The following is a 72,089-nucleotide window of genomic DNA, read 5'->3' as shown; positions in this document are numbered from 1 at the left end:
AGAGAAGCTGGTAAGAAGCTGTTATGTAGTTGTGGGGCCCAACTTGAAAAAATGAATATGGTACCCATCTTGAGAAAATGCATGTTTGGCCAACCTTGAAAAAATGTATGTGGGGCCCAAATACATTGTAGATAAGCTGGTAAGAAAACTGGCAAGAAGCTGGTATGTAGTAGTGGGGCCCAGGCGTGCACTAGCTTGGGCGTGCGTGGGCACGCGCGCGCGGCGGGCTGTGAGCACGGGTGCACGGCGGGCTGCGTGCGTGTGTGCGCGGCGGGCTGCATGCGCGCGCGCCGGCCTGCAAGCGCACGCGGCGGGGTGCGTGCGTATGCCGACCTGCGAGCGCACGCGGCAGGGTCCGTGCGCGTGCGGCTTGCTGCGTGAACTGCCACGTGTGGGTGTGTTCCTTTTTAATTCTAAGCAACCTCCATTCCCCAAAATTATTTTTCATATTTTTCTCCATTTTTGGTAATTTTAGTTATTAAAAGATAATATTTTTCTCAAAAAATTTATTTTAATTATTTTTATCATTTTTCAGTCCTAACTAATACCACTTGTCAAGTGTAATACGCGCGGGCGTGCGCGGGCGTGCATGCGTGCGCGGCTTGCTGCATGAACTGCCACGTGTGGGTGTGTTCCTTTTTTATTCAAAGCAACCCCCATCCGCCAAAATTAATTTTCATATTTTTGTCCATTTTTGGAAATTTTTAGTTATTAAAAACTAATATTTTTCTCAAAAATTTTATTTTAATTACTTTTATCATTTTTCAATCCTAACTAATGCCACTTGTTAAGTGTAAGACCAATCTAAGCCGTAGATCTCTAATAACCCTCCCCAGTATGATTTTTCAAAAATGTGAGGTTTTGCTCTTACTAGAGCCCCAAAAGCATAACGTACTCCTTGGGGGGGGGGGGGCTCCCCTGGTGGCGCCATTGGAGAGATGCTCAGTTTTCAAATGGATTCCGTTGAATAGTTTGGGCTTGGTGTTTAATACACGTTGGGCACGATATACATTTTCTCAAGGTTGGCCAAATATGCATTTTCTCAAGATGGGCCCCATATACATTTTTTCAAGGAGGAACCCACAACTACATACCAGCTTCTTACCAGTTTTCTTACCAGCTTCTCTGCAATAATTTCCCTACAATTAATTACACGTTTAACCTGAAAATTCACCAAGTGAACAAGCTAATGGCCTATTTGGAATAGGAACATTTGAATTCGTAATTCATGAAAGAAGTAGGGTGAAAGTCTTATTATCTTATATTTGTTACACGTCATAAACAAAACGAATTGATATAATAGGCCATATGGTTTGATGGTCGTTCCCTCTTATTGTGAGATGTGTGTTTGAATCCTTTTAGCCACTACGTGGGACTTTATTTTCACCTTATATAATAAGTTATAATATATATATTTGGAGTTTTGAATTCTAAATCTATGCCTTATAACAGTAAAAAGTACGCTGAATGAGACAATGTTTCAAATTATTTTATATTGGGTTGGCCCTTTTATTTAAAATTATGTATATTGCAAGCGAATGTTTAGATCCAGAGTCACCACCAACGTTTTGGATCTAATGAGTAGGATCGAGTCCAACGTGTATTAAACACCAAACCCGAACCCTTAAATGGTATACAATGGGTATCGAATCTAACGGAATCCATTCGGAAACCGAGCATCTCTCCAATGTGGAGCCGCCCCCCCCCCCCCCACAAAGATTACGTTAAGCTTTTGGGCTCTATTAGGAGGAAACCTCACATTTTTGAAAAATCATACTAGGGTGTGTTATCTTGAGATGTACGACTTAGATTGGTCTTACAGTTGACACGTGGCATTAGTGAGGACTGAAAAATGATAAAAATAATTAAAATATTTTTTTTGTGTAAAATATTAGTTTTTAATCACTAAAAATTACCAAAAATGGAGAAAAATATGAAAAATAATTTTGGAGGATGGGGGTCGGTTAGAATCAAAAGGGAACACACCCACACGTGGTAGTTCACGCAGCAAGCCGCGTGCGCATTAAACCCGCCGCACGCGATCGCAAGCCACTGTGCGCGCACCCACGCACGGCCGATATAGTGCATGCATGGGCCCCACAACTACATAGCAGCTTATTGCTAATTTTCTTACCAGCTTCTCTCAAATGTTTGTGGGCCCCACAAACATTTTTTCAAGGTTGGCCAAAGATGCATTTTCTCAAGATGGGCCCCATATACATTTTTTTAAGGTGGGCCCCACAACTACATACCAGCTTCTCTCCAATAATTTCCCTACAATTACTTACACGTTTAACCTGAAAATTCACCAAGTGAACATGCTAATGGCCTATTTGGAATAGGAACATTTGAATTCGTAATTCATGAAAGAAGTAGGGCGAAGGTCTTATTATCTTATATTTGTTACACGTCATAAACAAAACGAATTGATATAATAGGCCATATGGTTTGATGGTCGTTCCCTTTTATTGTGAGATGTGTGTTCGAATCCCTTTAGCCACTACATGGGACTTTATTTTCACCTTATATAATAAGTGATAATATATATATTTGGAGTTTTGATTTCTAAATCTATGCCTTATAACAGTAAAAAGTACGCCAAATGAGACAATGTTTCAAATTATTTTATTTTGGGTTGGTTCTTTTACTTAAAATTATGTATATTGTAAGCAAATGTTTTGATCCAGAGTCACCACCAACGTTTTGGATCTTATGAGTAGGATCGTGCCCAACATGTTTTAAACACCAAGCCCGAACCCTTAAATGCTATACAATGGGTATCAAATGAAACGGAATCCATTTGGAATCCGAGCATCTCTCCAATGGGGCCCCCCGGGGGAGCCCCCCCCCCCACCCCCCACCCCAAAGAGTACGTTAAGCTTTTGGGGCTCTACTAGAAGGAAACCTCACATTTTTGAAAAATAATACTGGGGTGGGTAATCTTGAGATGTACGACTTAGATTGGTCTTACACTTGACATGTGGCATTAGTTAGGACTGAAAAATGATAAAAATAATTAAAATAAAATATTAGTTTTTAATCACTAAAAATTACCAAAGATGGAGAGAAGTATGAAAAATAATTTTGGAGGATGGGGTTTGCTTAGAATCCAAAACGAACACACCCACACGTGGTAGTTCACGCAGCAAGCCGTGCGTGCACGCACCTGGCCGCACGTGCATGCCCATGTTAGTGCACGCCTGGGCCCCACAACTACATACCTGCTTCTTGCCAGTCTTCTTACCAGCTTCTCTCCAATGTTTGTGGGCCCCATATACATTGTTTCAAGATGGCTCCACATACATTTTTTCAAGGTTGGCAAACATGCATTTTCTCAAGATGGGCCCCATATACATTTTTTCAAGGTGTGCCACACAACTACATACCAGCTTCTTACCAGTTTTTTTACCAGTTTATCTGCAATAATTTCCCTACAATTACTTACACGTTTAACCTGAAAATTCACCAAGTGAACAAGCTAATGGGCTATTTGGAATACGAACATTTGAATTCGTAATTCATGAAAGAAGTAGGGTGAAGGTCTTATTATCTTATATTTGTTACACGTCATAAACAAAACGAATTGATATAATAGGCCATATAGTTTGATGGTCGTTCCCTCTTATTGTGAGATGTGTGTTCGAATCCTTTTTGCCACTACGTGGGACTTTATTTTCACCTTATATAATATGTTATAATATATATATTTGGAGTTTTGAATTCTAAATCTATGCCTTATAACAGTAAAAAGTACGCCAAATGAGACAATGTTTCAAATTATGTTATATTGGGTTGGCCCTTTTACTTAAAATTATGTATATTGCAAGCGAATGTTTAGATCCGTAGTCACCACCAACGTTTTGGATCTTATGAGTCGGATCGTACCCAACGTGTATTAAACACCAAGGCCGAACCCTTAAATGCTATACAATAGGTATCAAATGAAACGGAATCCATTCGGAATCCGAGCATCTCTCCAATGGCGCCCCTCAGGGAGCCTCCCCCCCCCCCCCCCCCCCAAAGAGTACGTTAAGCTTTTGGGGCTCTATTTGGAGGAAACCTCACATTTTTGAAAAATCATACTGGGGTGGGTTATCTTGAGATGTATGGCTTAGATTGGTCTTACATTTGACACGTTGCATTAGTTATGACTGAAAAATGATAAAAATAATTAAAATAAATATTTTGAGAAAAATATTAGTTTTTAATCACTAAAAATTACCAAATATGGAGAGAAGTACAAAAAATAATTTTGGAGGATGGGGGTTGCTTAGAATAAAAAAGGAACACACCCACACGTGGCAGTTCACGCTGCAAGCCGCATGTGCACGTAACTGGCCGCGCCCGCTCGCAGGCCGCCGCTCTCGCACGCCCAAGTTAGTGCATTCCTGGGCCCCACAACTACATAGCATCTTCTTGCCAGTTTTCTTACCATCTTCTCTCCAATGTATGTGGGCTCCACATATATTTTTTCAAGATGACCCCACATACATTTTTTTAAGGTGGGTCAAACATGCATTTTCTCCAAATGGCCCCCATATACAATTTTTCAAGGTGGGCCCCACAACTACATAACAACTTACCAGTTTTCTTACCAGCTTCTCTCCAATAATTTTCCTACAATTACTTACACGTTTAACCTGAAAATTCTCCAAGTGAACATGGTAATGGCCAATTTGGAATAGGAACATTTAAATTCGTAATTCATGAAAGTAGTAGGGCGGAGGTCTTATTATCTTATATTTGTTACACGTCATAAACAAAACGAATTGATATAATAGGCCATATGGTTTGATGGTCGTTCCCTCTTATTGTGAGATGTGTGTTCGAATCTTTTTAACCACTACATGGCATTTTATTTTCACCATATATAATAAGTTATGACATATATATTTGGAGTTTTGAATTCTAAATCTATGCCTTATAACGTTAAAAAGTACACCAAATGAGACAATGTTTCAGATTATTTTATATTGGGTTGGCCATTTTACTAAAAATTATGTATATTGCAAGTGAATGTTTAGATCCGGAGTCACTACCAACATTTTGGATCTAATGAGTAGGATCGTGCCCAACGTGTATTAAACACCAAGCCCGAACCCTTAAATGGTATACAATGGGTATCGAATCAAACGGAATTCATTCGGAAACCGAGCATCTCTCCAATGGTGCCCCCCGGGGAGTGCCCCCCCCCCCCAAAGTTTACGTTAAGCTTTTGGGGCTCTACTAGGAGGAAACCTCACATTTTTGAAAAATCATACTGGCGTGGGTTATTTTGAGATGTACGACTTAGATTGGTCTTACACTTGACAGGTGGCATTAGTTAGGACTGAAAAATGATAAAAATAATTAAAATAATTTTTTGAGAAAAATATTAGTTTTTAATCACTAAAAAATACCAAAAATGGAGAAAAATATGAAAAATAATTTTGGAGGATGGGGGTTGCTTAGAAACAAAAAGGAACAGACCCACACGTGGCACTTCACGCAGCAAGCCGCGTGCGCATGCACCCCGCCGCACGCCATCGCAGGTCGCCGTGCGTGCGCCCGCGCACGCCCAAGCTAGTGCACGCCTGGGCCCCACAACTACATACCAACTTTTTGCCAGTTTTCTTACCAGCTTCTCTCCAATGTTTGTGGGCCCCATATACATTTATTCAAGATGGCCCCACATACATTTTTTCAAGGTTGGCCAAACATGCATTTTCTCAAGATGGGCCCCATATACATTTTTTCAAGGTGGGCCCCACAACTACATACCAATTTCTAAACAGTTTTCTTACCAGCTTCTCTCCAATAATTTCCCTACAATTACTTACACGTTTAACCTAAAAATTCACCAAGTGAACATGCTAATGGCCTATTTGGAATAGGAACATTTGAATTCGTAATTCATGAAAGAAGTAGGGTGAAGGTCTTATTATCTTATATTTGTTACACGTCATAAACAAAACGAATTGATATAATAGGCCATATGGTTTGATGGTCATTCCCTCTTATTGTGAGATGTGTGTTCGAATCCTTTTAGCCACTACATGGGACTTTATTTTCACCTTATATAATAAGTTATAATATATATATTTGGAGTTTTGAATTCTAAATCTATGCCTTATAACAGTAAAAAGTATGCCAAATGAGACAATATTTCAAATTATTTTATATTGGGTTGGCCCTTTTACTTAAAATTATGTATATTGCAAGCGAATGTTTAGATCTGGAGTCACCACCAACATTTTGGATCTTATGAGTCGGATCGTGCCCAACGTGTATTAAACACCAAGCCCGAACCCTTAAATGCTATACAATGGGTATCAAATGAAACGGAATCCATTCGGAATCCGAGCATCTCTCCAATGGCGCCCACCCGGGGAGGCCCCCCCCCCAAAGAGTACGTTAAGCTTTTGGGGCTCTATTAGGAGGAAACCTCACATTTTTAAAAAATCATACTAGGGTGGGTTATCTTGAGATGTACGGCTTAGATTGGTCTTACACTTGACAACTACATACCAGCTTCTTGCACGCCCAAGCTAGTGCACGCCTGGGCCCCACAACTACATACCAGCTTTTTGCCAGTTTTCTTACCAACTTCTCTCCAATGTTTGTGGGCCCCATATACATTTTTTCAAGATGGCCCCACATACATTTTTTCAAGGTTGGCCAAACATGCATTTTCTCAAGATGGGCCCCATATACATTTTTTCAAGGTGGGCCCCACAACTACATACCAATTTCTAAACAGTTTTCTTACCAGCTTCTCTCCAATAATTTCCCTAAAATTACTTACACGTTTAACCTAAAAATTCACCAAGTGAACATGCTAATGGCCTATTTGGAATAGGAACATTTGAATTCGTAATTCATGAAAGAAGTAGGGTGAAGGTCTTATTATCTTATATTTGTTACACGTCATAAACAAAACGAATTGATATAATAGGCCATATGGTTTGATGGTCATTCCCTCTTATTGTGAGATGTGTGTTCGAATCCTTTTAGCCACTACATGGCACTTTATTTTCACCTTATATAATAAGTTATAATATATATATTTGGAGTTTTGAATTCTAAATCTATGCCTTATAACAGTAAAAAGTATGCCAAATGAGACAATATTTCAAATTATTTTATATTGGGTTGGCCCTTTTACTTAAAATTATGTATATTGCAAGCGAATGTTTAGATCCGGAGTCACCACCAACATTTTGGATCTTATGAGTCGGATCGTGCCCAACGTGTATTAAACACCAAGCCCGAACCCTTAAATGCTATACAATGGGTATCAAATGAAACGGAATCCATTCGGAAACCGAGTATCTCTCCAATGGCGCCCACCCGGGGAGCCCCCCCCCCCCCCAAAGAGTACGTTAAGCTTTTGGGGCTCTACTAGGAGGAAACCTCACATTTTTAAAAAATCATACTGGGGTGGGTTATCTTGAGATTTACGGCTTAGATTGGTCTTACACTTGACACGTGGAATTTTTTAGGATTGAAAAATGATAAAAAAAATTAAAATAAATATTTTGAGAAGATATTAGTTTTTAATCACTAAAAAGTACCAAAAATGGAGAAAAATATGAAAAATAATTATGGAGGATGGGGTTGCTTAGCATAAAAAAGGAACACACCCACACGCGGCAGTTCACACAGCAACCCGCGTGCGCATGCATCCTACCGCTCGCGCTCGCTCGCAGGCCGCTATGCGTGCCTGGTTGCGGCCCGCCGCATGCATGCATGCCCAAGTTAGTGCACGCCTGGGCCCCACAACTACATACCAGCTTCTTGCCAGTTTTCTTCCATCTTTACTCCAATATATGTGGGCTCCACATACATTTTTTCAAGGTTGGCCAAACATGCATTTTCTAAAGATTGGCCCATATACATTTTTTTAAGGTGGGCCCCACAACTACATACCAGCTTCTTACCAGTTTTCTTACCCGCTTCTTTGCAATAATTTCCCTACAATTGCTTACTCGTTTAACCTGAAAATTCACCAAGTGAACATGGTAATGGCCTATTTGGAATAGGAACATTTTAATTCGTAATTCATGAAAGAAGTAAGGCGAAGGTCTTATTATCTTATATTTGTTACACGTCGTAAACAAAACGAATTGATATAATAGTTCAGATGGTTTGATGGTCGTTTCCTCTTATTGTGAGATGTGTGTTTGAATCCTTTTAGCCACTGCATGGCACTTTATTTTCACCTTATATAATAAGTTATAACATATATATTTGGAGTTTTGAATTCAAAATCTATGCCTTATAACAGTAAAAAGTATGCCAAATGAGACAATGTTTCATATTATTTTATATTGGGTTGGCCCTTTTACTTAAAATTATGTATATTGCAAGCGAATGTTTTGATCCGGAGTCACCACCAACGTTTTGGATCTAATGAGTCGGATCATGCCCAACATATATTAAACACTAATCCCGAACCCGTAAATGGTATACAATGGGTATCGAAGCAAACAGAATCCATTCGAAAACCGAGCATCTCTCCAATTGCACCCCCCCGGGGAGCTCCCCCCCCAAAGAGTATGTTAAGCTTTTGGGGCTGTACTAGGAGGAAACCTCACATTTTTAAAAAATCATACTGGGGTGGGTTATCTTGAGATGTACAGCTTAGATTGGTCTTACACTTGACATGTGGCATTAGTTAGGATTGAAAAATGATAAAAATAATTAAAATAATTTTTTTGAGAAAAATATTAGTTTTTAATCACTAAAAATTACCAAAAATGGAGAAAAATATGAAAAATAATTTTGGAGGATGGGGGTTGCTTAGAATCAAAAAGGAACACACCCACACTGGTAGTTCATGCAGCAAGCCATGTGCACATGCACCCCGCTGCACGTGCCCGCTCGCAGCCCGCCGCGTGCGCCCCCTCGCAGCCCGCCACGTTGTGACGGTTCATCCACCATCAGCGCCATCAGTACGCCATCCAAGTGTTTTTGGTTGGGTCCTTGTACTCTTTTTGTAAGGGGGTATGCCAATGGCACTTATGTAAATAGTAGTATGCATGTACAGTATTTTGATATATTATTCTGTCACTCCCCCAAAAGCTTAACGTACTCTTTGAGGGGAGGTAGGTAGTCGAGTGAGCTCATAAGCGTGTAAAGGTTAAGCATGAGATCCCCTCGACACTGTACTGTGTGCTTGTGCTTACCACTGATTAATGAAATACAATTGGCTTTTGTCTAATTTGTGTGCACTCCTGTTTCCTTTTGTGTGTTGTTGTTTGCATTTGTAGGCTTTCTCGACCCCAATCGAGTGCCGCACGGGCCTCTGTCGACTAGCCCCGTGACAGTTGGTATCAGAGCACCGTTGACACTAGCGGTTGTCAAGCCCAACGAGTCCCTGTCGTGCCCTGAAACAACACCAGCCCGATGAAGAATTGTGACATGCAAGAGGAGATCCAAGAAGGGATTTCACAGGTTTATTATGAGGACGAGCCTAGAGCGTGACAAGTCAGTTGACAAGCTTGCGACCATGGACAAGCGCATCATGCGCTGTGAAGCAGTGGTTGGAGAAACTCGTGACCGCGTGGATGAGCTTAACTCAACCTTGAGACTGTAGCTTCGGTCGTGGAAAGACTGGAGGACCAGTCCGGTGATAGCTCCAACAAGCCAGACAACCCACTAGAAGACCTGGTGAAGTGCCTACAGATCCAGCTCGAAGACTTGAAGGGCGAAGCGACCCTTCTGAAGAGGCTGATGGCCAATACAGCCTGCACACCTGCTGCTCCAGCCCCTCCAAAGATCAATGTCTGCGAGCCTACATCATATGCAGGGACCCGCGATGCCCGGGAGCTTGACCACTTCCTGTGGCAAATGGAACAATATTTCACCACCGCCGAACTTGTTGAGGAGGCGGCTAAGCTGTGTACTGTTGTTATGTATCTTACTGATGTTGCTATGTTATGGTGGCGCAGGAGATGTGCCGATGCGGAGTGAGGATTATACTCCATTAATACCTGGTTCATGTTCAAGAGCGAGATAAAGCGCCAGTTCTATCCAGAGAACGTGGAGTACCAAGCCCATCAGAAGCTCAAAAACCTAAAACACACGGGCTCATTGCATGAGTACGTGAAGGAGTTCTCCGCACTATCGCTTGAGATCACGGACATGTCAGATAAAGACCTGCTCTTCAACTTCATGGATGGCCTACAACAATGGGCCGAGGTTGAACTCCAGAGACGAGGTGTGAAGGACCTCACCACAACCATGGCCGTTGCTGAACAACTGGTAGACAACAGATGACCAAGCAAAGACGGCCCCAAACCCAACTCATATCAAGGCGTAGGGAAGGTTGGAGGTGATAGGAAAGCTTACTACGCGCCCAAGGGAGAGTCTAGGCCAAGTAAACCCAACACTATGAAGTTCTACAGGAGACCCGAAGGAGACCCTAGATACAGGGGTGGCCAATTTGTGAAGAGAACACCTCCGGCACCATGCTTCATCTGTGAGGAAAAATATTGGACTAAGGATTGTCCTAGTTGGGGGAAGCTCAATGCCTTGCTTGCAAAGCTTAGTGATGACGAGCATAGCGAGGAGGAGAAGGAACCAGGGGAGACAAGAATGGGGGCTCTACAAAGACACAATGCAATGAAGAAGAAGACAAGCCCGCAAGGAGCATTGAAGTTCAAGCCAAAGGGACTGATGTATGTAGACATTCACTTGAATGGTAAGCCCACAAGAGCCATGGTGGATATAGGTGCTACCCACCACTTTATCTCTATGGAGGAGGCATCCCGAGTAGAACTCGCACCTACCAAGGAAGTTGGATGGTTGAAGGCTGTGAACTCTAATGCCAAACCCATACAAGGTGTAGCTCATGGGGTGGTCTTGCAACTTGGTGACTGGGAAGGGACGATAGACCTCTCAGTCATGCCCATGGATGATTTTCAGGTTGTTCTCGGCATGGACTTCTTAACTCAAGTAAAGGCAGTGCCCATGCCTTTCCTCAACAAAGTGTGCATATTCGAAGATCAGGCTCCTTGCATGGTTCCAGTTATGCCAGAGACCACGTCCACCCCCAAGATGCTCTCAGCATTGCAACTCAAGGATGGAGTGTGGAAAGGACATGCCACTTACCTAGCCACATTGGTGGACTTCGACTTGCCTGACCCACCAACCGGGCATATCCCACCAGCGATTGCTATGGCACTAGAAGAATTTCAGGATGTCATGCCTCCCACATTGCCGAAGAAGCTTCCCCCAAGGAGAGAAGTTGATCACAAGATTGAGTTGGAGCCTGGAACCAAACCACCGGCATGCCCGCCATACAGAATGTCTCCTCCTGAGTTGGCCGAGCTACGAAAGCAGTTGATTGAGTTGTTGGATGCTGGATTGATTCGGCCTTCTAAGGCCCCTTTTGGAGCACTAGTCCTGTTTCAAAAGAAGCATGATGGATCTCTTCGGCTCTGTATTGACTACCGAGCTCTCAACAAGCTCACCATCAAGAACAAATATCCCATACCTTTGGTGGCCGACCTCTTTGACCAGCTCAGCAGGGCCAAGTACTTCACCAAGCTAGACCTGAGGTTGGGGTACTATCAAGTGCGCATAGCTAAAGGAGATGAACACAAAATAGCTTGTGTTACATGATATGGGTCCTTCGAATTTTGGGTCATGCCCTTTGGGCTCACCAATGCTCCAGCCACCTTTTGTACATTGATGAACAGAATATTTCATCCCTACCTAGACCAATTTGTGGTTGTGTATATTGATGACATTGTAATTTACAGTAGAAACCTGGAGGAACATGTTGACCACCTCCGTACTGTTTTCCAAGTCTTGCGGGACAACAATCTATTTGTTAAGAAGGAGAAATGTTCTTTTGCCACAGAAGAGGTGGCTTCCTTGGACATATAATCCAAGCAGGCACAATCACCATGGATCCAGCCAAAGTCAAGGCCATTCAAGATTGGGCACCGCCCACCTGGGTCACCAAACTTCGCTCCTTCCTTGGCCTCGTGAACTACTATCGAAGATTCATCTCTGGATTCTCAGCACGAGCCATTGCCCTCACCAACTTACTGAAGAAGACTAGTACGTGGACCTGGAGTGAACATTGCCAAACAGCTTTTGATGACTTGAAGAGAGCTGTCTTAGCAGAACCTGTCCTCGACTTTCCTGATCCAAGAAAGCCGTATGAGCTACACATAGATGCTGTTGATTTTGCCATTGGTGGGGTTTTGATGCAAGAAGGACATCCCATCGCCTTTGAAAGCCGCAAATTGAATGATGCAGAGAGGAGGTACACTGTGCAAGAGAAGGAGATGACAGCCATCGTCCACTGCCTCCGCACATGGCGACACTACCTGCTTGGCTCCAAGTTCGTGGTCAAGACTGACAACATAGCTACTAGTTATTTTCAGTCACAGAAGAAGCTGGCCCCTAAGCAAGCTCGATGGCAAGAAGTTGAAAGCACTCCAACATGGGGACTCACTCCACGATTATGTTAAAGAGTTTTCAGCCCTTACCTTGGAGATCACGGACATGTCCGACAAGGATCTACTGTTCAACTTCATGGACAGACTGAAGCCATGGGCCGAACTAGAACTCCAGTGCTGCAACGTACAGGACCTTGCCACGACAATGGCAGTGGCGGAGCAACTCAATGAGACCAGCTTGTCAGATGAAGAAGCTCCTAAGCCAAAAAGCCCGTGTTTCCCTAATTTGAGTGGGGGAGCAAGTCGCTCACGCCCTTCGTACGACAACTCCAGCTTCAACAAGCCAACAAGACAAGACTATGGGAAGAAGCCACAAGGTGAGCAAGGCCCTTAGCACCATTACAAGCCCAAAACCACTGGGTCCCGAATTTCTTGCTTCCTTTGTGGGGTAAATCACTTGGTTCGCAATTGCCCAACCAAGAAGAAGATCAATGCCCTTGCCGCCAAGCTCAGTGATGATGAGCAAAGTGATGAGGAAAAGTCTGTGAAGGTGCCAAGAGTGGGCACCCTTCAACTCTTCAACGCCATGGTGAAGAAAGAGGCCAATCATGGAAGGCCAAAGAGAGCCCAAAGGGGGCTAAAGTATGTAGACATCCTCCTCGGCGGGAAGCCGACTCAAGCCCTTATTGATACAGGGGCCTCCCACAACTTCATTTCATTTGCCGAGGCCAAGCGACTCAAGCTGAAAACTGTGAAAGAGACAGGGTGGATCAAGGCCGTGAACTCCGGGGCAAAGGCGATTGAAGGCACGGCTCATGGGGTTGACCTCCAAGTTGGGCCGTGGATAAACAAGATTAATCTTTCAGTGGTACCCCTGGATGACTTCCGAATTGTCTTGGGAATGGACTTCATGAGACAAGCAGAAGCAACACTCCTACCTCACATCAACTCTCTGTGCATCTTGGACGAGCGCTCCCCTTGCATGGTACCGGTTGTGACTTCTACCCGGGTTCATGGGAAGCAAGTTTCTGTACTACAACTTTTTCATGGAGAAGCCTTGTTCAGCGCCAACATGAAGGAAGCAGAGAAGTTCCCCACTCCACAAGCTGAAGAAGCCACACCTCGAGCCAACAACTACACCAACAATAGGAAACAGCAGGCCATCCAGCCGTCTACACCTCTCCAGCAACAGACTTCATGCACATCTACAACCATCAAGCAAAGCAGAAAACCCAAGGCTGTATCCAAGTTCAACATTGCCTATTACGACAACCACAGAGGAAAGCGAGTGCCACCCAAGCTGCCTAGGGACCACTTTTGCACCATCCCTCAGACTGAATCATGTAGTAGCCTTGTGAGTCACCCTTGGGGAAAAATTCATGGGAACCAACACCCCAACAATCCAAACCATCATTTTGACCCTTACCTGGCCCAAACCTACCCTATAACCAAGTCGAATCAGCCATTAACATACCTTGAGGCTGCAAGGAAAGGACTTAGCCCTAGGAAACCCCAATAGAATAGGCCAACGCAACCATGCTACAAGACTATACCTCGGCCTTGGACGACAACAGGTTCGGGAGCAGCAGAAGAACCTTCCTTCCGCAGTAGTGACTCTAAGGGACCAGCCGAAGCCGATCTCCGAGAATGTAGATCGAATTGAGTAGGGGAGAATTTCATGAGTGACTCCTTTGCCGCACCATCGCACCCACCATGAGCCATCAGAGTGCCAACCGCGTGCCTTCAAGGTGTTAGCATGTGTCTCATGGGTGGGCTATGCATGTATTTTGTAAGGGAGGACCGCTAATGGCATTATGGTAAATACATAGTATGAATTTTCATTCTTTTGATACTTCTTAATGTCACTCCCCCAAAAACTTAACGTACTCTTTGAGGGGAGGTAGGTAGTGTTAGACAGTTTTGTATGCCCTTAACTTCAATCAAAATTGATGTACTTTATGAGTTTATTATAAATGAATAAAAGTGCATATTTGATTCATGTTCACTTGGTATGTTTCTATGTAATACCCTTAAACTGGACACTTATTGAGACTCGTGTTAGTTTAGAATGTTCACAGCCAGTGGGTCGGTCTGGGGAGACCTATCCTGACAAGGCTGACACTGTGGTGCCACCAAGTTGGTTGGGGTGGCTTGTCTTAGCTACCGGGGTGAGACCCTAGGCACATATAGTGTGGGATTAATTGAATCTTTGAACTGGACCAGATTTCCAGTATTGCCCTGGACCTTGGAGATTGATGGGCAAAACTGAAAAGTTACACCCGACCCCTAGACTCGATTATGATACTGCACTAGGTGTCGGATTGGGCTGTCTTTGATATACCAATCAGTGAGATCCTTAGTGGGGGTCAAAAACCTGGGTATGTTGGTATAATCTGAGAATTCATCTGAGTGGGTGATCATAGTGACAGGATCAGCCCCTTTGTCGGACAAAGGTAATGATCGGGGATGCACTCTCACTGTTGGAAACCAAGACTGCCAACAGCTGATTTCAACCGTTGAGATTTGTTTTGTAAAGTATATTTTATATGAGATATAAAAGTATATATATTATGGTTTCTAAAATGTTTGCAAAAAGGTTTTAATTCCCGGGATCCATATAAGTGGAGAGTGCAATACTATTCCTTGCAGCCGAGGGAGAGGTCCTCTCTTGTCGGGCAGTGTATGATCATTAAGGGCTGAGAGGTTAAGTGTAAGACCATTGAGGATAATACCTGATGGGCTAATCTTGCATCTGTCCACAGTCCCTGGGTGTTACAAGGTGGCTTGGCCCAGGGACCACTTAGGGTAAGTGTTGGGCCCATAGAACCCATTCGATGGGTTTCAGGGGGTGCACTGTCTTTAACAGTGTATTCGACCAGACCTTGTAACAAAGGCTGGGCCGAACCCATGTGGCTGATGTGTAGATCAATGCTTGGGTCCCACGCCATACAAGGAAGCCCAACTGGGCAGCAGTTAGGAAGGTTAAGTGAGCACATAAGCTTAATGGGCCTAAAAGCCCATTTCGAACTGGGCTATTTATTTAGTTAATTAAAGGGGTGAATTCTGAGATAGATTAGCAGATAGGATAGGGTCTTAATCTTATCCACTCAGAGAGTCCAGATCTGAATGTGATTCAGATCTAGAAACCTCCTAATAGGATTAGGAGAAAGCTAATATAATCTGTAGATAAGATAAGGGTTTATCCTTATCACTAGAAGAGAAGACTGATCCAAATATGATTTGGATAAGCACCTCCTAATGGGATTAGGAGCTGATCTTTTTAGTTAACAAAAGAAGGAAGGGGCGGCAGCTTTTAGGAGATATACATCAGATCCTCTTTAGTGCTGAAATCATGAAGAGAGAATTCTGCACCCTGTGAATACTCTCTTGCCGCCTCCTTGTTCTTGCCGCTCTGTTTGCCAGTTCGATCTCTAGTTGTGGGAGAAGTCAAGATTGGATCTTGACATCAGTTATTTGAGAAAGAATTGAAAGGAAGCTGTGCTCACGTACCATTCTACTGATTCTTGCGAAGGACAGAGTTCTTGGGGAAGAACACCGCTGATTCTGCTCCATCCTGTACTGCGCCATCTTCAGTGGGAGTAGTCTTTGGATCCTTCCTTGGGCGTGAACACCTTCGTTGGGAGATATTACTTCTCCATATCAGGTATAATTCTCTCCTATTTCTTTTGGTTCAGATCTGGTTTAGTTTAAGGTTCAAGAATGATCATTGAAAATATGATTTTCTAAATAGGGAATGTGATTCCCGGTTGAAGGGAGAGAAAAATTTTTGAAATTCAACCCCTTATTCCACAATCTTTGGGCGTCCATGGGATGGATCTCTCATCCCTTCAATGGTATCAGAGCCAGGTTCAAATCTTGAACCATTCTGTTTCAGATCTGAACCTGCGCAATTAGGGAGAAGGCGTTCTACCCAATTTGCGCAGATATGGTTTTTGGGAAATTTGTTCCCAAAACAGATGGGCAAATAATCTGAAATTAATTTTAAATAAATCTGATTATTATTTAGAATTGTTATTTATAATTTTCTTGATTTATGGGTTGTTCGTACAAGAGGAGATCAAATTCTTGGTTTGCGTAGGGAACCTGCGATTTTGCAGTTCTTGAGTTTTTTTTTTTGGGTCTGTAAATATCTTCTTTTTATTTTCTAAACTCAATGTATAGGTATTCGATCTGATGTCATTATTAATAGAAATAGGATTTCTATTTATTTTGGATCGAAGATGGTGGCGCAGAAAAGGAGATTTCGCAGAGAAGGAGATTTCGCAGATGAGAGAAACGCTATCTGTGATTTGCTGTTTGTGAAACTACATTCTGTGATCTAACCTCTGTTTTGCAGGATGGATTGTGCAAACAGCCCTGATTGACTGATTCTTGTTTTTCCTATTATCAGTATTTAATTTTAGATCATTTTCTTGAATTAAGGATTTAATTAAAAATCAAACCCTAGACGCATTCGAACCAAGATTGGTTCAAACTGTTTGGACCAATTCTAGGGTTTAATCAAGGATGAAAGTCAGCCCTAATTTCCCACTAATGGGCCTAAGGATTGATATTTAATTAAATGGTTAATTCGGCCCAGCCTGTAAAGGTCCAGTTTTAAATAGTTAAAACTGCAAAAACCCATTTTAAAGGATAAAGCTATATGGGCCGGACTGGGTAACCCTAATTCAGCCCATATACCTAGATAATATTAATGGTTAATATTATGGAATTTTAACGGGCTTCCAATGGGCCTTACAGATAATTAATTGATTGGATCAATTTATCCCTCCATGAGATGTATGGATGTGTGATGTGCTGCGTACATGGGCCATAAGTACTTGGCCCATGCTCATTCGACAGTGGCTCTTGCGCACACCATGGCTGAATGCACATCATTGCCATATTGTCCCTTTTGGTCATTGGATGACTTCCCTCAGTGGTGGACCCCACACCTCATCAAGAGGTTACGTGTGGAACCCTAGCCAATTCAAGGCCCATCAAAATCTGGCTTTATGAAAGTCAGTGGGAGCCACTTTGGTTTGACCTAAATCAAACTAGGGCGTAATTTTGTTCCCTCCAGCTAATATGAGTGCATGTGATAGGGAGATTCATATGATGAACTCTCTAAAGGCCTTCCATCATTAGCATGAGGATGGGTCCTTCAATAATGAGGAAACGCACCAGAAAATGGGCTATCCATTTTCTGTTGGGCTTGTCTGAGTGTTTCATAAGATGATAGGGGCGTCATAGACCGATGTGGGAGGGGTTTCACCAGAAAATGGGAACTCTCTCACAGTACCTTGGTGTTCACGAATATGATGGGTAAGCACTGATGTGTGGCTCATTGTGACACTAGCAAGTGCACTAGCCGTTCAAGTAATAAAGTAGTGAGTGAAGTATCGTTCCCACGAGGATTTAGGAAACAATTACCAATACTAAATTGAACACTTCTTATTTGATCAACAAATAAATCAAAACTCTAATGAAAGCTAAGAAATCCTAAATTAAAATCTATCTAAATCATTGGTCCAATTGCCTTCAATTCAGGTTAGAAGAGTAAGCAGTAAATGTCAATCTCAGAATTCAGCAATTTATCAATTTGGATCATTCGAATAAATCATGATTGAGCCTTGGTTTGGTGAAACCCCAAGGTCATGAACAGACTCTCTCAAACGCATGTTCATCCTATGCATGAGTGACGGTTCTTCTATCTCCAGCAAGAATCTAATCCCCATGCATGCATTTCTTCAAACACTTCTAAGGCATCAATTCAAATCTGAATTGATCACCAACTGAATTGTGCAAGTTATCTCTAACCTTGCACTCAATTCAGTTCTTGAATAGTAGATCTGAATTCCTAGAGTCTCTCTCAAGCACTCTAGGAATTCCAAGCTGTAGATTAATTCGCCCAATCTGAAAATTGCAGATCTGAATTCTCTTTCAAGCAATTCAGATCTTGCAATCTCAGATCTGAGAATTCAGATCTGAGTTTTGAAGGTTAGTTGGCCGAATTAATCTACAATCACACCCTTATTCAAGAAACTTCAAATACAATGCATGACCATTTGAATGAATAAAAAAGAATTAGATTGCTGAACTGAAATTTTACAAACTGAAATACATCAAGGAAGAATGGAAACAAGGAGAAAGAAGAAAGAACATATAACTAAGAAACTGAATTCAAATCAAAAGAGAATGAAACTACAAATGATTTATTATAGAAGATCTTTGAATCACAAACTCTCAATTCGAACTCACCTTCTTCTTCTAACTTGCTTGTCTTGAACTTCCTTCAGCCCTTCTTCTTCTTCTTCCTTGCGCCTAGCCTTCTTCTCTTCTCTTCTCTCAAGGTGGCCGAACCTCTAAGAGTGGGAGAGCCTTCCTCTCAAGCAATTGAACAATTTTCTCCCCTCCTAGAGGCCTCCTTATATAGTTTTTCAAGGGGGCTCTTGCCCCTTCTTGAAGCCTCTAGAATGGGGTGTATTACACCCCTCATGAACCTTCTAGAGTACTCCCTCCTTCTCTTCAAGAAACTCCTAGAAGTTGCCGCCCCTAGCTCCCTTTGGGCTGCTATTTGGGCTACAACTTATCTTGCTTTTGAGCTCATGTGGGCTACACTCTAGGCTGTTATTTGGGCTAAAAATGGGCCTTCCTTGCTGGGCCGAATTCTCCTCATAGCTAGGCTTTATTTTTTTGGGTTTTCTCAAGGAATTCACTTGCTCTTTTTGGGCCGAAATGCTCTCTCTTACTTTCACGACCGGGCTGGACTGAAATTGGTCTTTTTGAACCTTCTTTTCTTGCCTTTTTCCTTCATTTTCTTGGATTGATTATCCCCGAACTTATTCTTAGCATTAAGCTAAATTAAGGAAAAAATTAATAAAACCGGCATAAAAATCCATGCTAAAGTCCTCAAAAATTATAGATAAATTGTAAGTTCATCAAATACCCCCACACTTAAGCTTTTGCTTGTCCTCAAGCAAAGACATCAGCCATAAACTTAACATTCCCCCCTTCTGTTCTCAGCATTTACCTGGTGAACTTTTTAAGATTGAAATGCATTGAGTAGTCGGGGAACTTTTGTAAGTGCTCAACTCTTATTCTTGTAAATTACCATTTAAGATATGTATCAGATACGAGGAAAGGAGAATATGAATTTCATCATAGTCTAGCCTTCACTCCTAATTCATATATAAATCAGCTCCTTAATTGTCAAGGTTAATAATCAAATTTCACTAAGTTTCACATCTGTAACTAAATCTCAATGAGAGTTCAACTTTAGAGTGCCCCTTTGAACCTCGGTTGTCACCACAATTACTTATTTCTAAGGGTGAGTGCATTTTATGCTCCATCTCACCTTTTTTTTTTCTTTTCGGTGTGAGTGCATTTTATGCTCCATCTCACACTTTTCTCTCTTTTTTTTTTTCTTTTTTTTTTTTTTTTTTGGTGTGAGTGCATCTTATGCTCCATCTCACACTGGTCACTTGCTTGAGGTAGGTAAATAGGACTCATGTTCTAAGCTGCTAGTTTTACTATTCAGCTCAGAATAGCGGAGTCAATTTGGGCTTTTGTCCTTCTTTTGCAATTATTGAACCTCAAGAATTAGCACTTCAGATGTGCACTAGCTTTCTTGACCATTAACAATGAAATCAAGGGCTTCCATACACATGAAGGAAGTTAGGGCTAGTCATGCTGAAAGGCATATTCAGCTCCCCTTTTCTCCTGCATATATCAAATTGGGTCATTCACAAGAATAAAAACTTAACAAGTACATCAGTCTCCCTCAACTCATTGAATTCCTTCTAAAAAAAAATCATCAAATAAATAGTAATGAACTTGAGGGGTTCCAGTCTTTTTTTTTTGTGATGTCATTGCCTGCATATGTGTGTTGGGGTGCATGAGGTGCATGGTTTCAACCCCCATACCCTAGCCTCGGGCTCACTCCCCCACACTTGAGATGAACATTGTCCTCAATGTTCGTAGTGTTAGGGAGTCACACTTGCTAGAGCAAACTGAAGAAAAGAAAATGATGAACTGAGTCCTTAAAGAATTGGAATTTTGAGAAAAAGATCTTTATTTTACTAACTAATATTCTAAAAAGATAAATGACAAAAAGATTCCTTAACTTGTTCATGAGCAAGCATAAGAGATTATTGGTTATCTAGATAAACAGTGGATGGAGGGGGTACAGTACTGCCCATTAAATATGGTTTCAGGCGCTGACCATTTACTTTAAACGTGCCCTGAACCGGGTGGGTGAGTTCTATAGCCCCATGGGGAAAAACCTATGAAATGGTAAAGGGTCCAGACCACCTGGATCTCAGCTTACCTGGAAACAAGCGGAGACGGGAATTATATAACAATACCTGTTGGCCTACATAAAAGTCCCATCTCAGCAAGTTCTTATCATGCCAGTTTTTTATTCTTTCTTTATAAACTTTGGCATTCTCATAGGTGGTAAGTCTGAATTCATCCAATTCATTTAATTGCAACCGCCTTTTAGCCCCTGTGGCCTGAATGTCAAAATTTAAGAATTTAAGAGCCCAATAGGCCTTGTGTTCCAATTCAACTGGTAAATGGCATGCTTTACCAAAGACTAATCTGTAGGGGGACATGCCAATAGGTGTCTTAAATGCAGTTCTGTATGCCCATAATGCATCATCTAATTTGATGGACCAATCTTTTCTGGCGGATGCTACAGTCTTTTCCAGAATTCTTTTGAGTTCCCTGTTAGCCAACTCCACTTGGCCACTGGTTTGAGGGTGATAAGGGGTAGCTAATTTATGTGTAATTCCATATTTCTGCATTAACCTCTCAAATTGGCTATTGCAGAAGTGAGTTCCCCTATCACTAATTATAGCTCGCGGAGTGCCAAATCGGGAGAATAGCTTCTTTAGGAAGTGTACTACCCTTCTTGAGTCATTTGTGGGTAAAGCCATGGCTTCTACCCATTTGGATACATAGTCAACTGCAACGAGGATGTACTTATTCCCAAAAGAATTCGGGAAAGGTCCCATGAAATCTATACCCCAAACATCAAAGATTTCACAGATTAAAATATTGGAAAGGGGCATTTCATTCCGTCGGGAAATGTTTCCCGATCTTTGGCATTTGTCACATGTGGACACATACCGATGGGCATCTTTGAAGAGTGTGGGCCAATAAAAACCTGATTGCAAAACCTTGGCTGCAGTGCGACTAGCTCCAAAATGACCTCCTGCTTCTTTATCATGGCAAAATTGGAGTACCGACTCCATCTCCTCCTCGGGGACACATCTCCTTATGATCTGATCTGCACACAATTTATACAAAAAGGGTTCCTCCCACAGATAGTATTTTACATCAGAAAAGAATTTCTTTTTCTGTTGATATGAAAGGTTAGGAGGAAGGACTTGTGCAGCTAGATAATTAGCAAAATCAGCATACCAAGGATATGAGTATTTCTGTATTGAGTACAACTGCTCATCCGGAAATTCTTCTTGAATGTTGCTGATTATCTCCTCTTTTGAGCTTACCGTGTCCAACCGGGAGAGATGGTCAGGAGCCAGGTTTGCAGCACCCTTCAGGTCTCTAATCTCAATGTCAAACTCTTGCAATAAAAGGATCCACCTGATCAGTCTTGGTTTTGAGTTTTGCTTGGTAAGCAAGTGCCTTAATGCCGAGTGATCTGTGTGGACAACAACCTTGGATAATATCAGATATGAACGAAACTTATCAAGTGCAAATATTACTGCTAACAACTCCTTTTCTGTGGTGGTGTAATTGAGTTGGGGTCCAGTCAAGGTTCTGCTAGCATAGTAAATTGGCTGAAAATGTTTGTTCATTCTTTGCCCTAAAACAACTCCTATAGCAAAATCACTCGCATCACACATCAATTCAAATGGGAGGGTCCAATCTGGTGCTACCATGATAGGTGCATGGATCAATTTGTCTTTCAAGATGTTGAAAGCATGAAGACATTCAGTTGAAAATTCAAAAGGCACTTCTTTCTGAAGCAAGGTAGATAATGGCTTGGAAATTTTTGAGAAATCTTTAATAAACCTTCTATAGAATCCGACATGTCCTAAGAAACTTCTCAAAGAACGAACAGATGTTGGGGTTGGTAATTTTTCAATTGCCTCCACCTTGGCCTTGTCGACTTCTATACCTCTTTGAGAGATCTTGTGTCCAAGCACTATGCCTTCTTGCACCATAAAATGACATTTCTCCCAATTCAACACAAGATGTGTTTCTTTACATCTAGTAAGCACTTGTTCCAGATTATTCAAACATGCATCAAACGAAGAGCCAAAAACTGAAAAATCATCCATGAAGATCTCAATAAATTTTTCAACCATATCAGAAAATATAGACATCATACATCGCTGAAAGATTGCTGGGGCATTGCATAACCCAAAGGGCATCCTTCGGTATGCAAAGGTTCCATATGGGCAAGTAAAAGTGGTCTTTTCTTGATCTTCTGGTGCAATTGGTATCTGGTTATACCCTGAATATCCATCCAAGAAACAATAATACTCATGCCCGGCTAGCCTCTCCAACATTTGATCCATAAATGGGAGAGGGAAATGGTCCTTCCGGGTGGCTTCATTTAATTTTCTATAGTCAATACACACACGCCATCCGGTAATGGTTCTAGTAGGGATGAGTTCATTTTTCTCATTTGGAACAACAGTCGTACCCCCTTTTTTGGGCACAACTTGCACAGGGCTTACCCAAGAACTATCAGAAATAGGATAAATGATCCCAGCATCTAACAACTTAATTATTTCAGCCTTTACCACTTCTTTCATGTTGGGATTCAGGCGCCTTTGGGGCTGAACGGAAGGCTTGCTGTCCTCTTCCATCAAAATTCTGTGAGTGCAGATTGATGGATTAATGCCTTTGATATCTTCTACCTTCCAAGCTATAGCATTTTTGTGTTCCCGCAGCACTCTTAATAATTTTTCTCTTTGTAAGAGATTCAGTGCTGCGGAAATTATCACGGGGAGATCTGATGGTTCCTCAAGGAAAGCATACTCTAAATGGGATGGTAATTGCTTCAGTTCAAGGGTGGGGGGTTCTTGGGGTGATGGCTTACCTGATGGTCCGGGCAATTTGCCTAAGTTCTCTAATTTAAGAAACCCCTTTCCCTTGAATTGAGGCTTATCGTTCAGGTATGCTATCATGAGGTTTATTTTTTCATTTTCTGCTTCTTCAAGTTCTCCCTGCTGGAGGCAGAGTTCAAGAGGATCAGTTATTCTACTTACCAGGAAGCATTCATCAATTGTCAATTCAATGGCATCAATCATAAAACAAGAATCATCACTAGAGGGTGCATGTTTCATAGCATCAGACATTTTAAAAATTATCTCCTCATCTTGTATCCTAAGGCTGAATTGTCCTTGTTGGACATCAATCATTGCTTTCCCGGTAGCCAGGAAAGGTCTCCCTAGGATAAGCGGGACCTCCACATCTTCTTGCATGTCTAACACAATGAAATCAACTGGAAAAATGAATTTGTCAACTTTAACTAACACATCTTCTATGATCCCCCTAGGATGTCTAATGGATCTATCAGCCAATTGTAATGCCACTCTAGTGGGTTGGGGTTCATTCAACCCCAATTTCTTGAAGATAGAATATGGCATTAAATTGATGCTAGCTCCCAGGTCACATAAAGCTTTTTCAATTTTTAAACTGCCAATGGTACAAGGAATAGTGAAACTCCCTGGATCTTTGAGTTTCTGAGGCAGCTTGTTCAGAAGGATAGCAGAACATTCCTCATTTAATGCAACTGTAGCCACATCTCCCAGTTTCCTTTTGTTTGCCAATAATTCCTTCAAAAACCTTGCATAGTGTGGCATCTGGGCTAAAGCATCAGCAAAAGGAATATTAATATGTAAACTTTTAAATATTTCAAGAAACTTACCAAATTCCTTCTCCAATTTTTGTTGCTTCAGCCTGTTAGGGAATGGAACTTGTGGTTGTTGGTGCATCCCTTGTTGTGATTCTGGTTGTTCAGTCTTTTGTTGTCTGGTTCCAAGGCTTGTTTCTGACTTGGGTTCAGCCCAATTCTTCTTTTCTACCTCAGGCAACTCTTTTCCACTTCTTAAGGTAATAGCTTGCACCTGCTCTCGTGGATTCACTTCAGTGTTGCTTGGAAGAGTTCCCGGCAGTCTGGAAGAGATTAATTGTGCCAATTGCCCCACTTGGTTTTCCAGGTTTTTGATTGAGGCTTCCTGGTTCTGGAACCTAGTTTCTGCACCTGCTATAAATTTTGTCATCAGTTCCTCCAAATTGGATTTCGGTTCAGGCTGATGATAAGTCTGGTGGAACGGCTTGGAAATATGCTGATTTGGCCAGGACTGGTTTGAATGTCCCCTCCATCCTGGATGAAAAGTATGGTGACTCTGGTAACCCTGCTGTCTTGACGAATTGCTGACATAGTCAACTTGTTCAGTAGATGGTCTGAACTGATTGCCAACTTGGCAGTCTGTACTGATGTGGCCTCCCCCACACAATTCACAATTAAGAGGCTGCACATGCATGGCAGCTATCTGCATTTCATCTATTTTTTTACTGAGTGCTCCTATTTGTGCAGCTAGTGCTGTATAAGTGTCAACATTATGCAAGCCTTGCTGCTTTCTAGTTTGAGTCCTTTCCGAATGCCATTGATAATTGTTGGCTGCCATTTCCTCAATAAGTGCATGGGCAACCTCAGGAGTTTTATTATTTATGGATCCTCCGGCTGCAGCATCTAATATGGTCTTATTTGAGTCAGTAAGACCATTATAGAAAGTCTGCACTTGCAGCCAAATGGGGAGGCCATGGTGAGGAACTCTCCTTAACAGCTCCTTGTATCGTTCCCATGACTCATATAAAGATTCCCCCTCTTGCTGGAAAAAAGTAGTGATGTCATTCCTCATTTTAGCAGTTTTAGAAGGGGGAAAATATTTAGAGAGAAAACGGCTAGCCATTTCGTCCCATGTGGCTATAGATCCTGCCGGTAATGAGTTCAACCAATCTTTGGCTTTATCCTTCAAAGAAAATGGGAATAACCTCAGCCGGATGGCATCATCACTTACCCCATTGTGTTTGAAGGTGTCACAGATTTCCAAGAAGTTAGCAATATGGGCATTCGGATCCTCATGGGCCATACCACAAAACTGAACCGTATTTTGTATCATTTGGATTATGGCCGGTTTAATTTCGAAGTTATTGGCAGCAATAGTTGGCCTGATAATGCTGGAGACAGTCCCGGTGAGGGTAGGCTTGGCATAATCCATCATAGTTCTTTGTTCAGCCATTTCTTGTGCTTCTTGTCTGACTTGCTTAGCAGCTCTCAAACGGACACGGAGAGTCCGTTCAATCTCCGGGTCGTAAAGGATCTCTTCCAGTTCAGGTCTGCTTGTCATAAACTGTTAAAGTCAAAGAAATAAAAATGCCAATATTCACAAAAGAAAATAAATAACTAATCCTATCACACTGAAAATGTAAAGTGAATTATTGGAATACAAAACCTACATCCTATCATGAATAAATGAAGCCGATTATACTAAAAGCAGATTTAAACCAATCATCTTATTCAAGGTTCCTTTATCTATATCCATCGATTGCAACATCTGAATTCAGACCCAATTTAGATCTGAGTTCAGATCTACAAGTCTTTGGTATTGTTAGTCTAGAGAAATTAATAAATAATAATTCAGATCTGAGCTGGATATCTCATATACACTCATTGGTATACACTACAATATACATCCATTAAGGTTGGAATCAATTCTGTGATGCTTTAGGGCTGAAATCAGATCTGATCTGAAAAGAAAAAAAAAAAAATTTAAAAGGATCTGAAATAAACTAAAACCAGTCCTGAGTTAGGCTTGGGTTAAAGATTTTAAACTCTACAATTGAAGCTCAAACCTGTATAGCTGATGCATATCAAACACTTGCTAAGACCTAAAAATTGGGTCTGCAATGTTTGGTATTGCAAGCTATTCGGCCCATACAACTTTTGTAGAAATCTGAAATCAGGTCTGCTAACTGTTGCACTATAGCAGCCCTGCTACAGATCTGAATGCTAAAAGAAATACTTGGAAAATGCTAATTTTTCTTAAATATCTGAGGCATAATAATTATTCAATCCAAACATACACCTCCTTAGCTAATGTAGCTCGGTTACAAGTGGGTAAAGCCAAGAATTCAGTCCACCCAGAATTCATAGTATGCTCTGTATCAGTTCAGTCCTCACATCATATCAACTGCATTTCAGATTTGAATTTCTCTCATTCCTTGCTATCCATTCACCCTTGAGGCAGGTTGGATGTATCATAGGGTGGATTGGGGTAGTGATGGCACCCAATTCACCTCAAACTTGCATCGGTTCAGATCTGAGTTCAGAGGAATTCAGATCTGAACTGAGCAGATCTGTAACAGCAGAATTCAGATCTGAACTCAAGTCTGAGTTTGGATCTGAATTCTCAATTGCCTTACCTTCAGTTATTGCTACCAAATTGTTTTTGGGGAATAGCAGAAGTGCCCTAGGGTGAATTGGGGTGGTGATGACACCCAATTCCCCTCAAAATTTCATCAGTTCAGGTCTGAGTTCAGAGGAACTCAGATCTGAACTGTTGCAGATCTGCAATAGCAGAATTCAGATCTGAACTCAGATCTGAGTTCTGATCCGAATTCTCAATTGCTCCTCTTGTTGTTCAAAAGATCTCCCCTTTTTTTTTTTTAATTTGTTTTTTTCTTTTTGTAATGAAAGAAAGAAAAAAAAATAAAGTCTGAAACACAAGCAACTCTTTTCGGCTGAGTGCTGCAGATCTGAAATCTGCTGATCTGAGTGCCAAATGCAACTCAGATCTGCAACACTCATGTTTATGTGAATTTTTTCTTTTTTTTTTTTTCTTTTTGAAGGGAACAACACCAAGATTGAATAGAAATCAAACATGCCTTTATTAAAATGAAACTGAAACAAAAAAAAAGAAAGTAATCTACTTAAGAAAGAAGAAACATAACTACAGTAGTACAGCAATTGCAGTCCAAGCTGAAATGAAAAAGTTAGCAAATTAACCCAACTATGAATGCAATGTTGAATGAGATCAGATTAAGAATGCTCAATGTTTCCTAATATTGCTTCTCTAAATCCCCGGCAACGGCGCCAAAAACTTGATGTGTGGCTCATTGTGACACTAGCAAGTGCACTAACCGTTCAAGTAATAAAGTAGTGAGTGAAGTATCGTTCCCACGAGGATTTAGGAAACAATTACCAATACTAAATTGAACACTTCTTATTTGATCAACAAATAAATCAAAACTCTAATGAAAGCTAAGAAATCCTAAATTAAAATCTATCTAAATCATTGGTCCAATTGCCTTCAATTCAGGTTAGAAGAGTAAGCAGTAAATGTCAATCTCAGAATTCAGCAATCTATCAATTTGGATCATTCGAATAAATCATGATTGAGCCTTGGTTTGGTGAAACCCCAAGGTCATGAACAGCCTCTCTCAAGCGCATGTTCAACCTATGCATGAGTGACGGTTCTTCTATCTCCAGCAAGAATCTAATCCCCATGCATGCATTTCATCAAACACTTCTAAGGCATCAATTCAAATCTGAATTGATCACCAACTGAATTGTGCAAGTTATTTCTAACCTTGCACTCAATTCAGTTCTTGAATAATAGATCTGAATTCCTAGAGTCTCTCTCAAGCACTCTAGGAATTCCAAGCTGTAGATTAATTCGCCCAATCTGAAAATTGCAGATCTGAATTCTCTTTCAAGCAATTCAGATCTTGCAATCTCAGATCTGAGAATTCAGATCTGAGTTTTGAAGGTTAGTTGGCCGAATTAATCTACAATCACACCCTTATTCAAGAAACTTCAAATACAATGCATGACCATTTGAATGAATAAAAAAGAATTAGATTGCTGAACTGAAATTTTACAAGCTGAAATACATCAAGGAAGAATGGAAACAAGGAGAAAGAAGAAAGAACATATAACTAAGAAACTGAATTCAAATCAAAAGAGAATGAAACTACAAATGATTTATTATAGAAGATCTTTGAATCACAAACTCTCAATTCGAACTCACCTTCTTCTTCTAACTTGCTTGTCTTGAACTTCCATCAGCCCTTCTTCTTCTTCTTCCTTGCGCCTAGCCTTCTTCTCTTCTCTTCTCTCAAGGTGGCCGAACCTCTAAGAGTGGGAGAGCCTTCCTCTCAAGCAATTGAACAATTTTCTCCCCTCCTAGAGGCCTCCATATATAGTTTTTCAAGGGGGCTCTTGCCCCTTCTTGAAGCCTCTAGAATGGGGTGTATTATACCCCTCATGAACCTTCTAGAGTGCTCCCTCCTTCTCTTCAAGAAACTCCTAGAAGTTGCCGCCCCTAGCTCCCTTTGGGCTGCTATTTGGGCTACAACTTATCTTGCTTTTGAGCTCATGTGGGCTACACTCTAGGCTGTTATTTGGGCTAAAAATGGGCCTTCCTTGCTGGGCCGAATTCTCCTCATAGCTAGGCTTTATTTTTTTGGGTTTTCTCAAGGAATTCACTTGCTCTTTTTGGGCCGAAGTGCTCTCTCTTGCTTCCACGACCGGGCTGGACTGAAATTGGTCTTTTTGAACCTTCTTTTCTTGCCTTTTTCCTTCCTTTTCTTGGATTGATTATCCCTGAACTTATTCTTAGCATTAAGCTAAATTAAGGAAAAAATTAATAAAACCGGCATAAAAATCCATGCTAAAGTCCTCAAAAATTATAGATAAATTGTAAGTTCATCAAGCACTCACTGGACAGAAAGGTTTACCTGAAAACGGCTCTAAACTTTGTCTGACAGAGGCCAAAGGGAAAACTCATATGATGAGTGGATATGATCCTTCACAGAAAGGTGGTGGGGTTATGCAGCTGAAACAGTTGGCTCCATGCATCCTATGTGATTTCCCACATTTCCAGAGACAACCCGTAGTCTCCGTCACTGTGAAAGGAGGGAAATCTCAGAGACGAATAAATGGAAATGGATCGTAGATTAAAATCCATATCTATGAAATGAACATGAATCAAATTAGGTTGTTGACTGATGTTTGCTCTTTTATCAGAAAATGGCAAACGGATCTTTTGCAAAACTTCTTGATGACAACAAGTTGAAGGGCCCAAACTATGCTGACTGGTACAGGAACCTTATGCTGGTCCTAGCTTCTGAAAAGTTGGACAAAGTGGCAAAGAATCCTGCCTCGGAGCGTTCGGGTGATAGGGCTTTTGAGGCCTGAAGGAGAGACTATCAAGAATGGGAGGAGAAAAACTCCCTTGCCCGGTGTTACATCATTGCCTCCTTGGACAACCCGATACAGAGGCAGTTCGATCAGATCGAACTTGCCAAAGACATATTGGATAGTCTCAGGACAATGTATGAAGAGCAGAATCGTTCTACTCGACAAAAGGTCTTGAAACAGTTCATGACCGCACAAATGTCCAAGGGTTAACAAGTTCACGACCATTGTCTTCGGATGATGGGTTACATCAACGAACTGGAGGCTCTTGGATCCGGGTTGGACCTTGCAACCCAGATAGATGCTATCCTTAACTCTTTGCCTCCTTCCTTTAATCCGTTCATCATGAACTATAACATGGACAAGCTGAATGTCAGCTTACAAGAGCTCAGCAATATGTTGCAAAGAGCTGAAGAACTGATTAGAAAGGATGAGCCTGTAGCCATGCTTGTTGAAGCTGGCAAGACAGGCAAGAGAAAGAGGAAGGCAAAGAAGCCTCAGAAGGAAGCCACTAAGAGCAAGAAGCAGAAGAAAGACAAAGCATCGAATGCCTGTCACTTCTGCAAGAAGATCGGCCATTGGAAAAGGAATTGTCTTGCCTACCTGGAATCCAAGAAAGGTAACTTCGAAATTTGTGTTATAGAAACCAATTTGTTGGTAGCTTTTGTGTCCTGGTGTATTGACTCCGCGGCTTCAACTTATGCTTGTAACTCACTGTAGGGGTTCAAAGTAAGCAGAAGGCTGAGTGAAGGAGAAGTCACACTCTACTTGGGGACTACTGCAATTGTTGCAGCCGCGACCATAGGAACTGTGGAATTAATTTTTAGAGAAGGAACAATTGTACTGAAAGACTGTCTTTATGTGCAAAATTTAAGGAGAAATTTGATTTCTGTCTCAAAACTGTGTGCAGATGGTTATTCTGTCTTCTTTAGTAATACGATTACTATTAAAAGAAACAACAGATTCATCGCATATGGGGAACTGGAGAACGATCTCTATGTTCTACATCCTTCTCTAGAAACTAACATAACCAAAACTACGTCGGATGAAATCCCCAAGAAGAGAGCCCATGATACAGTTAATCCCACATGTTTGTGGCATTATCGACTTGGCCACATCGGTGTTGACCGAATCACAAGGTTGGTAAAGGATGGTCCTTTGGATTTTCTAACTGTAGAAGATCTTCCCACTTGTGAGCCTTGCCTACAAGGCAAGATGACGAAACGACCATTTAACGGTAAGCCTGAAAGATGTACAGGCACACATGACCTAATACATACTGATGTATGTGGTCCCCTGAGTGTTAGGACATGAAATCAACACGTGTATTTCATCACCTTCACATATGATTTTTCACGATACGGTTATGTGTACTTAATGAGACACAAGTCTGAATCCTTTGAAAAGTTCAAAGAGTTTAGACAAGAGGTCAAGAAACAGTTAGGGAGAGAAATTAAGGCCCTTCGATTAGATCGAGGTGGCGAGTATCTCTCTGACGAATTCAAGGACTACTTAAAGGACAATGGGATAGTATCACAATTAGCTGCTCCTGCTACACTACAGCTTAACGGTGTTTTGGAGAGGAGGAATAGGACCTTATTGGATATGGTCCGGTCACTTCTCATACACTCAGAGTTACCCACATCCTTTTGGGGTTACGCATTAGAGACTGCGATTTATGTGCTGAATCGGGTTCCAACCAAATCGGTTCCGAATACTCCATATGAACTTTGGACTAGAAAGAAACCAAGTGTCAGACACTTGAAGATTTGGGATTGTCCAGCACACGTTAAAAGAACGGGTGCAGACAAGTTGGAATCCAAGACCAGCCGTTGCCTATTTGTAGGCTACCCAAAAGGCTCTGTAGGTTTCCTATTCTATGACCCAAGTGAACAAAAAGTGTTCTGCAGTCGTAATGCGCAATTCTTGGAAACCGACTATATCCTGGACACTCATCGTCAGGAAGTTGTTCTTGATGAGGAGAGCTTAGCAGCAGTGGGAGATGTCCCACATGTTCCAGGTAGTGACCAACCTAGAAGATCCACTCGGGTATCCAGGCCACCAGTCCATTATGGTTATGACCAGGATAGTTACCTGGTGGAAACCTTGACTAGTGAGGAGGATCCCGTGACTTACACGGAAGCTATGTTGGACATAGATTCCCAGAAGTGGGTGGAGGCCATGAGAGTAGAGATGGACTCGATGGAGACCAATGGAGTCTGGACTCTAGTAGATCCACCCTCTAGGGTAAAAGCAACTGGTTGCAAATGGATTTACAAGAGGAAGAAGGGCCCTGATGGTAAGGTTGAGACCTTCAAGGCTTGTCTGGTGGCGAAAGGGTACACTCAGAAAGAGGGCATCGATTATGAGGAAACCTTTTCGCCTATGGCCATGCTTAAATCCATTAGGATCCTGCTAGCTGTAGCAGCATACCATGATTATGAGATTTGGCAAATGGATGTCAAAACTGCATTCCTGAATGGAGATCTTACTGAAGATATCTATATGCAACAGCCGCAAGGCTTCATTGCTGCAGGTCAGGAAAACATGGTATGTAAACTTAATAGATCCATTTATGGACTTAAGCAAGCTTCTAGAAGTTGGAACATCCGTTTTGACTCTGCCGTCAAATCGTTTGACTTCGAGCAGAATCCGGATGAACCCTGTGTCTACAGGAAGTACAGTGGAGATAAGGTTACCTTCTTGGTTCTGTATGTAAATGACATTCTACTCATTGGGAATGATGTAGGTATGTTAACTACGGTGAAAGTATGGCTATCACAACAATTCTCCATGAAAGATCTTGGAGAAGCCTCCTATATACTGGGTCTTCGACTCTATAGAGATAGATCGAAGCAGATAATAGGATTATCCCAATCTGCTTATATTGACAAAATAGTCAAAAGATACAACATGGAAAATTCCAAGAAAGGAAATGTTCCTTTCAGGCACGGAGTCACTCTCTCCAAGAAGATGTCTCCTAAGATTTCTGAGGAGATTGATGGCATGAAAGACGTTCCCTATGCCTCTGCCGTAGGGAGCATCATGTATGCCATGCTGTGCACTCGTCCTGACATAGCTCAGGCAGTGAGTGTAGTAAGCAGATTTCAGGCAACCCAGGGCAGGAGCATTGGACTGCTGTGAAAAACATACTTAAGTACCTTCGAAGGACAAAAGAGTTTTGTCTAGTAATCGATGGTAGCTCACTACAGATCCAAGGGTATACAGATGCCGATTTCCAATCAGACCCAGATGATAAAAAGTCTACATCTTGATATATTTTAATGATAGGATCGTGTGTTGTTTCCTGAGTGTTAGCAAACAGGGGTCCTAAGTTGCAAATTAATAGTCCACAACCCAAGCCGAGCGCATTGTCGTAAGTGAGGTGCCTTATGAATGAAGGTGTTCATTCATGAATTTGGAATTCAGCACATCACCCATTCCATTGTTGTATGACAACACTGGACCTACGGGAGGATGATAGTAAGAGGTAGCATCAGCGGAGAATGTGGTATACCCATTGACTAAGCCACTGACCCAGAAAGTGTTTATGGAACACGTGGAAAGCATGGGACTCCGGCTAGAACCTGATTGGACCTAAGTGCAAGTGGGAGCTGTTAAACAGTTTTGTATGCCCTTAGCTTCAATCAAAATTGATGTACTTTATGAGTTTATTGTAAATGAATAAAAGTGCATGTTTGATTCATGTTCCCTTTGTATGTTTCTGTGTAATACCCTTAAATTGGACACTTATTGAGACTCGTGTTAGTTTATAATGTTCACAGCCAGTGGGTCGGTCTGGGGAGACCTATCCTGACAAGGCTGACACTGTGGTGCCACCAAGTTGGTTGGGGTGGCTTGTCTTAGCTACCGGGGTGAGACCCTAGGCACATATAGTGTGGGATTAATTGAATCTTTGAACTGGACCAGATTTCCAGTATTGCCCTGGACCTTGGAGATTGATGGGCAAAACTGAAAAGTTACACCCGACCCCTAGACTCGATTATGATACTGCACTAGGTGTCGGATTGGGCTGTCTTTGATATACCAATCAGTGAGATCCTTAGTGGGGGTCAAAAACCTGGGTATGTTGGTATAATCTGAGAATTCATCTGAGTGGGTGATCATAGTGACAGGATCAGCCCCTTTGCCGGACAAAGGTAATGATCGGGGATGCACTCTCACTGTTGGAAACCAAGACTGCCAACAGCTGATTTCAACCGTTGAGATTTGTTTTGTAAAGTATATTTTATATGAGATATAAAAGTATATATATTATGGTTTCTAAAATGTTTGCAAAAAGGTTTTAATTCCCGGGATCCATATAAGTGGAAAGTGCAATACTATTCCTTGCAGCCGAGGGAGAGGTTCTCTCTTGTCGGGCAGTGTATGATCATTAAGGGCTGAGAGGTTAAGTGTAAGACCATTGAGGATAATACCTGATGGGCTAATCTTGCATCTGCCCACAGTCCCTGGGTGTTACAAGGTGGCTTGGCCCAGGGACCACTTAGGGTAAGTGTTGGGCCCATATAGCCCATTCGATGGGTTTCAAGGGGTGCACTGTCTTTAACAGTGTATTCGACCAGACCTTGTAACAAAGGCTGGGCCGAACCCATGTGGCTGATGTGTAGATCAATGCTTGGGTCCCACGCCATACAAGGAAGCCCAACTGGGCAGCAGTTAGGAAGGTTAAGTGAGCACATAAGCTTAATGGATAAGCACCTCCTAATGAGATTAGGAGAAAGCTAATCTAATCTACAGATAAGATAAGGGTTTATCCTTATCCCTAGAAGAGAAGGTTGATCCAAATATGATTTGGATAAGCACCTCCTAATGGGATTAGGAGCTGATCTTTTAAGTTAATAAAAGAAGGAAGGGGCGGCAGCCTTTAGGAGATATACATCAGATCCTCTTTAGTGCTGAAATCATGAAGAGAGAATTCTGCACCCTATGAATACTCTCTTGCCGCCTCCCTGTTCTTGCCGCTTTGTTTGCCAGTTCGATCTCTAGTTGTGGGAGAAGTCAAGATTGGATCTTGACATTAGTTCTTTGAGAAAGAATTGAAAGGAAGCTGTGCTCACGTACCATTCTACTGATTCTTGTGAATGAGAGAGTTCTTGGGGAAGAACACTGCTGATTCTGCTCCATCCTGCACTGCGCCATCTTCAGTGGGTGCAGTCTTTGGATCCTTCCTTGGGCGTGAACACCTTCGTTGGGAGATATTACTTCTCCGTATCAGGTATAATTCTCTCCTATTTCTTTTGGTTCAGATCTGGTTCAGTTTAAGGTTCAAGAATGATCCTTGAGAATATGATTTTCTAAATAGGGAATGTGATTCCCAGTTGAAGGGAGAGAAAAATTTTTGAAATTCGCCCCCTTATTCCGCAATCTTTGGGCATCCATGGGATGGATCTCTCATCCCTTCAGGTAGTCGAGTGAGTTCATAAGCGTGTAAAGGTTAAGCACGAGATCCCCTCGACACTGTACTGTGTGCTTGTGCTTACCATTGATTAATGCAATACAAGTTACCTTTTGTCTAATCTGTGTGCATTTTTGTTGCCTTTTGCGTGTTGTTGCTTGCTTTTGTAGGCTTTCTCGACCCCATCGAGCACCGCACGGGGCCTCGCTGATTAATCCCGTGACATGCTCGCAGCCCGCCGCGTGCGCGCGTACGCACCCTGCCGCGCACGCCCAAGCTTGTGCACGCCTGGGCCCCACAACTACATACCAGCTTCTAGTATTCTTACCAGCTTCTCTCCAATGTATGTGGGCCCCACATACATTTTTTCAAAATGGCCCCACATACATTTTTTCAAGGTGGGCCAAACATGCATTTTGTCAAGATGGGCCCCATATGCATTTTTTCAAGGTGGGCCCCACAACTACATACCAGCTTCTTACCAGTTTTCTTACTAGCTTCTCTCCAATAATTTCCCTACAATTACTTACACGTTTAACCTGAAAATTCACCAAGTGAACATGCTAATGGCCTATTTGGAAGAGGAACATTTTAATTCGTAATTCATAAAAGAAGTAGGGCGAAGGTCTTATTATCTTATATTTGTTACACGTCATAAACAAAATGAATTGATATAATAGGTCATATGGTTTGATGGTTGTTTCCTCTTATTGTGAGATGTGTGTTCGAATCCTTTTAGCCACTACATGGCACTTTATTTTCACCCTATATAATAAGTTATAACATATATATTTGGAGTTTTGAATTATAAATCTATGCCTTATAACAGTAAAAAGTACGCCAAATGAGACAATGTTTCAAATTATTTTATATTGGGTTGGCCCTTTTACTTAAAATTATGTATATTGCAAGCGAATGGTTAGATCCGGAGTCACCACCAATGTTTTGGATCTAATGAATCGGATCACGCCCAACGTGTATTAAACATCAAGCCCAAACCCTTAAATGGTATATAATGGGTATCAAATCAAATGGAATCTATTCGGTTACCGAGCATCTCTCCAATGGCACCCCTCTCGGGGAACCCCCCCCCCCCCCCCCCCCCAAAAGAGTACGTTAAGCTTTTGGGGCTCTGTTAGGAGGAAACATCACATTTTTGAAAAATCATACTGGGGTGGGTTATCTTGAGATGTACGACTTAGATTGGTCTTACACTTGACACGTAGCATTAGTTAGGACTGAAAAATGATAAAATTAATTAAAATAATTTTTTGAGAAAAATATTAGTTTTTAGTCACTAAAAATTACCAAAAATGGAGAAAAATATGAAAAATAATTTTGGAGGATGGGGGTTGCTTGATATCAAAAGGGAACACACCCACACGTGGTAGTTCACATAGCAAGCCGCGAGTGCACGCACCCCGCCGTGCGCGCTCGCTTGCAGCCTGCGACGCGCGCGCGTGCACGCACCCTACCGCGCGTGCGCACACGCCCGCGCCCACACACGCCCAAGCCAGTGCATGCTTGGGGCCCATATACACTTTTTCAAGGTGGGCCCCACAACTACATACCATCTTCTTACCGGTTTTCTTACCTGCTTCTCTCCAATAATTTTCCTACAATTACTTACACGTTTAACTTGAAAATTCACCAAGTGAACATGCTAATGACCTATTTGGAATAGAAACATTTTAATTCGTAATTCATGAAAGAAGTAGGGCGAAGGTCTTATTATCTTATATTTGTTACATGACTTAAACAAAACAAATTGATATAATAGGCCATATGGTTTGATGGTCGTTTCCTATTATTGTGAGATGTGTGCTCGAATCCTTTTAGCCACTACATGGCACTTTATTTTCACCTTATATAATAAGTTATAACATATATATTTGGAGTTTTGAACTCTAAATCTATGCATTATTACAGTAAAAAGTATGCCAAATGAGACAATGTTTCAAATTATTTTATATTGGGTTGGCCCTTTTATTTAAAATTATGTATATTGCAAGCGAATGGTTAGATCCGGAGTCACCACCAACGTTTTGGATCTAATAAATCGGATCACGCCCAACGTGTATTAAACACCAGGCCCGAACCCTTAAATGGTATATAATGGGTATCGAATCAAACAGAATCCATTCAGTTACTGAGCATCTCTCCATTGGCATCCCTCCCAGGGAACCCCCCCTCCCCAAAGAGTACGTTAAGCTTTTGGGGCTCTATTAGGAGGAAACCTCACATTTTTGAAAAATCATACTGGGGTGGGTTATCTTGAGATGTACGACTTAGATTGGTTTTACACTTGGACACGTGGTATTAGTTAGGACTGAAAAATGATAAAATTAATTAAAATAAATTTTTTGAGAAAAATATTAGTTTTTAATCACTAAAAATTACCAAAAATGGAGAAAATATGAAAAATAATTTTGGAGGATGGGGGTTGCTTGGAATCAAAATGGAACACACCCACACGTGGCAGTTCACGCAACAAGCCGCGCGCGCATGCACGCAGCCTGCTGCGCTCGCGCGCTCGTAGGCCGCCGCTCGGGCATGCACCCCGCCTCGTGCACACACGCCCAAGCCAGTGCACGCTTGGGCCCCATATACATTTTTTCAAGGTGGGCCCCACAACTACATACCAACTTCTTACCAGTTTTCTTACCAGTTTCTCTCCAATAATTTACCTACAGTTACTTACACGTTTAACCTGAAAATTCACCAAGTGAACATGTTAATGGCCTATTTGGAATAGGAACATTTTAATTCGTAATTGATGAAAGAAGTAGGGCGAAGGTCTTATTATCTTATATTTGTTACACGTCTTAAACAAAACGAATTGATATAATAGGCCATATGGTTTGATGGTCGTTTCCTCTTACTATGAGATGTGTGTTCGAATCCTTTTAGCCACTACAAGGTACAAATAGCTATGGAATTTGGTTTAGAGTCACACATGACTCTAAGCTCATTGTCTACACAAATAGTGACTGGGCAGGTTCGGTAAATGACATGAAAATTTCATCTGGCTATGCTTTCACAATTGGATTAGGGATTTTTTCTTGGGCTTCAAAGAATCAAGCAACAGTTGCCCAATCATCAGATGAAGCAGAATATATTGCAGCAGCATTAACAATGAGCCAAGCTATATGGCTCAAAAAACGAATTGATATAATAGGCCATATGGTTTGATGGTCGTTTCCTCTTACTATGAGATGTGTGTTCGAATCCTTTTAGCCACTACAAGGTACAAATAGCTATGGAATTTGGTTTAGAGTCACACATGACTCTAAGCTCATTGTCTACACAAATAGTGACTGGGCAGGTTCGGTAAATGACATGAAAATTTCATCTGGCTATGCTTTCACAATTGGATTAGGGATTTTTTCTTGGGCTTCAAAGAATCAAGCAACAGTTGCCCAATCATCAGATGAAGCAGAATATATTGCAGCAGCATTAACAATGAGCCAAGCTATATGGCTCAAAAGGATATTTGATGACATGGGAGAACCACAAGTTGGTGCTACTGAAATCTACTGAGATAGCAAATCAGCTATTGCAATGGCAAAGAATCTCATATTTCACAGCAGAAGCAAACATATTGGCATCAAATATCACTCTATCAGAGAAGCTAAACGAAACAAAGTAATACAACTCAGACATTGCAAAACTGAAGAATAGTTAGCTGACATATTCACAAAGACTCTACCAAAAGGCAAGTTCAAAGTATTACGAGACATGATTGGAGTTACTGAAATGTGCACCAACGAGGAGTATTGAATGTTGTTAATATTTACAAGAATCATTGAATCAGTTTTCTCGAAGAACAGTAAAGCTCTCTTTAAAGTTGCTACATTCCAATGTGCGTCGTTGCATTTTTCAAAGTCAGGTAATTCCAAAGTTGGTCATTCTGCTCCCAAGGTGAGTCAATGACAGTCTTCGTTCAATGTAAGTCGGTTCACCTTCACCGACTCCATCTATTATAAAATCCTATCTTCTGTACTGATTCGGATATCTGAGAGAAACAACAGAATACATCTACAGAATTTTTCTCTCGATCTACTAAGCTCTTTTCTCTCTTTTCTATTATATATTTTACTGTTTTTTTACTGTTACTATCATCCGCAAATCATCACGCACTTGTTCAACTTTGCAGGAAGAAAAATGGCCCATAACGCCATTCTCAGAGACATCGCGATGCTTGAGAATCAAATTCCCATGTTTGCATTGAGGAAGATTTTGGGCTTCCAATGCTCTTCACCAGATGTTGCCGATGATTTATTGTCTTTCATTCTCATGGATCTGTGTAAAGAACTCTCCCCACTGAAAATTGAGAATTTCTCTCTTCTCCAAGTATCTCAGCATGCACACCTGCTTGATCTTTTGTACCGTGTCATCGTTCCCAACTCCGATGAGCCACAAGAAGTACTCGACTGCGAAGAAAACGAGCAAAACGAAGAGACCAAGGTTGAAGAAGGATCGGGCTCGAGTTCTAGCAACATTAAACAGCTCTTGTCTGAGATTTGGAAGTTGATATCTGCTTTCAACATAGGCATGGTGCGTTTGCTTGAGAAAATCCTGCTTTTAAGACCCATTAAACTAATATTTGCATTACCATGGGAGATGATCCCCAACCTGCCTGAAATTTCCATCATAAAAGAAACCATCGACAAATTTTTTGTTTCTCATCAAGATAAAGAGACGATCAAACCAGACAATGAAAGTTTGAGGTCTCAGAAGATCGAGAAACCTCCTCTGGTTGAGGAGATTATGATTCCTTCAGTATCTGAGCTCCACAATTCTGGAGTAAATTTCTGCAAAACTAATGGCGACATCACAACTGTTGGTTTCGACGAAAAGACCACTTCCCTCTACCTCCCTACTATCAGTTTGGATGTCAACACAGAGGTTATGATGCGAAACTTAGTTGCATATGAAGCTTCTTCTGCATCAGGGCCATTAGTTTTTACACGTTATACTGAATTGATGAATGGGATAATCGACACAGTAGAGGATGTGAAGTTGCTTAGAGAGAAGGGGATCATAGTAAACCGTTTGAAGAGCGACAGAGAGGTTGCTAAACTGTGGAACGGGATGAGCAAATCTATTAGATTAACCAGAGTTCCGTTCCTTGACAAAACCTTTGAAGATGTTAACAAGTATTACAATGGTAGGTGGAAGGTGAAGGCAAGCAATTTTATGAAAAAGTATGTGTTTGGTTCATGGAAGTTGCTTACACTTGTAGCAACTATTCTTCTCTTGCTGTTGATTACTCTTCAGGCCTTCTGTTCAGTCTATTCTTGTGCTTGTGCTTTCCATGTTAATTATGTCGCTTGATCTTGCCTAAAAGTCTGCCATGGCTACCTGAAGCTTGATAATTAGCCCATGTTTAAGAAACTTGCTTGAATACTTTTTCTGAGGTTGGGTGTCATGGTGTGATTGTATGAATTTTTGATCGATTAATTACAGGTCTGCTCAATTATGATCTGCTTTCTAATTATTTTAGTTTCCCTCATGTTGGGATGTGTTAATAAAGATTATCAAAGAGATCTGAAAACTTTAGACCAAATAAAAATATTCTGAAACCGGTTGGACCGTGACCCCTAATTGCTTGGAATCAAGAAATTAACTTTTTTTTCTATGTAGTCAATTCATGGATGCATAATGAAATCAAAGACAGACTTTATAAAGACTTCAGAGCTGCTAAAGGAGTAAAGGGCTTAAGGGTCCGTTTGGTTGGCAGCCAGAATTGAAATCAAAATTCTTCGGAATCGGAATCAGAATTGGAATGATCTATTCCATCTGTTTGATTTAGATAGGAATAGGAATGAAAATTAAAATCAGCAGGAATGGGATTTCATGCCCAAAAGGGGCAGGGAATGGCTATTCCCTAAAATGAGAGAATGTCATTCCAGCATGAATAAGAATAATATTCTAATTCCGCTCAACTAAACAGTTGAAATCAGAATAGCCCATTCCAATTCCGATTCTAAACCTCTATTCCTGCAAATCAAACAGGCCTAGTAAGTGACTGAATGGATGTACCGAAAGCACAAAACAGGAGAATTATTTGCAGTAACATACCACTTAGCTCTTAAAATAAGCTGTTTTTTCTCGAATTAAATGGTAGAGACTAGAGTTGAAATTCTTGAACCCGACCCCCTATAGTACTAGACTACTAGTCTACTGCATGTCATATATATATATAACATACACTGATTTGTTCAGATGCATGATGGTTGTGTAGCCCCCCTACGTACTATCATGCCTTTCTTTAAGTTATTCATTGGTTCTTGACTACTTGTCTTTTTCTTTTGTCTTGTATTTTTTATGTGTGACCTATCAAATTGATTCAAATTATTTGTTTGATCCTATGAATTGTTATTTGTGATTTTATATCCATAATTTTATGTTTCATTATTGTTGATTTCATGAATTTATATTTTTGAGAAAAATTCTATCATAGTGTTACGGTTCAAAACAGGCTTAGCCTTACCTACGCTTGGAAGGCTTACGTTCGGGACATGATCGTCATTTTTGCCTGTAAGATTTTTAGGAGAACTGATGTCATCTTTAGGTAGACCACCAAAAGTTTAACGTACTCTTTGAGAAGGGTGGTCGACCTCCTTGGGTGCCTAACCTTGGCACTCCTAGACCTTCATCCCCTTGCGGGGTGGCCCTGGTTAACGGCTAGGATGGCAACCAGGGTTCCTCATGGGTGCACACTTGCTCTTGGGGACAGTGTTGGACCGACACTGTGCTATCGACACTCAAGGGAGCCTTGGCATGCAAGCCTGGCTCAAGCATGTCCCTTCACCATGCCAGCCCCTTGCCCAAGTTGAGTGAGCTACCCCATTGCCCTTAGTGCACGGGTGTGTTCCGGCCCAAGCGGTTGCCTATCATCATAGCACACAGGTGCCAGTCATCATCGGCCTATAGGAGACCCTTCATATCGGTGCAAAGTCACCTCATTGGCGCATGGTCGCCTTGCATTATGGTTGTCCCCCATTAGCACGTAAGCGGCGCCTCCCATGGACTGGTCTGAGCCAGGAGAGTGCTCCAGCCATTGGACTTGAGGTCATGATCCAGTGCTACTGATTGTGGTGGAGCCATCCCATCGGGCAACTCCTAGCCTCTAAGCGCAGAAAGGCTTGTCCTGGCCTACCTTGGCCTGGACACCACACGGGTTTCTTCCGCTGTAGAACTACCCCCGTGATAGTTGGTATCAGAGCGAGTTGGCCAATTGCTATCATAGTTGGTTTTCAGCAGATTAGCCCAAAGCCAGTTGAAGCGGTCATTATGACAAGCAACATTTTGTGGTTGCGGTCCCTAGGCACTTCCACCCAGGATCGAGTAGATTTCATATCAGGCCTGGCAAGAGGCCAATCATTGTTCGTGTCCCCATCCAAATGACACTAAAACAGCTTCCCTTGCGAGGGCAGACGCATTGGTTGTTGTCCTCAGGCAGGGGCAGACGCGTGAGTGTGCAAGTTATCTCTAATCTTGCATCCAATTCAGTTCTTGAATAGTAGATCTGAATTCCTAGAGTCTCTCTCAAGCACTCTAGGAATTCTAAGCTTTAGATCCATTCGGCCAATCTCAAAATTGCAGATCTGAATTCTTTTTCAAGCAATTCAGATCTTGCAATCTCAGATTTGAGAATTCAGATCTGAGTTTTGAAGGTTAGTTGGCCGAATTAATCTACAAAAACACCCTTATTCAAGAAACTCCAAGTACAATTCATGACCATTCGAATGAATAAAAAAGAATTAGATTGCTGAAATGAAATTTTACAAGCTGAAATACATCAAGGAAGAATGGAAGAAGGAGAAAGAAGAAAGAAAATATAACAAAGAAACAGAATTCAAATTAAAGGAGAATGAAACTACAATTGAGTTATTACAAATGATCTTTGAATCTCAAACCCCCAATTTCGAACTCACCTTCTCTTCTAACTTGCTTGTCTTGAACTTCCTTCAGCCCTTCTTCTTCTTCTTCTTTGCGCCTAACCTTCTTCTCTTCTCTTCTCTCAAGGTGGCCAAACCTCTAAGAGTGGGAGAGCCTTCCTCTCAAGCAATTGAACACCTCTCCCCCCTCCTAGAGGCCTCCTTATATAGTTTTTCAAGGGGGCTCTTGCCCCTTCTTGAAGCCTCTAGAATTGGATGTATTCACCCCTCATGAACCTTCTAGACTGCTCCCTCCTTCTCTTCAAGAAACTTCTAGGAGTTGCCGCCCCTAGCTCCCTTTGGGCTGTTATTTGGGCTACAACTTAGCTTGCTTTTGACCTCATGTAGGCTACACTCTAGGCTGTTCTTTGGGCTAAAAATGGGCTGGTCCAAAATTTCCTTCTTGCTAGGCTTCTTCCCTTGGGTTTTCCAAAGAGTTAGTTTTTACTACTTGGGCCGAATGAAACTCCCTTGCTCTCATGGATGGGCTGGGCTGAACTTGATAAATCTTGGGCTTTCTTTTCTTGCTTTTGCCTTTTTTTTCTTGATTTGGCTGCCCCTGAAATCTTTCTTGCAATCAAGCTAAAATATGGCAAAATCTAATTAAACCGGCATAAAATTTCATGCAAAAACCTCATAAAATATAGATAAATTGTATGTTCATCAAATACCCCCACACTTAATCTTTTGTTTGTCCTCAAGCAAAGACAACAGCCATAAACTGAACATTCCCCCCTTCTATTCTCACTATTTACCTGGTGAACTTTTTAAGATAGAAATGCATTGAGTAGTCGGGGAACTGTTGTAAATGCTCAACTCTTATTCTTATAAATTACCATTTAACATATGTATAAGATCCAAGGAAAGGAGAATACGAATTTCATTAAAGTCCAGCCTTCACTCCCAATCAATATATAATTAAACTCCTTAATTGTCAAAGTTAATAATCAAATTACACTAAGTTTCACATCTGTAACTTTATCTTAATGAGAGTTCAACTTAGTATGCCCTCTTGGACCTCAACTGTCACCATCATTACTTATTTCTAGGGGTGAGTGCATTTTATGCTCCATCTCACCCTTTTCTTTTTTTCTATGTGAGTGCATTTTATGCTCCATCTCACCCTTTTCTTTTTTTCTATGTGAGTGCATTTTATGCTCCATCTCACACACTTTTTTTTTCGGTGTGAAGGCATTTTATGCTCCATCTCACACTGGTCACATGCATGAGGTAGATAAAAAAAACTCATTTTTTGAGCTGCTAATTTTACTATTCAGCTCAAAATAACGGAGTCAATTTGGGCTTTTGTCCTTCTTTGAACCTCAAGAATCAGCACTTCAGATGTGCACTAGCTCTCTTGACCATTAACCATGAAATCAAGTGCTTTCATACACATGAAGGTAGTTAGGGCTAGTCATGCTGAAAGACATATTCAACTCCCCTTTTTCTCATGCATATACTAAGTTGGGTCATTTGCAAGAATAAAAACTTAGCAAATACATTGGTCTCCCTTAACTCATTGAAATCCTTCTTAAAAATCATCAAATAGATAGTAATGAACTTGAGGAGTTTTAGTCTTTTTTTTTTTTTTTGGTTGTCATTGCCTACATATGTGTGTTGGGGTGAATGAGGTGCATGGTTTCAGCCCCCATACCCTAGCCTCGGGCTCACTCCCCCACACTTAAGATGAACATTGTCCTCAATGTTCGTAGTGTTAGGGAATCACACTTGCTAGAACAAACTGAAGAAAAGAAATGGACGAACTAAGTCCTTAAAGAATTGGAATTTTGAGAAAAAGAACTTTATTTTACTAACTAATATTCTAAAAAGATAAATGCCAAAAAGATGCTTTAACCTGTTCATGAGCAAGCATAAAAGATTATTGGTTATCAAGATAAACAGTGGATGGAGGGGGTACAGTACCGCCCATTAAATATGGTTTCAGGTGCTGACCATTTACTTTAAACGTGCCTGAACCGGGTGGGTGAGTTCTATAGCCCCATGGGGAAAAACCTGTGAAATGGTAAAGGGTCCAGACCACCTGGATCTCAGCTTACCTGGAAACAAGCGGAGACAGGAATTATATAACAATACATGTTGGCCTACATAAAAGTCCCGTCTCAGCAAGTTCTTATCATGCCAGTTTTTTATTATTTCTTTATAAACTTTGGCATTCTCATAGGCGGCAAGTCTGAATTCATCCAATTCATTCAATTGCAACCGCCTTTTAGCCAACTCCACTTGGCCACTAGTTTGAGGGTGATAAGGGGTAGCTAATTTATGTGTAATTCCATATTTCTGCATTAACCTTTCAAATTGGCTATTGCAGAAGTGAGTTCCCCTATCACTAATTATAGCTCGCGGAGTGCCAAATCTGGAGAATAACTTCTTTAGAAAGTGTACCACCATTCTTGAGTCATTTGTGGGTAAAGCCATGGCTTCTACCCATTTGGATACATAGTCAACTGCAACAAGGATGTACTTATTCCCAAAAGAATTCAGGAAAGGTCCCATGAAATCTATACCCCAAACATTAAAGATTTCACATATCAAAATATTGAAAAGGGGCATTTCATTCCGTCGGGAAATGTTTCCCGATCTTTGGCATTTGTCACATGTGGACACATACCTATGGGCATCTTTGAAAAGTGTGGGCCAATAAAAACCTGATTGCAAAACCTTGGCTGCAGTGCGACTAGCTCCAAAATGACCTCCTGCTTCTTTATCATGGCAAAATTGGAGTACCGACTCCATCTCCTCCTTAGGGACACATCTCCTTATGATCTGATTTGCACACAATTTATACAAAAAGGGTTCCTCCCACATATAGTATTTTACATCAGAAAAGAATTTCTTTTTCTATTGATATGAAAGGTTAGGAGGAAGGACTTGTGCAGCTAGATAATTAGCAAAATCAGCATACCAAGGATATGAGTATTTCTGTATTGAGTACAACTGATCATCCAGAAATTCTTCTTGAATGTTGTTGGTTATCTCCTCTTTTGAGCTTACCTTGTCCAACCGGGAGAGATGGTCAGCAGTCAGGTTTGTAGCACCCTTCATGTCTCTAATCTCAATGTCAAACTCTTGCAATAAAAGGATCCACCTGATCAGTCTTGGTTTTGAGTTTTGCTTGGTAAGCAAGTGCCTTAATGTCGAGTGATCTGTGTAGACAACAACCTTGGATAATATCAGATATGAACGAAACTTGTCAAGTGCAAATATTACTACTAGCAGCTCCTTTTCCGTGGTGGTGTAATTGAGTTGGAGTCCAGTCAAGGTTCTGCTAGCATAGTAAACTGACTGAAAATGTTTGTTCATTCTTTGTCATAAAATAGCTCCTATAGCAGAATCACTTGCACCACACATTAATTCAAATGGGAGGGTCCAATCTGGTGCTACCAAGATAGGTGCATGGATCAATGTCTTTCAAGATGTTGAAAGCATGAAGGCATTCAGTTGAAAATTCAAAAGTCACTTCTTTTTGAAGCAAGGTAGATAATGACTTGGCAATTTTTGAGAAATCCTTAATAAACCTCCTATAGAATCTGACATGTCCTAAGAAACTTCTCAAAGAACGAACAGATGTTGGGGGTGGCAGTTTTTCAATTGCCTCCACCTTGGCCTTGTTGACTTCTATACCTCTTTGAGAGATCTTGTGTCCAAGCACTATGCCTTCTTGCACCATAAAATGACATTTCTCCCAATTCAACACAAGATGTGTTTCTTTGCATCTAGTAAGCACCTGTTCCAGATTATTCAAACATGCATCTAACGAAGAGCCAAAAACTGAAAAATCATCCATAAAGATCTCAATAAATTTTTCAACCATATCAGAAAATATAGACATCATACATCGCTGAAAGGTAGTTGGGGCATTACATAACCCAAAGGGCATCCTTTGGTATGCAAAGGTTCCATATGGGCAAGTAAAAGTGGTCTTTTCTTGATCTTCTGGTGCAATTGGTATCTGGTTATACCCTGAATATCCATCCAAGAAACAATAATACTCATGCCCGGCTAGCCTCTCCAACATTTGGTCCATAAATGGGAGAGGGAAATGGTCCTTCCGGGTGGCTTCATTTAATTTTCTATAGTCAATACACACGCCATTCGGTGACGGTTGTAGTAGGGATGAGTTCATTTTTCTCATTTGGAACAACAGTCATACCCCCTTTCTTGGGCCCAACTTGCATAGGGGTTACCCAAGAACTATCAGAAATAGGATAAATGATCCCAGCATCTAACAACTTAATTATTTCAGCCTTTGCCACTTCTTTCATGTTGGGGTTCAGGCGCCTTTGGGGCTGAACGGAAGGCTTGCTGTCCTCTTCCATCAAAATTCAGTGAGTGCAGATTGATGGATTAATGCCTTTGATATCTTCTACCTTCCAAGCTATAGCATTTTTGTGTTCCCGTAGCACTCTTAATAATTTTTCTCTTTGTAAGGAATTCAGTGCTGCGGAAATTATCACGGGGAGATCTGAATTGAGGCTTATCATTCAGGTATGCTATCATGAGGTTTATTTCTTCATTTTCTCCTTCTTCAAGTTCTCCTTACTGGAGGTAGAGTTCAAGAGGATCAGTTATTCTACTTACCTGGAAGCATTCATCAATTGTCAATTAAATGGCATCAATCATAAAACAAGAATCATCACTAGAGGGTGCATGTTTCATAGCATCAGACATTTTAAAAATTATCTCCTCATCTTGTATCCTAAGGCTGAATTGTCCTTGTTGGACATCAATCATTGCTTTCCCGGTAGCCAGAAAGGTCTCCCTAGGATAAGCGGGACCTCCACATCTTCTTGCATGTCTAACATAATGAAATCAATTGGGAAAATGAATTTGTCAACTTTAACTAACACATCTTCTATGATCGCCCTAGGATGTTTAATGGATCTATCAGCCAATTGTAATGCCACTCTAGTGGGTTGGGGTTCATTCAACCCCAATTTCTTGAAGATAGAATATGGCATTAAATTGATGCTAGCTCCCAGGTCACATAAAGCTTTTTCAATTTTTAAACTGCCAATGGTACAAGGAACAGTGAAACTCCCTGGATCTTTGAGTTTCTGAGGTAGTTTGTTCAGAAGAATAGCAAAACATTCCTCATTTAAAGCAACTGTAGCCACATCTCCCAGTTTTCTTTTGTTTGCCAATAATTCCTTCAAAAACCTTGCATAATGTGGCATCTGGGCTAAAGCATCAGCAAAAGGAATATTAATATGTAAACTTTTAAATATTTCAAGAAACTTACCAAATTCCTTTTCCAATTTTTGTTGCTTCAGCCTGTTAGGGAATGGAACTTGTGGCAGCTGGTGCATCCCTTGTTGTGCTTCTGGTTGTTCCGTCTTCTGTTTCCGGTTCCAAGGCTTGTTTCTGCCTTGGGTTCAGCCCAATTCTTCTTTTCTACCTCAGGCAACTCTTTTCCATTCCTTAAGGTAATAGCTTACACCTACTCTCGTGGATTCACTTCAGTGTTGCTTGGAAGAGTTCCCGACAGTCTAGAAGAGATTAATTGTGCCAATTGCCCCACTTGGTTTTCTAGGTTTTTGATTGAGGCTTCCTGGTTCTGGAACCTAGTTTCTGCACCTGCTATAAATTTTGTCATCAGTTCCTCCAAATTGGACTTTGGTTCAAGCTGATGATAAGTCTGGTGGAACGGCTTGGAAGTATGCTGATTTGGCCAAGACTGGTTTGAATGTCCCCTCCATCCTGGATGAGAAGTATGGTGACTCTGATAACCCTGATATCTTGACGAATTGCTGACATAGTCAACTTGTTCAGTAGATGGCCTGAACTGATTGCCAACTTGGCATTCAGTACTGATGTGGCCTCCCCCACACAATTCACAATTAAGAGGCTGCACATGCATGGCAGCTATCTGCATTTCATCTATTTTCTTACTGAGTGCTCCTATTTGTGCAGATAGTGCCGTATAAGTATCAACATTATGTAAGCCATGCTGCTTCCTAGTTTGAGTTCTTTCAGAATGCCATTGATAGTTGTTGGCTGCCATTTCCTCAATAAGTGCATGGGCAACCTCAGGAGTTTTATTATTTATGGACCCTCCGGCTGCAGCATCTAATATGGTCTTATTTGAGTCAGTAAGACCATTATAGAAAGTCTGCACTTGCAGCCAAATGGGGAGGCCATGGTGAGGAACTCTCCTTAACAGCTCCTTGTATCGTTCCCATGACTCATATAAAGATTCCCCCTCTTGCTGAAAAAAAGTAGTGATATCATTCCTCATTTTAGCAGTTTTAGAAGGGGGGAAATATTTAGAGAGAAAACGGCTGGCCATTTCATCCCACATAGCTATTGATCCTGCCGGTAATGAATTCAGCCATGCTTTGGCTTTATCCTGAAGGGTTGAGAGATCCATCACATGGATGCCCAAAGATTGCAGAATAAGGGGCGAATTTCAAAAATTTTTCCTCTCCCTTCAACTGGGAATCACATTCCCTATTTAGAAAATCATATTTTCAATGATAAATCTTGAACCTTAAACTGAACCAGATCTGAACCAAAAGGAATGTGAGAGAATAATACCTGATACGGAGAAGTAATATCTCCCAACGAAGGTGTTCACGCCCAAGGAATGATCCAAAGACTGCTCCCACTGAAGATGGCGTAGTGCAGGATGGAGTAGAATTAGCAGTGTTTTTCCCCAAGAGCTCTGTCCTTCGCAAGAAACAGCAGGATGGAACGTGAGCACAGATTCCTTTTCAATCATTTCTCAAATAACTGATGTCAAGATCCAATCTTGACTTCTCCCACAACTGGAGATCGAACTGGCGAACAGGGCGGCAAGAGCAGGGAGGCGGCAAGAGAGTATTCGCAGGGTGCAGAATTCTCTCTTCTTGATTTCAGCACTAAAGTGGATCTGATGTGTTTCTTTTTTTTCTCTCTCAAGGCTGCCGCCCCCTCCTTCTTTTTGTTACCTTGAAAAGATCAGCTCCTAATCCCATTAGGAGGTGCTTATCCAAATCATATTTGGATCAGCCTTCTCTTCTAGTGATAAGGTAAAACCCTTATCTTATCTGCAGATTATATTAGCTTTATCCTAATCCCATTAGGAGGTTTCTAGATCTGAATCACATTCAGATCTGGACTCTCTGAGTGGATAGGATTAAGACCCAATCCTATCTGCTAATCTATCTCAGAATTTGCCCCTAAATAAATAGCCCAAATCGAAATGGGCTTTAGGCCCATTAAGCTTATGTGCTCACTCAACCTTCCTAACTGCTGCCCAGTTGGGCTTCCTTGTATGGCGTGGGACCCAAGCATTGATCTACACATCAACCACATGGGTTCGGCCCAGCCTTTGTTACAAGGCCTAGTCGAATACACTGTTAAAGACAGTGCACCGCTTGAAACCCATCAAATGGGCTCTATGGGCCCAACACTTACCCTAAGTGGTCCCTGGGCCAAGCCACCTTGTAACACCCAGGGACTGTGGGCAGATGCAAGATTAGCCCATCAGGTATTATCCTCAATGGTCTTACACTTAACCTCTCAGCCCATAATGATCATACACTGCCCGACAAGAGAGGAACTCTCCCTCGGCTACAAGGAACAGTGTTGCACTCTCCACTTATATGGATCCCGGGAATTAAAACCTTCTGCAAATATTTTAGAAACCATAATGTATATACTTTTATATCTCATATAAAATATACTTTGCAAAACAAATTTCAACGGTTGAAATCGACTGCCGGCAGTCTTGGTTTCCAACAGTGAGAGTGCATCCCCGATCATTACCTTTGTCCGACAAAGGGGCTGATCCTGTCACTATGATCACCCACTCAGATGAATTCTCGGATTGTCCCAACATACCCAGGTTTTGACCCCCGCTAAGGATCTCACTGAATGGTATATCAAAGGCAGATCGATCCGACACCTAGCGCAGTATCATAATCGAGTCTAGGGGTTGGGTGTAACTTTCCAGTTTTTCCCATCAATCTCCAAGGTCTAGGGCAATACTGAAAATCTGGTCCAGTTCAAAGATTCAATTAATCCCACACTGTATGTGCCTAGGGTCTCACCCCGGTAGCTGAGACAAGCCACCCCAACCGACTTGGTGGCACCACAGTGTCAGCCTTGTCAGGATAGGTCTCCCCAGACCGACCCACTGGCTGTGAACATTCTATACTAACACGATTCTCAATAAGTGTCCAGTTTAAGGGTATTACACAGAAACATACCAAGGGAACATGAATCAAATATGCACTTTTATTCATTTACAATAAACTCATAAAGTACATCAATTTTGATTGAAGCTAAGGGCATACAAAACTATCTAACATATCCTTCAAAGAAAATGGGAATAACCTCAACTTAATGGCATCATCATTTACCCCATTGTGTTTGAAAGTGTCACAAATTTCTAAAAAGTTAGAAATGTGTGTATTGAGATCTTCATGGGCCAATCCACAGAATTGCACCATGTTTTGAATCATTTGTATGATGACAGGTTTGATCTCAAAGTTGTTAGCAACAATATTAGGCCTGATAATGCTGGAGTCAGCTCCAGTGAGAGTGGGTTTGGCATAGTTCATCATAGTCCTCTGCTCAGCCATTTCTTGAGCCTGTTGAGCTTCTTGAGCTTCTTGCTGGACTTGTTTGGCTGCTCTTAGTCAGACATGGAGAGTTCTTTCAATCTCCGGGTCATAGAGGATTTCCTCCAGCTCGACTCTGCTTGTCAGAAACTGTGAAAGTCAAGGCAATAAACAAGCCAATATTCACAAAATAACTAACCTTATTACAACTGAAAATGTATAGTGAAGTATTGGAATATACAAACCTACATCCTAAAACAAATAAATACAGCTAACTAAAAGCAGATCAACATCTTATTCAAGGTTCCTTTATCTACATCCATCGATTGCAACATCTGAATTCAAATCCAATTTAGTTGGGTTCAGATCTGCATGTCTTTGGTATTGTTAGTGCAGAGAAAATTAACAAATAATAATTCAGATCTGAGTTGTATATCTCATACACACTCATTGGTATATACTGCAATATACATCCATTAAGGTTGGAATCAAATCTGTGATGCTTTAGGGCTGATATCAGATCTGATCTGAAAAATATATTAAAATGACCTGAAATAAACTAAAACCAGTCCTGAGTTAGGCTTGGTTTAAGGATTTTAAGCTCTACAATTGAAGCCCAAACCTGTATAGCTGATGCATATCAAACACTTGCTAAGACCTGAAAATCGGGTATGCAATGTTTGGTATTGTTAATTGCTGCAATTCAGATCTGATGTTAGCAGTTTTACAGAACAAAACTCAGTCCAAAGATATTTCAAATCAGATCTCATATCAAACCACCTGCACTTCATATTTGTAACTTTATTAGAAAACAGAGTTGGCCAACAAAAACTTTAAATTTAGAAATGGATATCCAAGCCTGAGTGGCTCATGTTCAGTGATTGTAGAAACCTGAAATCAGGTTTGCAATGTTTGGTATTGCAAGCTATTCGGTCCACACAACTTTTCTAGAAATCTGAAATCAGGTCTGCATTATTGGCATTGCTACTGCTGCAAATTAGCAGGTTGTAGAACAGATCTGAGCTCAAGTTCAATTCATTCTCAAAAGAGATCAAAGCTGGTCATCATAGAAATTTTTTTCTTTTTTTTTTTTTTTCTATTTTGCAAAGAGCATCCGAGAATGTGTGGGTGTTTGAAAGCACAAACTTGACCTGAAATCAGGTCTGCTAACTGTTGTACTATAGCAGCCCTGTTACAGATCTGAATGCTAATAGAAATACTTGGAAAGTGCTATTTTTTATTAAATATCTGAGGCATCACAATTATTCAATCCAAACATACACCTCCTTAGCTAATGTAGCTCGGTTACAAGTGGATAAAGCAAATGTTCAGTTCACCCAAAATCCAAAATGTGCTCTGTATCAGTTCAATCCTCAACTACAGTTCAGATCTGTATCAGTTCAGATATGAATTTTCTTTCTCATTCTTTGCTACCCAATTACCTTTGGGGTATGTCGGATGTATCATAGGGTGAATTGGGGTGATGATGGCACCCAATTTACCTCAAACTTGTATCAGTTCAAGTCTGAGTTCATCTGAACTCAGATCTGAACTGAGCAGTTCTGCAATAGCAGAATTCAGGTCTGAACTCAAGTCTGAGTTCGGATCTGAATTCTCAATTGCCTTACCTTCAGTTATTGCTACCAAATTGTTTTTAGGGAATAGCAGAAGTGCCCTAGGGTGAATTGGGGTGGTGATGATACCCAATTCCCCTCAAAATTGCATCAGTTCAGGTCTGAGTTCAAAGGAACTCAGATCTGAACTGTTGCAGATCTGCAATAACAGAACTCAGATCGGAACTCAGATCTGAGTTCTGATCTGAATTCTCAAGTGCTCCTCTTGTTGTTCAAAAGATCTCCCTTTTTTTTCATTTTATATATTTTTTTCTTTTTGTAATGGAAAAAGAAATAAAAGGCTGAAACACAAGCAAATCTTTTCGGCTGAGTGCTGCAGATTTGAATTCTGCTGATCTGAGTGCCGAATGCAACTCAGATCTGCAACACTCATGTTTTTGTGAATTTTTTTCCTTTTTTTTCTTTTAGAAGGGAACAACACCAACATTGAAAAGAAATCAAATATACCTTTATTAAAATGAAACTAAAACCAGAAAAAGAAAGTAATCTACTTAAGAAAGAAGAAACATAACTATAGTAGTACAACAGTTGCATTCAAAGCTAAAATGTAAAATTAAGCAAATTAAACCAACTATGAATGCAATGCTGAATGAAACCAGATTAAGAATGTTCAATGTTTCCTAATATTGCTTTTATAAATCCCTGGCAACGGCGCCAAAAACTTGATGTGTAGCTCATTGTGACACTAGCAAGTGCACTAGCCGTTCAAGTAATAAAGTAGTGAGTGAAGTATCGTTCCCACAAGGATTTAGGAAACAAGTATCAATACTAAATTGAGTACTTCTTATCTGATTAAAAAATAAATCAAAACATTAATGAAAGATAAAAATCCTAAATTAAAATCTATCTAAATCATTGGTCCAATTGCCTTCAAATCAGGTTAGAAGAGTAAGCAGTAAATTTCAATCTCAAAATTCAGCAATCTATCAATTTGGATCATTCGAATAAATCATAATTGAGCCTTGATTTGGTGAAACCCCAAGGTCATGAACAACCTCTCTCAAGCACATGTTCATCCTATGCATGAGTGACAATTCTTCTATCTCTAACAAGAATCTAATCCCCATGCATGCATTTCTTCAAATACTTATAAGGCATCAATTCAAAACTGAATTGATCACCAACTGAATTGTGCAAGTTATCTCTAATCTTGCATCCAATTCAGTTCTTGAATAGTAGATCTGAATTCCTAGAGTCTCTCTCAAGCACTCTATGAATTCCAAGCTTTAGATCCATTCGGCCAATCTCAAAATTGCAGATCTAAATTCTCTTTCAAGCAATTCAGGTCTTGCAATCTCAGATCTGAGAATTCAGATCTGAGTTTTGAAGGTTAGTTGGCTGAATTAATCTACAAAAACACCCTTATTCAAGAAACTCCAAGTACAATTCATGACCATTCGAATGAATAAAAAAGAATTAGATTGCTGAAATGAAAATTTTCAAACTGAAATACATCAAGGAAGAATGGAAGAAGGAGAAAGAAGAAAGAAAATATAACAAAGAAACAGAATTCAAATTAAAGGAGAATGAAACTACAATTGAGTTATTACAAATGATCTTTGAATCTCAAACCCCCAATTTTGAACTCTCCTTCTCTTCTAACTTGCTTGTCTTGAACTTCCTTCAGCCCTTCTTCTTCTTCTTCCTTGCGCCTAACATTCTTCTCTTCTCTTCTCTCAAGGTGGCTGAACCTCTAAGAGTGGGAGAGCCTTCATCTCAAGCAATTGAACACCTCTCCCCCCTCCTAGAGGCCTCCTTATATAGTTTTTCAATGGGGCTTTTGCCCTTTCTTGAAGTCTCTAGAATTGGGTGTATTACACCCCTCATGAACCTTCTAGAGTGCTCCCTCCTCTTCAAGAAACTTCTAGGAGTTGCCGCCCCTAGCTCCCTTTGGGCTGCTATTTGGGCTGCAACTTAGCTTGCTTTTGAGCTCATGTAGGCTACACTCTAGGCTGTTCTTTGGGCTAAAAATGGGCTGGGCTGAAATTTCCTTCTTCCTAGGCTTCTTCCCTTGGGTTTTCCAAAGAGTTAGCTTGCACTATTTTGGCCGAATGAAACTCCCTTGCTCTCATGGCTGGGTTGGGCTGAACTTGATAAATTTTGGACTTTCTTTTCTTGCTTTTGCCTTCTTTTTCTTGATTTGGCTGCCCCTGAAATCTTTCTTGCAATCATGCTAAAATAGGTCATAATCTAATTAAATTGGCATAAAATTTCATGCAAAAACCTCATAAAATATAGATAAATTGTAGGTTCATCAGTATTGAACCGGCACTACGCTACCGATACTCAAGGGAGGCTTGGCATGCGGGCCTGGCTCAAGTGTGTCCCTTCACCACGCTAGCCCATTGCCCAAGCTGAGTGAGGTATCCAATTGCCCTTAGCGCACGGGTGTGTTCCGGCCCAAGCGGTTGCCTATCATCATGACACACAGGTGCCTGTCATCATCGCCCTACAGGAGACCCTTCATATCGGTACCAAGTCACCTCATCAGCGCATGGTCGCCATGCATTATGGTTGTCGCCCTTTAGCACGTAAGTGGCGCCTCCCATGGACCGGTCTGAGCCAGGAGAGTGCCCTGGCCATTGGACTTAAGGTCATGATCAAGTGCTACTGACTGTGGTGGAGCATCCCATTGGGCAACTCCTAGCCTCTAAGCGCAGAAAGGCTTGTCCTGGCCTACCTTGGCCTGGACGCCGCACAAGTTTCTTCCACTGTAGAACTACCCCCGTGACTATTGGTATTAGAGCGAGTTGGCCAATTGCTATCACAGTTCATTTTTAGTAGATTAGCCCAGAGCTAGTTAAAGCGGTAATTAAGACAAGCAACATTTTGTGGGGTGCGGTACCTAGGCACTTCCACCAAGGATCGAACAAATTTCATATCAGACCTGGCAAGTGGCCTTGCATTGTTTGTGTCCCCTTTCCAATGACACTAAAACAGCTTCCCTTGTGGGGGAAGACACATTGGTTGTTGTCCTAATGCGGGGGCAGACATGTGAACCTTGATAGGAATGTGGGTACATTGTCTGAGCAGATTGCTTATCTGGCCTAGTAAGAGGCAATTCATTGTTCATGTTCCCATTCCAATGATCCTAAAACAACTTCCCTTGCAGGTGCGTACGCATTGGTTGTTGTCCTCATGCGGGGGCAGACACGTGAGCCTTGTTAGGAATGTGGTTACGCTGGTCGTTGGAGCATGGCGGCCCTACACCGGCAAAGTTTCAGGTGGACATGCTCAGTTTTCAGGTTGATCACTTGCAGTAGCAAAAGCTTATCACAAGGCGAGTGCATGTTCGGAACATCATGGGTAAAAGTTGCAACCACTCGTAGAGATTATGGTCAAGTTTCCTTGAGGCAGCAACAATGGAACCCCCTCAGAGCGAACATGTAGCCCGAACCAGAGAGGTGAAGCGTAGTTTTGAGGGCCGTGAGAGCATAAGCCATGACTAGGTTTGAGTAGCCCACACAGGGCAAGGTGATGACCGCAGGCCAGCATGGTGAAAAGGTACACCCAGCATCCATCGCTAATAGCAGGAGTAGACCAATTAGCGTGTTCGGTAGAATCACTGAAAAGCTACCAAGAAGGTTGAGCCTTGAGGTAAGATGATACATGGGGCGGACCTCTGCGAAACACCACACACATTTCTTCGAGGGCCCTTCTTTCACAGTTCAACGGCATAGCCATTGCACGGTTGGAGTAACCTCAACAGTGGGGGTGAAGTCCAGGCAGGCCAGCATGGTGAAATGGTTCTGTCCCCATAAATGGACGCCAACATAGAAAAGACCCAGGTTGGCCAGGCGAACCGTGGAACTGGTAGAAGAGTGGATGGCGTGGGACTCAAACACCCATTCACGGAAGGAGTCATTGTCGATGACGACAATGAATTGAGTGGGGGAGCCTGTTACGGTTCAAAATAGTTTTAGGCTTACCTATGCTTGGTAGGCTTACATTAGGGACATGACCATCATTTTTTCCTGTAAGATTTTGGGAGAACTGATGTCATCTTCAGGAAGACCACCAAAAGCTTAACGTACTCTTTGAGGAAGGGTGGTCGACCTCCTTGGGTGCCTAACATTCACACTCCTAGACCTCCATCCCCTTGTGGGGCTGCCCTGGTTAATGGCTAGCATGGCTACTAGGGTTCCTCATGGACGCACACTTGCTCAAGGGGATAGTGCTGGACCAGCATTGCGCTACCGATACTCACGGGAGGCTTGGCATGCGGGCCTCGCTCATGCATGTTCCTTCACCATGCCAGCCCCTTCCCCCAGCTGAGTGAGCTACCTCATTGCCCTTAGCGCACGGGTGTGTTCTGGCCCAAGCGATTGCCTATCATCATGGCACACAGGTGTCTGTCATCACCGTTCTATAGGAGACCCTTCATATCGGTGCCAAGTCACCTCATCAGCACATGGTCACCATGCATTATGGTTGTCGCCCTTCAGCAAGTAAGTGGCGCCTCCCATGGACCGGTCTAAGCCAGGAGAGTTCCCCTGCCATTCGACTTGAGGTCATGATCCAGTGCTAATGACAGTGGTGGAGCCATCCCATTGGGCAACTCATAGCCTCTAAGCGCAGAAAGGCTTGTCCTGGCCTACCTTGGCCAAGACGCTGCACAAGTTTCTTCCACTGTAGAATTAACCCCATGACAGTTGGAACCAGAGCGAGTTGGCCAATTGCTGCCGCAGTTGGTTTTCAGCAGATTATCCCAGAGCTAGTTGAAGCGGTCATTACGACAAGCAACATTTTGTGGGGTAACGTCCCTGGGCACTTCCACCCAGGATCGAGCACATTTCATATCAGGCCTGGCAAGAGGCCATTCATTGTTAATGTCCCCATTCCAATGACACTAAAACAACTTCCCTTGCGGGGATAGAGGCATTGGTTGTTGTCCTCATGCGGGGGCAGACATGTGAGCCTTGATAGGAATGTGAGTACAATATCTGAGCAGATTGCTTATCCAGCCTAGCAAGAGGCCATTCATTGTCCGCATTCCCATTCCAATTATCCTAAAACAACTTCCCTTGCAGGTGCAGATGCATTGGTTATTGTCCTCATGCGGGGGCAGAGGAATGGGCCTTGTTAGGAATGTGGTTACGCTGGCCGTTGAAGATGGCGGCCCTACACTGGAAAAGTTTCAGGTGGACATCCTCAGTGTTCAGGATGATCACTTGTAGTAGCAGAAGCTTATCACAAGGCGAGTGCATGTTTGGAAAATCGTGGGTAAAAGTTGCCACCACTCGCAGAGATTGCGGTCAAGTTTCCTTGAGGCCACAACATAGGGACTCCCTCGGAGTTAACATGTGGCCCGAACCAGCGAGGTGAAGCGTAGTTTCGAGGGTCGTGAAAGCATAACCCATGACTTGGTTTGAGTAACCCGCACAGGGCGAGGTGAAGACCGCAGGCCAGCATGGTGAAAGGGTACACCTAGCATCAATCGCCAATAGTAGGAGTAGACCTATCAGCGTGTTCGGTAGCATCACTGAATAGCTACTAAGAAGACGGTTGAGCCTTGAGGTAAGATGATACGTGGGGCGGACCTCCGTGAAGCATCACACACATTTCTTCGATGGCCCTTCTTTCATAGTTCAACGACATAGCCATTGCACGGTTGGAGTAACCTCAATAGTGGGGGTGAAGTCCAGGCAGGCTAGCATGATGAAATGGTTCCATCCCCATAAATGGACGCCAACATAGGCAAGACCCGGGTTGATCATGCGAACCGTGGAATTGTCAGAAGAGTGGATGGCGTGGGACTCAAACGCCCATTCACAGAAGGAGTCATTGTCGATGACAACAATGAATTGAGTGGGGGAGCTGGTTACGATTCAAAATAGGCATTGCCTTACCTATGCTTGGCAGGCTTACGTTAGGGACATGACCATCATTTTTTCCTGTAAGATTTTGGGAGAACTGATGTCATCTTCAGGCAAACCACCAAAAGCTTAACATACTCTTTGAGGAGGGGTGGTCGACCTCCTTGGGTGCCTAACATTTGCACTCCTAGACCTCCATCCCCTTGTGGGGCTGCCCTGGTTAACGGCTAGCATGGCTACTAGGGTTCCTAATGGGCGCACACTTGCTCAAGGGGACAGTGTTGGACCAGCACTATGCTACCGATACTCAAGGGAGGCTTGGCATGCGGGCCTCGCTCATGCATGTCCCTTCACCATGTCAGCCCCTTCCCCAAGTTGAGTGAGCTACCCCATTGCCCTTAGCGCACGGGTGTGTTCTGGCCCAAGTGATTGCCTATCATCATGGCACATAGGTGTCTGTCATCACCGGCCTATAGGAGACCCTTCATATCGGTGCCAAGTCACCTCATCAGCACATGGTCACCTTGCATTATGGTTGTCGCCCTTCAGCACGTAAGTGGCGCCTCCCATGGACCGGTCTAAGCCAGGAGAGTTCCCCGGCCATTTACTTGAGGTCATGTTCCAGTGCTAATGACAGTGGTGGAGCCATCCCATTGGGAAACTCCTAGCCTCTAAGCGCAGAAAGGCTTGTCCTGGCCTACCTTGGCCAAGACGCTGCACAAGTTTCTTCCGCTGTAAAACTAACCCCATGACAATTGGAATCAGAGCGAGTTGGCCAATTGCTGCCGTAGTTGGTTTTCAGCAGATTATCCCAGAGCTAGTTGAAGCGGTCATTACGACAAGCAGCATTTTGTGGGGTGCCGTCCCTGGGCACTTCCACCCAGGATCGAGCACATTTCATATCAGGCCTGGCAAGAGGCCATTCATTGTTAATGTCCCCATTCCAATGACACTAAAACATCTTCCCTTGTGGGGCAGAGGCATTGGTTGTTGTCCTCATGCGGGGGCAGACATGTGAGCCTTGATAGGAATGTGTGGACACTATCTGAGCAGATTGCTTATCTGGCCTAGCAAGAGGCCATTCATTGTTCACATTCCCATTGCAATTATCCTAAAACAACTTCCCTTGCAGGTGCAGATGCATTGGTTGTTGTCCTCATGCGGGGGCAGAGGAATGAGCCTTGTTAGGAATGTGGTTACGCTGGCCGTTGAAGATGGCGGCTCTACACTGGCAAAGTTTTAGGTGGACATCCTTAGTGTTCAGGTTGATCACTTGTAGTAGCAGAAGCATATCACAAGGCGAGTGCATGTTTGGAAAATCATGGGTAAAAGTTGCCACCACTCGCAGAGATTGCGGTCAAGTCTCCTTGAGGCCGCAACATAGGGACTCCCTCGGAGCGAACATGTGGCCCGAACCAGCTAGGTGAAGCTTAGTTTCAAGAGCCGTGAGAGCATAAGCCATGACTTGGTTTGAGTAACCCGCACAGGGTGAGGTGAAGACCGCAGGCCAGCATGGTGAAAGGGTACACCTAGCATCAATCGCCAATAGTAGCAGTAGACCTATCTGCGTGTTCAGTAGCATCACTGAATAGCTACTAAGAAGACGGTTGAGCCTTGAGGTAAGATGATACATGGGGCGGACCTCCGCGAAGCACCACACACATTTCTTCAAGGGCCCTTCTTTCACAGTTCAACGGCATAGCCATTGCACCGTTTGAATAACCTCAACAGTGGGAGTGAAGTCTAGGCAGGCCAGCATGGTGAAATGGTTTCGTCCCCATATATTGACACCAACATAGGCAAGACCCGGGTTGGCCAGGCGAACCCTGGATCTAGTAGAAGAGAGGATGACGCGGGACTCAAACGCCCATTCACGGAAGGAGTCATTGTCGAGGATGACAATGAATTGAGTGGTGGAGCTTGTTACAGTTCAAAACAGGCTTAGCCTTACCTACGCTTGGTGGGCTTACTTTAGGAACATGATCGTCATTTTCACCTATAAGATTTTTGGGAGAACTGATGTCATCTTCAAGTAGACCACCAAAACCTTAACGTAATCTTTCAGGAAGGGTGGTTGACTTCCTTGGGTGCCTAACCTTGGCACTACTAGACCTCCATCCCCTTGTGGGGCGGCCCAGGTTAATGGCTAGCATGTCTACCAGGGTTCTTCATGGGCGCACTCTTGCTCTTGGGGACAGTGTTGGACCGGCACTGCACTATTGATACTCAAGGGAGGCTTGGCATGCGGGCCTGGCTCAAACATGTCCCTTCACCACGCCAGCCCCTGCCCAAGCTGAGTGAGCTACCCTGTTGCCCTTAGCGCACGGGTGTGTTCTGGCCCAAGCGATTGCCTATCATCATGGCCCAATGATCCTAAAACAGCTTCCCTTGCGGGTGCAGACACATTGGTTGTTGTCCTCATGCAGGGGCAGATGTGTGAGCCTCGATAGCAAGAGGCCATTCAATGTTCGCGTTCCCATTCCAATGATCCTAAAACAGCTTCCCTTGCAGGTGCAGACGCATTGGTTGGTGTCCTCATGCGGGGGCAGACGCGTGAGCCTTGTTAGGAATGTGGTTACGCTGGCCATTGGAGCATGGCGACCCGACACCGACCAAGTTTCAAGTGACATGCTCAGTTTTCAGGTTGATCACTTGCAGTAGCAGAAGCTTATCACAAGGCGAGTGCATGTTCAAAAACTCATGGGTAAAAGTTGCAACCACTCACAGAGATTGCGGCCAAGTCTCCTTGAGGCAGCAACATTGGGACCCCCTCGGAGCGAACATGTAGCCCGAACCAGCGAGGTGAAGCGTAGTTCCGACGGCCTTGAGAGCATAAGCCATGAGTTGGTTTGAATAACCTGCACAGGACAAGGTGAAGACCGTAGGCCAGCATGGTGAAAGGGTACACCCATCATCCATTGCCAACAGCAAGAGTAGACCTATCAGCGTGTTCGATAGCATCACTGAATAGCTACCAAGAAGATGGTTGAGCCTTGAGGTAAGATGACACATGGGGCAGACCTCCGCAAAGCACCACACACATTTCTTCTAGGGCCCTTCTTTCACCGTTCAATGACATAGCCATTGTGCGGTTTGAGTAACCTCAATAGTGGGGGTGAAGTCCAGGTAGGCCGGCTTGGTGAAATGTTTCCGTCCCCATAAATGGACACCAAGATAGGCAAGATCCGGGTTGGCCAGGCGAACCCTAGAACTGGCAGAAGAGTGGATGGCGCGGGACTCCAACGCCCGTTCATAGAAGGAGTCATTGTCGAGGATGACAATGTATTGAGTGGGGGAGCCTGTTACGGTTCAAAATAGTTTTAGGCTTACCTATGCTTGGTAGGCTTACATTAGGGACATGGCCGTCATTTTTGCCTGTAAGATTTTTGGGAGAACTGATGTCATCTTCAGGCAGACCACCAAAAGCTTAATGCACTCTTTGAGGAGGGGTGGTCGACCTCCTTGGGTACCTAACCATGGCACTCCTAGACCTTCATCCCCTTGCGGGGCGGCACTGGTTAACGGCTAGCATGGCCACGGGGGTTCATCATGGGCGCACAATTGCTCTTGGGGATAGTGTTGGACCGGCATTGCACTACCGATACTCAAGGGAGGCTTGGCATGCGGGCCTAGCTCAAGCATGTCCCTTCACCACGTTAGCCCCTTGCCCAAGCTGAGTGAGCTACCTCGTTGCCCTTAGCGCACGGGTGTTTTTCGGCCCAAGCGGTTGCCTATCATCATGGCACACAGGTGCCTGTCATCATCGGCCTATAGGAGACCCTTCATATCGGTGCCAAGTCACCTCATCGGCGCATGGTCGCCTTGCATTATGGTTGTCCACCTTTAGCACGTTAGCTATGCCTCCCATGGACCAGTTTGAGCCAGGCGAGTGCCCTGGCCTTTGCACTTGAGGTCATGATCCAGTGCTACAGACTGTGGTGGAGCCATCCCATTGGGTAACTCCTAGCCTCTTAGTGCAGGAAAGCTTGTCTGGGCCTACCTTGCCCTGGACGCTGCACGAGTTTCTTCCGCTGCAGAACTACTCCCGTGACAGCTGTTATAAGAGCGAGTTGGCCAATTGCTGCCGCAGTTGGTTTTTAGCAGATTTGCCCAGAGCCAATTGAAGTGGTCACTACGACAAGAAACATTTTGTGGGTTGCAGTCCCTAGGCACTTCTACCCAGGATTGAGAAGATTTCATATCAGGCCTCGCAAGAGGCCATTCATTGTTCGTGTCCCCATTCCAATGACACTAAAACAGCTTCCCTTGTGGGGGCATACGCAATGGTTGTTGTCCGCTTGCGGGGGCAGACGTGTGAGCCTGGATAGGAATGTGGGTACTTTGTCTGATAGGAAGAGGCCTTTCATTGTTCGCGTTCCCATTCCAATGATCCAAAAACAGCTTCCCTTGTGGGTGCAGACGCATTGGTTGTTGTCCTCATGCGGGGGCAGACGCGTGAGCCTTGTTTGGAATGTGATTACGTTGGCTGTTGGAGCATGGCGGCCCTACACTGGCAAAGTTTCAGGTGGACATGCTCAGTTTTCTAGTTGATCAATTGCAGTTGCAGAAGTTAATCACAAGGCGAGTGCATGTTCGGAAACTCATGGGTAAAAGTTGCCACCACTCGCAGAGATTGTGATCAAGTCTCCTTGAGGCAGCAACATTGGGACCACCTCGGAGCAAACATGTAGCCCGAACCAGCGAGGTGAAGCGTAGTTTCAAGGGCCGTGAAAGCATAATCCATGACTTGGTTTGAGTAACCCGCACAGGGCAAGGTGAAGACCGCAGGCCAGCATGGTGAAAGGTTACACCCAGCATCCATCGCCAACAGCAGGAGTAGACCTATCAGCGTGTTCGGTAGCATCACTGAAAAGCTACCAAGAAGATGGTTGAGCCTTGAGGTAAGATGATACATGGGGCGGACCTCCGCGAAGCACCACACATTTCTTCGAGGGCCCTTCATTCACAGTTCAATGACATTGCCATTGCACGGTTTGAGTAACCTCAACAGTGGGGGTGAAGTCTAGGTAGGCCAGCATGGTGAAATGGTTCTGTCCCCATAAATGGACACCAACATAGGCAAGAGCTGAGTTGGCCAGGCAAACCCTGGAACTCACAGAAGAGTGGATGGCGCGGGACTCAAATAAATGAGTGGGGGTGCCTGTTACGGTTCAAAACAGACTTAGGCTTTCCTACGCTTAGCAGGCTTACGTTAGGGACATGATCATCATTTTTGCTTGTAAGATTTTTGGGAGAACTGATGTCATCTTCAGGCAGACCACCAAAAGCTTAACGTACTTTTTGAGGAGGGGTGGTTGACCTCCTTGGGTGCCTATCCTTGGCACTCCTAGACCATCATCCCCTTGCGGGGCGGCCCTGGTGAATGGCTAGTGATGAAGGAAGATTTGGCCTGACCTCACAGTTATGCGACACGTGGCAAAAACAACAGCTCGACACAAAAGCAAGCCTAAGGTGCGAACACCAAGGGGAGACTCCAATGGACCGAACTCCCTACTGGGGGCCCGAACTCACCCTTGGCCCCAAACCAGAAAGTAATGCGAACTGGATTACCTTCAGTCCGGGATATACCTCGCCGAACTAGCCAACCTTGTAACAGTTCGGGATACACCTCGCCGAACTGGCCAACCTTGTGACAGTTCGTGATACACCTCGCCGAACTGGCCGACCTTGTAACAGTTCGGGATACACATCGCCGAACTGGCCAACCTTGTAACAGTTTGGGATACACCTCGCTGAACTGGCCAACCTTGTAACAGTTCGGGATATACCTCGCCGAACTGGCTAACCTTGTAACAGTTCGAGATACACCTCGCCGAACTGGCCAACCTTGTAACAGTTCGGGATACACCTCGCTGAACTGGCCCACCCTATACATACCTCCAAACTCAAGACTTCGCCTCGCTCACCACTCTGCATCACCTTCCAGGCACCAAAACCAAACAAGTCGTACCATGCCTGACACTGAAGAAGTCCGTACCCGAGGGCACTGCACCTGACTGACTTGGGATCTGATGCTTGACGACCGCACTCTAAACGGCCACCTGCCATCGCCACCTGACACTGCCATCTCCAGTTAGAGAGACGGTTAGGCAGTGACGGTTCTATCCCAGCAGAAAGGACGACGACCGAATTGACTGACGCAAGGGTAATCATGCCCGACCTGACAAGGGCCTCGGAGCGAGTGCACGAAGTGATTATAAGAGCCCCCTACCCCCAACAAACAATTTATGTGAACTTTGCGCTATCTGGTCAACACTTTGCCTTTGAGAGATTACTGACTTGAGCTTCGGAGTTATCACACCGGGTTCCCCCTGGAGCTCCCTTCTTTTCCGTTTCAGGCTCCCCGATGCTCCAGCTCAGAGGCGAGTTCGTTGATAGCTAAGACCAGCCGGATTGCACTCCATCAATTGGCGCCGTCTATGGGAACGCTTATAAAAGCCTCCCTCTAAATATCTTTTACCTACCCTTCTTTCAAAAACTCCAACACCCACTCCAACACCGAAATGGCCTCCTCCAGCAGTGCCGGACGTGGAACCGAAACAGCCACTACCGGAGAGCAACTTCATGTTCCGGCCATGTGCATCAGGAAGTTCACCATCCCCCTTTCAGTGGATGGGATCCCAAGTTTGAATGCGCCACATGCGGTGGCACCTCTAAACACTCCCTCGCTGAACATCCCTCTGCCCATCGAAATGAACTTCGCGGAACCAACTGCTGTCCCACTGGCAGCCCGCCAAAACCAGATAGATGATTTGATGCAATGCATGCGGGCAATGCAGGCCCAAATGCAGCAATTCCAGCAGCACCAACTCCAACAACACCAGGTGTTGCACCACCTCTCCCAACACCATTATCAACAATTCCCTCAGCTACCCTTGAACCAGCCACTTCCCCCCCGGCACCCTATTTCAAAGCCGGTCAAGGCCTCCCCTCAAGGTGGACGACCTCACCAAGGAGAGGCTTCCCAACCGCAGAACCCCCCTAACAGTCAGACTTCATCCCTTGGCCGAAAGCAAAGAAAGATCACTCCCACCTCGCAGCCTGCGGGTGGGTTATGAACCTCGCCAACAAAGTCACCTCAGCACACTCCAAGCCTAAGTTCCCACTCACGGAGAACTGCTCCAGCACCTTGGCAGCAGACCAGCAATCTGGGCCCATCGAGCTCGGCAACACAAAGGCAAGCAGCGCCAGACCAGGCCCACTCAAAGAAGGCGCCAACGAAGTCGTCGAACTGCTACCCGCGTGCTACCCGAGCTCAGAGGCAAGGAAGAAATGAGCTCGGGTGAGGAAAAAACTGTCCCCATTCTCTCAGTTCCTTCCCCCCTTTCAGTGAAACTTTTGACAGTTCCCTTGCCTAGAGATTTCAAACTCCCTTCTCTGGACAAGTATGATGGGTCCTTTGACCCCAACGACCACGTCGACGCGTTTCAGTCGCAAATGCACCTCGCTAGGGCAAACGAGTCATGCATGTGTGTGGCCTTCACCACCACCTTCAGAGGTGTGGTCCGCACCTGGCACTGGAACCTAGCTTCCGGGTCAATAAGAAGCTAGCCCCAGTTCGTGCAGATCTTTACTGTGCACTTTGTCACCAGCAAAAGGTGTTCCAGAACCGAGGAAAGTATCTTCGGGGTAATCCAAAGAGAGGGAGAACCCATCTGGAGCTACATCAAATGGTTCAATGAAGCATGTTTGCAAATCCCTCGGTTATACCCCGTGGTACAGCTCACTGCGGCCAAAAGAGGGGTGACACACAAAGAATTCAAATGGCACATGGTGGCCTGCCAGCCAGTAACTTTGGCTGACTTTCTCAAGCTCGCAGACAAGTTTATGAGAACAGAGGAAGAGATCAACCAGAGAATTGAAGGCAATGTTGAAAAAAGAAAAAAAGAAGGCGAGCCCTCCAACCCCGGCGACATAAGAGGCCACAACCGAGAGGCGAAGCCAAGCCAGCCGTCTCGAGCTCCCCTAGCAGTTCGGATGGATTACACGCCATTGAACACAAAGCGGACCGAGATCCTGATGATGATCAAGGACGCCCCTTACGTAAAGTGGCCACCTCACCTGAAGAGCAACCCCAACGAGCGGAACAAAAATTTATATTGTAGTTTTCATAAAGATCACGGTCATAGCACCGAGCAATGTAATAATCTTTGCGACGAGATAGAAGGACTCATCCGTCGTGGGTACTTGAGAAATTTTGTACATTATGACAATAGTAATAAAGCAGGTTGGCAAGGGGAACACGGGAAGGATGTCCCCGAGCCGAGCAACAGACCGGCCGAAGCCTTGCAGTGACCTCCCCCAGAAGAAAGGCCAGTCCGGGGAACCATCCACGTGATAGTGGGTGGTTCGGTGGTGGCAGGATGCACTTCGGCGGCAGCAAGGACGTCAGTTCGTGAAGCAGCCCGAGAGGAGCAAAACCCTCCCAAGAGGCCAAAGAAGGAAGAACCGATCTTTTTTACAGAAGACGACATGCAAGGTGTTCACTACCCCCACGACGACGCGCTCATCATAAAGTTAAGGATCAGCGACTTTGAAGTCTGGCGCGTATTGGTAGACTCAAGCAGTTCGGCGGACATACTATTCAAATCGACGTTCGACCAATTGTAGTTGCAGAAAAGTGATTTGAAACCCGATCACACTCCTCTGGTAGGCTTCAGCAGAGAGGAAGTCAAGCCCTTGGGAAAAATAACAATACTTGTGGAAGTCGGCACATGGCCGTGCGCGGTAAGACTCAACCACGATTTCCTGGTGGTCACGACCCCCTCCCCATACAATGCCATAATAGGACGACCAATTATGCATATTATGTGTGCAGTGGTCTCCACCTATTATCTGGCAATGAAGTTCCCCACGGACTTCGGTGTGGGGGTCGCGGGGTGACCAACTCGAGTCCCGCAAGTGCTATGTCGCCACCCTAAAGGGAAAAAACAAGGCAGCTGACGACCTCGAACTAGAAAGACCTGCGGAGTAGGGCGAGGAACGAGCTTCACCCACTAAGGAAACAGTTGTAGTCCCGACCTCGGCTACAGATCCGACGTGAACTCTACAGATTGGCGCCTCCGTCAAGGAGCCTTTGCGAACTGAACTGGTGAGTTTCTTACTCCAAAATTTAGATATTTTTGCATGGTCCGCGGCAGATATGCCCGGTATTGACCCTGGCCTTATAACTCACAAGCTTAACACTGACCCTGTAGCCAACCCGGAGCGCTGGAGGGCGGTCGATGAAGAAGTCGAAAAGCTCCTCGCAACAGACTTCATAAGGGAAGTTCATTACCCAAGCTGGGTAGCCAACCCAGTGCTGGTGAAAAAAGCCAATGGCAAGTGGCGCATGTGCGCCAACTACACCGATCTAAACCGAGCTTGCCCAAAAGACTACTTCCCCTACCCCGAATTGACCGCCTGGTAGACGCGACCTCGGGACACGAGCTGCTAAGCGTCCTGGATGCCTACTCAAGCTACAACCAGATTAAGATGGACCAGTCCGACCAAGAAAAAACCAGCTTCATTACCGAGTTTTGCCTGTACTGTTACAAGGTCATGCCCTTCGGGCTAAAGAATGCTGGTGTGACCTTTCGGAGACTTGTAAATAAACTTTTTCGGCCTTTAATTGGCATGAAAGTCGAATGTTATGTAGACGACATGGTCGTCAAAACATAGTTTTCACGAGAATTAATAAAAGACTTGGATTCTGTCTTCCAAATTCTGCGTCAGTATAACATGAGACTAAACCCAAACAAGTGTGTATTCGGTGTCACCTCGGGTAAGTTCCTAGGGTACATTGTCAACCGGCGCGGCATTGAGGCCAACCCGGACAAAATAAAGGCCATCCTTGATATGAGACCACCTCCGAAAGTAAAAGAAGTTCAAAGACTAAACGGCCGCATAGCCGCTCTAAGACGCTTCATGTCCAAGTCGGCAGACCGCTGTCTGCCTTTCTTCAAGGCAATCAAAGGCAAAGGGTTTGAATGGACCCAAGATTGCTAGCTCGCGTTCGATGATCTAAAGACTTACCTCGCCACCGTACCAACCTTAGCCAGACCCGAGGAGGTCGAGGTCCTAGAACTATACCTCTCGGTGAGCGACGAAGTGGTCAGTTCGGTATTAGTAAAGCAAGTAGATCGGGTCCAGTGGCTCGTCTATTATGTTAGTAAAATTCTGCAAGGAGCAGAAACAAGGTACCCGCAGATAGAAAAAATTGCCTACGCACTAGTGATATCAGCTTGGAAACTCCGCCCGTACTTCCAAGCTCACACCATCATTGTCTTAACCGATAAACCCCTAGGACAAGTTTTGCTAAAGCCCGAGGTCTCCGATAGGCTGACAAAATGGGCCATCGAACTCAGCGAGTACGATCTCCAGTACAAACCCCATACCGCAATTAAGGCCCATGCTTTGGTAGATTTTATCACCGAGTGCACTTTCAGCCACGAAGCCCTATAGGTCCAGCCCGAGGTCCCCAGTTCGGGCGAACCCGGAGCTCCCGAGCCAATAGAGTCTGAACGCCGTGAAGTAGCAGCCAGTGTGGCATCTCTCCTAGTTAGGCGAAACGCAAACTGGGATGAGGAGCCTTGGATCCTTCATGTGGATGGTTCCTCGAACCAGCAAGGCAGCGAGGCTGGAATAGTCTTATGCGGCCCGGGCAGCACAAAATTAGAATACGCACTACGCTTTGAGTTCGCGGCATCCAACAACGAGGCAGAGTATGAAGCACTGATAGCTAGGCTGGACCTAGCGCGAAAGGTAAAGGCAAAGCACTTGGTCATCTGCAACGATTCCCAGCTCGTGGTCAACCAAGTTACAGGCGAGTATGAAGTACGCGAGCTCTCCATGATCGCATATTTGGTGAAAGTAAAAGAGGCCCTGCTCAACTTCCAATCACACTTCATCAGGCAAATCCCGAGGTTAGAGAACACTGAGGTCGACGTTCTGTCCTGCTTAGCCAGCACAAGTCACAACAACATGAGAACCGTGTACATAGAGGACTTACCTCGGCCTAGTATTCTCGGGGGGGCAGAGGAGGTCGCTCTCGTCCTAGAAGCATAGTCGAGCTGGATCAACCCACTCACGAGCTTCTTGATAGACAGAACCCTCCCTGCAGAACACAATACGGCCAAGAGGGTGCAGCGCCAGGCAGCCAAATACGTCATAATAGACGAACGGTTATACCGATGGTCCTACACGCTCCCCTACTTACGTTTCCTGTGACCTACCGAAGCCGAGTTCGTACTCTACAACACTCATGAAGGCCTGTGCGGTGGACACTTGGGGGGCAAAGCACTCACCCAAAAAGCACTTCGACAAGGATACTACTGGCCAACGATGAAGGTAGAAGCTGTCGAGCTCGTTAGAAAATGCGACAAGTGTTAGAAGCACACCAATATCCACCATCAGCCTGCCTCCGACCTCAAATACCTCGCCAACCCGTGGCCCTTTGCACAATGGGGCATCGACCTCCTGGGGCCATTCACACCAGCAACAGGTGGAAGAAAATTCCTAGTTGTTGCAGTAGATTACTTTACGAAGTGGATAGAAGTCGAACCCCTGGAAACTGTTACGGCCTGAAACATACAGAACTTCTTTTGGAAGAACATAGTATGTCATTTCGGGTTACCTCGGGTACTAATTTCTGACAACGGCAAGCAGTTCGAGGATATCAAGTTCCAAGAGTGGTGCCAGAACATGGGGATTTGACAAAACATCACATCAGTCGCGCACCCGCAGGCAAATGGTCAGATGGAAGTAATGAACAGAGCCATCCTGCGTGGACTGAAAGCACGTCTGGATCGAGCTAAGGGATTGTGGGCCGAAGAGCTACCAAGTGTCTTGTGGGCTCACCGAACTACAGAAAAAACCACCACGGGAGAAACCCCCTTCAACCTCACCTACGACACTGAAGCAGTGATCTCGACAGAAATTGATGTACCAACATCGCGACTAGAAACATACGACGACCAGACAAACGGAGATGAGTTACGTACCAACCTTGACCTACTGGACGAGGTAAGGGACCTCTCGCACATCCGGACAGCGGCATACCAGCAGCAGGTAGCTCGCTACTACAATGCCAGAGTAAAGCAATGAAGCTTCTGAGTCGGCGACCTGGTCCTTCATAAGATTATGGTGCCCGAACCCGGCGTGGGCAAACTTGGACTAAACTGGGAAGGGCCCTATAAAGTAAAGAGAGCGCTCGGGGGGGCATACGAACTCGAAACCTTGGAAGGCAACAAGTACCTCGAGCGTGGAACATCGTGAACTTAAGGTGATACTACCTATAAACCGCCAAGCGAAGTGGACGAAATCAGGTCCTATGGGCCACAATGCGAGCCAAGAGGAACCTCAGCGTAAACAAGCAAAGAAAAGTTGGGCATATTATTAGCTCAGAAAAAAATCAGTTCGCTGCAAAAGACTTCACGGCAAAATAGGTCACGGAAGTATAATAACCCGGACAAGTGGCATATTATCAGTTCATCAAAGAATCAGTTCGGGAAAAAGGAAAACTTGGGCAAAAAGATTATCTATTCCGTTGCAAGAAACAAGAGTACATTGGCCATCAGAAGGCACTTCAAAAAAAAAAAAAAATCTTTACATGCTCGGAGCTACTTCTTCGCCATCAGAAGGCACTTCAACAACACCCGAAGGCCTTGCCTCTCCTTCAGAGTCCAACTCGCCATCGGCAGCATTGGCCATCTCCGGAGTTATACGCGAGAGATATGGCACTAACATCGAGGTCAGGATACGTGTTCCTGATCATCCACCGACTCAGTTTGAACCCCCTTCTGTAAGAATCCACCATCAGATCGTCAAAATGCGGAGAGGCGATGTAGTCTTCAACGGCCTTCTTCTTGGTGTCTTCAATGCCTTGGGAAAAAATCTATGTTTTCTCCCTGATGTCAAAGGAAGATTGGTCCACGCTGCGATTTCCTCAGGGAAAGAAGCCTCCCTACTCTTCTGAAGAGCGTAGTTCGGCGTTAACACACTCCTGAACTCCCCTTGAGCTCCCGAACCAAAGGGCCCAGCCCGCGTATGAGTGGACCTAGAGTGAGCAG

The 72,089-nt window shown here is 43.4% G+C and overlaps 2 non-coding genes across 2 annotated transcripts; both read left to right on the top strand.

Annotated features, from left to right (window-relative positions):
- Positions 1 to 25,196: 25,196 nt before the first annotated feature.
- Positions 25,197 to 25,303, top strand: LOC148843115 (small nucleolar RNA R71). Its single transcript, XR_016103916.1, has one exon. It is a non-coding gene; the product is annotated as a small nucleolar RNA R71 (small nucleolar RNA).
- A 23,854-nt stretch (positions 25,304 to 49,157) lies between these two features.
- On the top strand, positions 49,158 to 49,264 carry LOC148843114 (small nucleolar RNA R71). Its single transcript, XR_016103908.1, has one exon. It is a non-coding gene; the product is annotated as a small nucleolar RNA R71 (small nucleolar RNA).
- The last annotated feature ends 22,825 nt before the right edge of the window (positions 49,265 to 72,089 follow it).

The sequence above is a fragment of the Nelumbo lutea genome, chromosome 8, assembly GCF_056320005.1.
Source record: "Nelumbo lutea isolate HS-2025 chromosome 8, American lotus-T2T, whole genome shotgun sequence".
Classification (NCBI taxonomy): domain Eukaryota; kingdom Viridiplantae; phylum Streptophyta; class Magnoliopsida; order Proteales; family Nelumbonaceae; genus Nelumbo; species Nelumbo lutea.
The sequence above is the reverse complement of the archived record's forward strand: the minus strand, read 5'-3'. Positions and strand labels throughout refer to the sequence as shown.